Raw genomic sequence first — 72,089 nt, 5'->3', positions numbered from 1 at the left:
TTATTTTTTTTATGAACTCATCTTTAACACATCTTCTACACATACACACCAGCACATTTTAAGATTTAAAAACCTTAATTTTCTCTCCCCTCACCCCACAAATCGCCGCCAGCCCCTCCACGCCGGAGCACCGAGCTCCGGCGAACGCCGACCACACAACCCTCTACTCCCTCCGCCACACCTCTCTCCACTGCCAGCTTCCTCCAAGCCAACCCCGACGAACTCCCAACGTCGGAGCTCCGGCGGAAACCTACCGCGAAACAGCCCGCACACCACCACTGCACGACCCCACTGCACCACTTCGTCTCCCCCTCTCTCTCACCCACTCCACCGCAAACCACCACACCATCGCCTCCCCCTTTTTTTGGCCATCGTCACTGCTCCGGTGAGGAGCTTCATTCTCCGGTGAACCGGAGCAGCCAACAAACAAAACAGCTCCTCCGCGAGCAACCACCAGTCCACTTCTTCTTCCTCACACCACGAACCAAACAGCCCCTTCCCCATTCCGAACTCCGCCACCATCTCCGACGACTCCCGTTTGTTTCGTGTTTTATACATTTTTCGTATACGTATAATTGTGTTTGTTTGTTGTGCTACTGTTGGGCTATTTTTTGCGTTTTCAGGCAATCCTTTTGTCCCGTTTCAGATCTGGCCGGAGTTGAATTTTTCGGTGATTGTGTTGTCTTCTCCCACGGCTCCCCCATGTTCTGTGTTTTCTTGTAAATTTTCATACGAGCATGTTGGGATATGTTTTGCTCGTTGTGTTGGACTGATTCTTTTTGCACCTTTACGTTGGTCTGCTGCTCCATTTTGCTATTGCGTTTGCTGCTTCATTTTGCTATTGCTCTTGCTGCCTTGGACTATTCTGCTCCTGTTATTATTATTGTTGTTGTTGTTGTTGTTGGTACTTTTGACTGATATAGACCAATTACTACATTTGACTGGCTGATGAAGAAATTTCCGTCGATTTCCAAGGCCTCCCATGTACAAAAGACGGGTTTTTTTTATTTTAAGTTTATTCATTATTTTTTTAATTCATCACATAGTTATTTATTCTCTTACTAATATTTTTACTAAGTGTTTATACAGGTACCCGGAGATACATCCCGAAGACGACACTCGGAAGGAACCCAAAGACTTCATCGAATCACTGTTTGTATTTACTTTCCGCATTTTTTTTTATAACTATACAAAACATAAACTCATAGTATAGTGGAAAATTTATTTTTTGGAATGACGGGTTGATATATTTATTTACTTGTCGCCTTGTTTGTTAAACTTAAAATTGTCATTCGCTTTAGGCAAGACTTAGGCCGTCAACACTTTCATAACTAGATTAAATTGACCTGGTGTAAATACTTTGTTAAATAAATTCACACTTTTGACGATTAGGCAAAAATACTAGTCCATCCTTTATTTTATATTCTTTGTACACTCTTAACATAACTTACATTTTATATTGTTTCGTGTACACTAATACATATTTTAATTAAGTTAAATCCACGTTTTGACGCTAGGCAAATATTAAGTTGTCCATTTACAAATCTTTTATTCTTTAGAGGCATTACACATTTTTACTCATTTTTTATCCACAATTTCTTATACTTATTTTTTACCAATACTTTTTACAATTATTTTGTTCCTTATTCTTTTGATAGGATATTCATTAAACAAACACTTTTTTTAACTAAACGGTAGAAACAAGTCAAATAAACTTCACTTTTCTGAATAATTTCGTTATATAAAATCTTTACACCTATGAATATTCGTAAATTATTTTTACATTCTTTATGCACTAATATACCTAGTTATACAATTCTTTATACATTTTAGGTTTGACGTACACTCTTTTACACTTGAAATATGTTCTTTATATGTTTAATATATACATACATTCTTTTAATATACATAGACACACATTCTTTATATCCTTGATATATTTATTTTACATAGTCTTACATTTTTTTTTATATATTCTTTATATAGTTATACATTCTTTACACTAACATATATATACACTCTTTGTACTAACAAATACACTTTTATACTTACGAGGTACATTCTCTTTATACTCCTTTATATATTCTTTTTTACTATACATTCGCTATGAATACTTGATATAAATACATTTTTATACACTGTATATACTTATTATATTATCACCTAGTGTAGCTTTTCATGAAGTCATAACATTTTGAAAACATGTAATAATAATGATAAACAGATAGATAATCCCCCTCTAGTGTTTAGTTAAACTAAGTTTAAGGACTGTCTTCAGACAGGCTCTGAGGGATGCTTAATACCTTCCCCTCGGGGTAAATAAAACCCTTATCTAGAATCTCATAGGTTTCGTGGACTAAAAATGGAGTAGACACACAAATACATATAGGTTTCCTAATTTTCCTAAAAAATAAGGTGGCGACTCTAACCCTTTTAAAACCAGTTGGAAGAACCGTGAACTTGCAAACTATATTGGACCCGTTCAAAATAGGGCATAACAGAATGGCGACTCCACTGGGGATTACCTAGGTTTTGACCTTAACATACTTAGTTTAAGTGAGCACTTGAGGGATATGTGATTATTTATTTGTTTTTATTATTATTACTTGTTATATATATATCATGAACCGCTACAATATTATCTTTGAAAGGACACGAGCCAAAGCCAAACTTGTGTTCCTTATTTGATTGAAGACACTATATGTTACTGTTTTCTTTATACTGTCATCGCACTTTCAATTGAGTCTTTGGCCGTACACACACACATTGTGCACGCGAGTCGTGCTTTGCACTCCTCCGAACCTTCTTCAAACTCTTTAGTTTCAGAGATTGGTGGGCTAGTCTTACTACTTGCCATCTCGCAGTTGTCCGAATATTCTTTATCAACTTAGGTAAATCTACTCTTAGAATTCTTAGGCCGTTGTATGTATAATTTTGATCACTACTCTAGCCGGATTAATTTCATTCTTTATTTGTCACACATTCTTATTTGCTACATGCTCTTTACATAGTACACATTCTTTATTTGTTTCACATACTGTATTTATTAGACATTCTTTAGTTGTATATATATACTAGACATACCTTCTTCCGCCTCGTCTGCTTTTATTAGACAATTTTTGTTGACTTGTGTTGAGCTTGGAACCTTTCCAACCCTCACACCCATTTTTTGGTCTGTACGACCATCGTCACAGTCACATTATTTTTCATACCCATTTTCGGTCTTTGTACCATTGTTTTGACTTTACCATTCTTTTTTTTAATACAAAACGGCCTTGTACATTCTTCTCCTCTCTGGAACACACTTTCCAGATGCAAACTCTTGTACGTAACCTCACTTCTTTTCAATACAACCACCAATTTATAGAAACCATACAAATTACATACAACACCGTATCTGTCCGAACTACGTCTGACCTGATTCTTGTCCTGGCAAGATACGTAGGCAACCCTACATAAGGGTTCGGTCTCCCCACTGTTTCAAAATAATTCACCGGAATAAAAAAACTGGGGCAATTATTTTGGAGCAGTTCAAAGACGCTCTCCAAAAAGGCTTCTAAGAGCATCAATCAACCCCTTGAAATCCAAAATCCAACAAAGTCAATACCATCCTTACCCCTACCATCATCTGGCTTTGGTCCCAAATCATGGGATATAAGCTTTTCTTCTTCTCCCAAGCATCGCAGGCCATGGAACTTTGGCGTGTCGGCCTTTATTTTTCAACCCCAAGGGTTCAACACATGTAAATCCTTCCCCCTCAACTATACAATAATCATGCCAACTGAAAAGGAGTAATGTCAAAGCTCCGCAAAAAATTTGGTACGCAATCATTACAATCTTACCGATGGATGCGGAGTATTTTTAGAAACTCCGTAAAGGTCGGCATCCCCTCTTATCACCTTGCCAGCGAACGCAGATTGTTTTTAAAGCTCCGCTGACGTTGACATTTCCTCATAGCCAACCATGCCAATGGATGCAGAGTAGTGTCAAAGCTCTGGCAACGTCCAACCTTTTCCTCCATAACATTCTTGTCAACGTACTGGAGTAATGTCAAGGCTCCATCTACAGTTGACCTCCTTCTTCTTGGCTGCCTGTTAGAGTATTTTCAATGCTCTGGCTGCGATCGGCTCATTTTTTCTGACCGCCTACCATAGTACTGTCCAAGCTCTGAGCCTATGATTGGTCCCTTCCTGGATAATTTTCAAAAGCCCCGTGCCTGCGATGGACACACCCTTCTGCCATTTGTCGGAGTACCTGCAAAACTCTGCCTTCAATCGGCACCTCTTTTCTTACCTCTCTGAACGAACTACGCGCAGCTGATTCTCATAAAAAAATGAGATACGTAGGCAACCCTTCTCGGGTTCGGTACCCCTTATTCAAAAAATACAAAAATATTTTTTAGATTCATATCTTTGACTTGGTTGGTACCAACACAATTAGAATTGTGCATAGGAAAGAATAAGTAACAATCGATATGATGGAGAGGACTGACTTCATAGTAAGCCATAGATTCTTTTGGTACCTCTCATTCACACTTTAAGTGACACTTGAAAAATTCTCTTGCATGCTTGTGAGACAAGAACAAAACCAACCTCATTGTTTCATGTGCATTGTGTGGTGAGCTTTAGATAGCGTTCAATTGCATTTCATTGTGATCTAGAACTTGGCCTGAATGTCTGTTGAGGCGAAATTATGAGTAACACTCGGTATAGGAAAGGATCGTAGGCCTTCTTTGATCCGTTTGAGCCTTTCTAAGCCTACCAAATGACATTATCCCTAGCATTCCCCCTTTGAGCCTAAAGCCTTTTCTTTGACAACTACATCATAAGACTATACCATTTCTGAGTGCTTACACGCACTATCCCTCTCTTTGCCCAACCTCCCTGAGCGCACTAAAAACGTGCAACCGCGGATAGAGATCCAAGTTGAAGCTTCCAAAGAAAAAAAAAGATTCAACAGTCCCATGAAAACAAAGACGAAGAACGACCTCCAAAGCAAGAAGGAGCCCAAAACAAAAAAAAAATCAGTCATTCAGGATCTCAGACATACAATCCGTTATTCCTTTTTATTTTTCACATTTCGGCATACAACCCGGAATTAGCATTAAGACTTCGGGCATACAACCTAGGTCAACTCTCTTAATCCCCACAGAGTCTCGGGTATACAACCCCGAACACCCCAAAAAAAAAAAAAAAAAAGGGACCCCAACTTGCAAAAGAAGTTGCACAAGTACAAAAGAAAGGGACAATAAAACGAAGCAAATCAGCGTCAGAGCACACAAATACCAAGCACAGACATAGTGCAACGCTCAGGGAAGGATTAGTCACTCCCTACCTAATGATATCCTACCCTTTTCCCAAGCCTACATTACAAACCCATAACAAGCCCTACGTGATCCTATGCCAAGGGTTCTCACATTAGTGGATACTTACATGACGGCCAAGCTTATGGTATCACAATTGCATGCATTGGACATCTTTCTGAGTATGAGTGTACTTCTCTAGACGTCCCAAAGTTCAAAAATACTGAATACGTGTGAAAAAGGGACCTCCTTTTTGGTGAGAGCACTTGAAACATGAGGATAGGTATAGTTCAAAACCTTTACTTGAAGCAAGACGAACAAATCTTGTCGATACTTAGGTATGTCTGAGGTACCACTTGAAGCTATAAGAATTATCCTGAAGTCAACCTCGGTTAGCTGGGATGAAATTGATGGAATTCTTTTGCATAAAACTAATTGTTGGTACCAACTGAAGTCAAGACACGATTCTCTTCACTTCTTCATTTTCCAATATTCTTTTCAACAAAAACAAAAACAAAAAAAAGGGATAAAAATAAAATAAAAAATTAATTACATGCGCCCACCTTCTAATGCGGGTATTTTAAATTTCAGTTCAGGCACCCACCTTATAATGCGGGTATTTTAAATTTCAGTTCAAGCACCCACCTCATAATGCGGGTATTTTAAATTTAGTCAGGCACCCACCTCATAATGCGGGTATTTTAAATTCAGTCAGGCGCCCACCTTCTAATGCGGGTATTTTAATTTCAGTCAGGCACCCACCTCATAATGCGGGTATTTTAAATTCAGTCAGGCGCCCACCTTCTAATGCGGGTATTTTAAATTCAGTCAGGCGCCTACCTCATAATGCGGTATTTTAAATTCAGTCAGGCGCCCACCTTCTAATGCGGGTATTTTAATTCCAGTCAAGGCGCCTACCTTTAATGCGGGTATTTTAAATTCCAGTTCAGGCACCCACCTCATAATGCGGGTATTTTAAATTCAGTCAGGCGCCCACCTTCTAATGCGGGTATTTTAATTTCAGTTCAGGCGCCCACCTTCTAATGCGGGTATTTTAAATTTCAGTTCAGACACCCACCTCATAATGCGGGTATTTTAAATTCAGTCAGGCGCCCACCTTCTAATGCGGGTATTTTAAATTTCAGTTCAGGCACCCATCTCATAATGCGGGTATTTTAAATTCAGTCAGGCGCTCACCTTCTAATGCGGGTATTTTAATTTCAGTTCAGGCGCCCACCTTCTAATGCGGGCGCCCACCTTCAAATACGGGTATTCCATTTCAAAGCTCTGGCACACAAAGCAGAGTATGCATCAGGATTTCGACACACAACATGAGATTTCATTTCATTTCAAGGCCCCGGCACACAAACCGGTGTATGCATCAAGGTCCTCACACACGATCCAGGACTCCTCCCCATTCAAAGCTTCGGCACACAACCCGATGTTTTCATCAGGGTCTCGACATGAAACTTTGTAGTCCATTTCAATCCATGGCTCTGAGTTTGGTCGCCCCTCTAGCACTGAATCATTTTCCTCCCCAACAAGTTTTGCCGAACTACAACCGGTCTGACTCCCATCTCAGGGATATGTAGGTAGCTCGAATTCGAGCACGACCATCCTTCGTCCTACACTTGCTAGGACCACTCCAATAACACTGGGGCAAAATTTTGATCGAACGATCAAAATTTTCCACAACATCCATTAGTTACCACCTTTCGAACTACATTGACCTGATTCTCGTGATTGACGAGATATGTAAGAAGCTCTATGCAGAGTTCGGTCACATCGGGGCGAGAATCATTCTTTCCCCAGCAAGTATACAATCTTGCACACTCCCAACGTCTCGTTGCTCGACACTGGGGCAATTTTGGAAACGATGACGTGGGTGCGCGAATGTTTTTCAGCCCCTGAACAATCCTTCCCTTTTCATCATTCTTCTTTTTATCAAAACCCTGTCGACGGACTGAGAGTATTGTCAAAGCTCTATCAACGTCTGGCTTCTTTCTCCATACATATCCTTTTAGCAATTCTTTCTCGAGCCAAAATAGGGTACACGTCAACGTTTTCGTCCGAATACTCTTTCATCGTCTCCGGTCGAAGAGGGACAAGCTGTTGACACCTAATTTTGGCTCGCCGTGCTTAAAATTAACGTTTTAGGGCGCGAAACACATTTTTTACACATTTTTACATTTTGCGACAATTTATTGATGATTATCCTTATTTTAGCAATTTCATCAATTTATTGTCATTTTTAAGAATCATTATTTTTGCACATGTATAGCGTAATACTACAATTTTTGTGCAATTAATAATTGCCTCTTAATTTTATAGCAATACATTTTTTCATATCTTGAACATTAATATTTATATTTTATACTTACGTTATTATTTATACATGTATTAATTAACTATATTTTAGTACAGTCCGACAGTGCAGAGAGAATCGGAGCAATTAATTTTTAAACACAGAACAAAAATTCGATCAAGTCAAGGTCTCGTCACCTTTTTAAAAGTTGACATTTGAGGTGATGGGTTGGGTTCTTCATCCATTGATTGATATATTTTTATACATTGGTTAAAAGGATGAAATCCCCATTGGACAATAACCCAAGGATTAAAATGTGCGTTGAGGGGACAAGGGGGTGCGACTTTATATTTTTTGGACAATAGAAGAGGTTAGTTTGTATTGTAAAGAATGGAAGGGGTTATTTTTTTTTATGAACTCATCTTTAACACATATTCTACACATACACACCAGCACATTTTAAGATTTAAAAACCTTAATTTTCTCTCCCCTCACCCCACAAATCGCCGCCAGCCCCTCCACGCCGGAGCACCGAGCTCCGGCGAACGCCGACCACACAACCCTCTACTCCCTTCGCCACACCTCTCTCCACTGCCAGCTTCCTCCAAGCCAACCCTGACGAACTCCCAACGTCGGAGCTCCGGCGGAAACCTACCGCGAAACAGCCCGCACACCACCACTACACGACCCCACTGCACCACTTCGTCTCCCCCTCTCTCTCACCCACTCCACCGCAAACCACCACACCATCGCCTCCCCCTTTTTTTGGTCCTCGTCACTGCTCCGGTGAGGAGCTTCATTCTCCGGTGAACCGAAGCAGCCAACAAACAAAACAGCTCCACCGCGAGCAACCACCAGTCCACTTCTTCTTCCTCACACCACGAACCAAACAGCCCCTTCCCCATTCCGAGCTCCGCCACCATCTCCGACGACTCCAGTTTGTTTCGTGTTTTATACATTTTTTGTATACGTATAAGTGTGTTTGTTTGTTGTGCTACTGTTGGGCTATTTGTTGCGTTTTCAGGCAATCCTTTTGTCCCGTTTCAGATCTGGCCGGAGTTGAATTTTTCGGTGATTGTGTTGTCTTCTCCCACGGCTCCCCCATGTTCTGTGTTTTCTTGTAAATTTTCACACGAGCATGTTGGGATATGTTTTGCTCGCTGTGTTGGACTGATTCTTTTTGCACCTTTACGTTGGTCTGCTGCTCCATTTTGCTACTGCGTTTGCTGCTTCATTTTGCTATTGCTTTTGCTGCCTTGGACTATTCTGCTCCTGTTATTATTATTATTGTTGTTGTTGTTGTTGTTGTTGTTGTTGTTGTTGGTACTTTTGACTGATATAGACCAATTACTACATTTGACTGGCCGATGAAGAAATTTTCGTCGATTTCCAAGGCCTCCCATGTAGAAAAGACGGGTTTTTTTTATTTTAAGTTTATTCATTATTTTTGTAATTCATCCGATAGTTATTTATTCTCTTACTAATAATTTTACTAAGTGTTTATACAGGTACCCGGAGATACATCTCAAAGATGACACTCGGAAGGAACCCAAAGACTTCATCGAATCACTGTTTGTATTTACTTTCCGCATTTTTTTTAATAACTATACAAAACATAAACTCATAGTATAGTAGAAACTTTATTTTTTGGAATGACGGGTTGATATATTTATTTACTTGTCGCCTTGTTTGTTAAATTTAAAATTGTCATTCGCTTTAGGCAAGACTTAGGCCGTCAACACTTTCATAACTAGATTAAATTGACTTGGTGTAAATACTTTGTTAAATAAATTCACACTTTTGACGATTAGGCAAAAATACTAGTCCATCCTTTATTTTATGTTCTTTGTACACTCTTAACATAACTTACATTTTATATTATTTCGTGTACACTAATACATATTTTAATTAAGTTAAATCCATGTTTTGACGCTAGGCAAATATTAAGTCGTCCATTTACAAATCTTTTATTCTTTAGAGGCATTACACATTTTCACTCATTTTTTATCCACAATTTCTTATACTTATTTTTTACCAATACTTTTTACAATTATTTTGTTCCTTATTCTTTTGATAGAATATTCATTAAACAAACACTCTTTTTAACTAAACGGTAGAAACAAGTCAAATAAACTTCACTTTTCTGAATAATTTCGTTATATAAAATCTTTACACCTATGAATATTCGTATATTATTTTTACATTCTTTATGCACTAATATACCTAGTTATACAATTCTTTATACATTTTAGGTTTGACGTACACTCTTTTACACTTGAAATATGTTCTTTATATGTTTAATATACATACATTCTTTTATTATACATAGACGCACATTCTTTATATCCTTGATATATTTATTTTACATAGTCTTACATTTTTTTTATATATTCTTTATATAGTTATACATTCTTTACACTAACATATATATACACTCTTTGTACTAACAGATACACTTTTATACTTACGAGGTACATTCTCTTTATACTCTTTTATATATTCTTATTTTACTATACATTCGTTATGAATACTTGATATAAATACATTTTTATACACTGTATATACTTATTATATTATCACCTAGTGTAGCTTTTCATGAAGTTATAACATTTTGAAAACAGGTAATAATAATGATAAACAGATAGATAATCCCCCTCTAATGTTCAGTTAAACTAAGTTTAAGGACTGTCTTCGGACAGGCTCTGAGGGATGCTTAATACCTTCCCCTCGGGGTAAATAAAACCCTTATCTAGAATCTCATAGGTTTCGTGGACTAAAAATGGAGTAGACACACAAATACATATAGGTTTCTTGATTTTCCTAAAAAATAAGGTGGCGACTCTAACCCTTTTAAAACCAGTTAGAAGAACCGTGAAGTTGCAAACTATATTGGACCCGTTCAAAATAGGGCGTAACAATACCTGTGACAACGTCAGGGGAGGACTTAAGATCCTGTCAACCGACCAATGCATAAATACGGGGTTGAGGGCCACTCGAACTGGATACTACCCCTCTGCCCCTACCACGGCCTGCTGAAGTCTGAAGAGTCTGCCCTACAGGGCGCACGGACGAAGAAGATCCGGCTACTAATCCTGTAGGATGGGCCCCAACTCTTCCACTCATCGATGGACAATCACGAATCATATTCCCAGTCTGACCACAGGCATAACAAGCATCTGAGCCTTGACGACACTGACCCGCATGTAATCTACCGCACTGGCTGCATCGCAGTATTAGTGGTCTCCTCTGACTAAGATCACCTCCACACTGAGAACCGAAACTCTTGAGCTCTGACCCGAACCAGAATAAATGGGCGATCAAATCTCCTACCCGCAAATCGAGGAGGTGCACTAGTAGTAAACTGGCCTGAATATCTGGAATACGGTTGTCTCTGGCCCCCTCTATACTGACTACTAGCACCGGTAGATTTGGCCCTCTTACTATGTCCTCTATCCATGTTACACCTACCCCTGTGCAGCTGTTGATGCTCTTCCAAATTCTGAGCATGAGCTTGAATACGAGAGATATCCATCCCTTCCTGGAGTGAAGCTGTCAAGCAATCTTTGATCAAATGTGGCCCTAAGTCACTCACAAATCAATGCTCCGGTGTCTCATATCGGCTATCATGGTCGGAGCATACGTAGTGTTATATCCCGTATTTTTGAACGTCGGATTATTTGTAAGCTGAGGTGGGGCCCACACATCAAGATTTTTTTTGGAACATGTGACAAGCTATATGAATCACATATGTAAAGTTAAACACAACTCATGAAGGACCCTTGGGCCAAATCAAAGTGGAAGCCCTCCAAACGAATATTTTTAAGAAAACGTTTCCGGGTGACCTGGCTTGGAGGGGCAAAAACGGTATTATATGTTTGGAATTTGGAAATATACCAAGAGATAGAAGTTATAGATAATTGAATTAGCTTTCGAACCATAGGTCGTGGGTTCCTAGGTGACGTTGGGACAAGGAGATATGAACGTTTTAAGGTCAAAAGGTCAGTGGGCTAGGCCCAACTCGGGACCAACCGAATTGGCCCAAAAAAAAAAAAATGAAAAGAAAAAAATTTAGGCCCAAGTTTGAAGGGAGGCCGGCCAAGCCTTGGCCCAAACCCACAATATGAAATTGTCATGTGATTAGTCATGTGACAATTATATTAAAAAGGGGTCTTTATCCTTTTGAAGTTTCAAGAAAAATTAGATAAGGAGAAGACAAAAGATGAAGAGCAAGAGAAAGGGGCCATTTCGGCCAAGACCATGGAAATTAGGTGCTTTAAATTTTGTTCCAAAAATTATTTTCTTGTAGTATTTCCACTAATTCAAGGGTCCTCTACAACATAGTATAATTGTTTCGGAAGATAAGTCATCCGTTCCATTGTTTCCGCACTTTGGCCAAGTGAAGAAGTTGAAGAGAAAGGGTAAGATTTAATTCCTTTTTATGTGTTATGAAGGTTTGGTTTATGTTGTGGGAGTAGAAAGGGTTAAAATTCATGAAAATATGGAAGTTGCATGAATATATATATGTATGAATGTAGCCGTGTACATGTGTGGTTGTGTAGTCAAAGATGAGTTAATTTTATGTTGTATTCTAGTTGTGGTTATGGTGAAATTCATATTGGAAATGAAAGTTGATTGAATTTGGTTGAAGTTGGAATTATATGTATTGGCCGAGTGGTATATTGAAATTGGAATGGGAATGAATTAATTTTGTTTAATATGTTAGTTGTGTTGTGGTGATCCTTGCAATGTAAATGAAGGTAAAATGATATAAGTTTGCATTGTAATGGAATGTAGAAGTTTGTGTCATTTTAGTATGATTTTATGACATTATGGAAATGAAGTTGTTAAGGTGCAAATAATGATGATTGTTGATGTAATAGGAAGATGGAAACATGTTATGAATAAGTATGTTAAAGATTAGAAGTTTTGGATGAATTATGACTTTGGTGGAAAGTTTGTATATTTTGTATATCTTGTGAATATTTTGTGGAAATGATATGAAATGCTTCCAAATTATATTGTGATGATCTAGATTAATGATGAATGTGAAACCATCGAGCTTGGTTTGGTTTTGAAGTTGAAATGGAAGATATTGCACTATGTTGGAAGGGAACTAGTTGTGCCATATTGAGTGTTTTATAGTGATTGTTGTTGTTGGTGGTGTTGTTGTTGGGTTGTTGTTGATTGTTTTGGCCGAGTTGAATTCTCGGGGATGCTATATGTATAGGGGAGATGCTGCCCAAATTTCTGTAGAAAAGTGTTAACTTTAGATTTAAGCCTAAAGCCTTATGGTTAACATTTGGTAAATGTGACCATTTGCAGATTTTGGACGAAGCGGGAAGTGAACTTGGAAAGGCGTAAAGTGAGTAAAAGGTATGTAAAGCCACCCCGATTCTTCTTTTAGCATGTCCTAGATGTACTAGGATCGGATTCACGCCTCGGAGCATATTCTGCTCATCGGAATCCGCGTCTGAAATTGTCACATTTTCGTTCAATAGAATTGAACCCTTTTAGTATGCTTTAATGAAAAATTATGCAAAATTTCTCCAAATCACTTAGGAAGTTATGGAATGCCCTAGGACCTCTGTAGGTGACCCCATAAGCTTAATACACGTAATTTGAGCCCGCCGCTTTGGTTGTCCCGATGTGGGCCCGCTATTTTCGATTTTACCCTTATGGTCCTTTGTAACTTGATGTCAAGCAATTTTTAAGGAAACGTCTTATCTACGTTTCCAACTACTAATGATGCTTATTCGGGGTACTATATTGAGTCTCTGTAAAGGTACGATATTTTGTATTGCATTTAGTTCCACTATTCCCGCTTTGCTCTCTTATTGTACTATTGCCTTATTTTCGAACAATATAAAATGAAACGTTTTAACTATCCTTTTAACTACTAAGTAAAATTGTTTTAATGATTCCCTCGAGTCTGGTAAACTATTTTGGAATATGAGAATGACCCCAGAAGGATTATTCTTCCGTAACTCATTATGACATACGACATACACCTACTATGATTCTGTCCGACTTCATTGATTTGATTTGTCATTTCGATATGCCTAATTGAGTCTCTGGAAATCTGTGATATTTTTTTCTTGCATTTAGTCTCTCACTACTCCATTCGTGGATGCCCCAATGTTTCCCACACTGAGCCCGGGCCAGGATATGTTGTCAAGCATATTCCAATGCATTGTTCGCCGTGCCTCGATGTGAGGGGGCAGGTATATATGTACATGGGTTTTGGAGTATGCTGTGCCATGTACACACATTCTGATATGATATGATCTGATATGGCCATCTGATATGATATGATATGTTATGTTACGGGGTTATCCCCTACTCTGTTCCTTATGTATGGTGGCACCAGCGTCGGGGGGTGGCCACGTTTTGTTTCGCCGAGCCCTTGGCAGGGGCCGGACATGATATGGTATATGTTTCTGAACACACTCCTCATGTTTTGAAAATATGCATTTGATACTTCGGATGTCACACTAACTTCTCTGTAAGTTCTGTTTCGGTTATGATCTTGTTCCGTATTGGGACCAGGTACGACATATGTTTTCAACAAATACTATTTATACTTTATGATCAGCATTTTGCTAATCTGTATATTTTGTCCATTTTCTGTACCTTCTACTTTGATTATGACTTTGTTTACTACGTTCCGTGCTTTACATACTCAGTACATATTTCGTACTGACCCCCTTTCTTCGGGGGCTGCGTTTTCATGCCGCGCAGGTACAGAAGACAAACTTGCTGATCGCCTGCCTAGGACATCTATTCTGCTATATTGGGAGCGCTCTTTTGTTCAGAGCCTGTATATTGGTACAGTCTGCCGCTATATTATATATATGTATGCGATTCAGGGGTATGACGGGGCCCTGTCCCATCTTATGATTTTGTTATGATCTGTAGAGGTCTGTAGACATACTTGTGTGGGTTCTGTATATGTTTGGGTATGATATGATCTGTGACAGCCTCATCGGCTTCCATGTACGGTGTCGGTTCATTTATGGTTATTATTAACGCCAAGCGACTTCTATATTTGAAAATATTCTCTCGTTTGGTAATTTGGGTTATTGGGTACGTTTGAGTGTCCAACACGGACACTAGTCGCGGCCTACGAAGTTGGGTCGTGACACGTAGCCAATGAATTGAAACGGAGACTATACTCCCGAGCACTCATATTTCCTTGCTTTAAATTCAAAAACCTGTCAGCTCGGGCCCGACAGACCTCAGGTGGCAAATAATGGCAGATGAAAATATCTACGAATTTATGCTATACCGGGGGAGGTGTATTTTCCTTTCTCGAAGATATCCAATTATTATACCATAAAACGGCTATATCCCGCAACCTATAGGAAGCCAACTCTACTGACTCCGTATCGAAAGCATGTATTATTCTCAACGTCCTCAGCATCTAATCTATAAAGCCCTGAGGGTCTTCATCCAGCTTTGACCCAAAAAACTCTGGAGGGTTCAAACTCATAAATTCACGGGCTCTGGCACTAGTCGCTTTGTCACCTGGACCCGTACTCTGCCGCTGAGCCTGAGCAGCAACTAGTTGGGTCAATAACTGAATAGCCTCGGTCATTTGCTGGCCCGAAGCACCCGGTGGAGGAACTGGAGGCATTGGAGCTGGAGTTGAGGCCCCTTCACGCTCCTCTAAAACAGGCCGAGTGTGAGAAGTATGAGATGGAGCCTCATTATGGGACTCACCCTCTTCTATATTTACCGGTGGCTCCTGTTCAATCCGCCTTCCTGTCGCAGTCTTACCCATCTGGGCGGTCGTTGCTTTCCTCTTCATTGGCATCGCTGAAATCATAACACACAATTAGGGAAAAAAGGAATCTTATATTATAGCTCTATCGCACGATCTATGAAGAAGAAAGACGATCATTATCCCTAAATGCCCCGCAGCCTCTTGTTTATAAGTGTGACACGGCTCGTAGACACACCCTAGGACGAAACTGCTCTGATACCACTTTTGTCACGACCCAACTAGAGGGACATGAAGGGTACCCGGAGCTAACCTACCGAGCACCACTCATCATGCTCATTATCATATTCAACCTGGATCAACACAATTCTCAAGCAAAGCTGACTATGAAACGATCTTCGATTACTCCTCAAAATATACATATATGCACAAGCCCACGAGGCTACAAAATAATATACAAGACATGCTAAAGAGATCATAAAACATCTACTACCCACACATATGTATCTACGAACCTCTACTAGAATACTGAAATCATAAGGACGGGACCGGACCCCGCCATGCCCCAACTATGTACACAAAAGAATAGACCAATAAACTGCAACTCCGAAGTAGTGGAGTGCTCTTGTATATCTGCTGATAAGCTCCTAAGTGTCTGTGCCGTCTCCCTGTCTACCTGCGGGTATGAACGCAACGTCCATAAAAGAAAGGACGTCAGTACGAACAATGTAATGAGTATGTAAGGCATGTATAACAACATAATAAAGAAATAAGAGAGCATAAGATGAAGGGATAACCTGTAACTGATTGCCTCTTAAGGCAGAGTCATACATGCTAACTTTTATATTTAAAACATCATCATATCATATATACATATATAAGCTGCCCGACCATATAGGTACATTGAGATCATCATTAGCCCGCGTCCGGGGTAACCATCTCATTCCGCCCACTAGTGGTGTCTGCTCGGCCAATTAGGCTCGGTGTAATTATCATCATAGCTTCCCACTACGCTTATCGTAGTGGTGTCTGCCCGGCCAACTAGGCATGGTGTAATCATACATATACATAACATAGAGCATGCATGAGAACTCAAGTAAAAGCTATAACTCTATCGGAGTGACGTAAGGTCGGTACGCTCCGATTATATTATGGAGCAGTCATTGTCACTATGTCTCACCTTGAAGGAACTAGTATCATGAGGTGAGATGGCCAACAATGAATAACATCAAAGAAATTATGAAACAAAGTCATTAAGCTCATAATAGCATCAATCCATAAGCTTTGGAGTCTTTGGAAATAGAATCATCATCATCATCATTATCATAGAATATATATTTTCTCTATCTCATAAGAAGCTCTTAATAATCTTAGACTTTCAACTTTTGGAATGGAAGAAGGTCATGAGAACATATATAGGAGATGGTGATATAAGAGTCATGCCTTTTGAAAGAAAGGGCTAGCCTTACATACCTTTACGTCTCTTTAACTTTATCGACTAAACGCTTTCCTTCCAAGTTCACAATTCTACATACAAGAGAATTCGTACTAAGGTTAGATCATTAGAAACATTCTTAAGTTTAAGCTAAAGCGACTAAAAGGCTAACAAAAATTGGGCAGCATTTCCTTTGTTTCAACAACTTTCCCCATATAGTAAACATCTCCCAAACATCAATGGCAAGACCCACAATACCATAGTCAATAGACTTCTTCAAGATAAGCATTGTTTAGTTCTTAAGACTCCCTTTCAAAATCATCTATAATCATAACTACAACATAATGCCATATTCATTCTCATATGGTACTTCCTCAACGTTATTAGTATCATCCACAACAAGATTATACTCATAGTATATTAAGAATCATGACTCAAGTTAACTTACTACTCAAAATACCCTTAAATCCATATTTGAGCTTCATATTTTCCCATTTTCCCCATCATTCAAGTCATTCAACAACTAAGTACTCTTAATAACATGAAATAGAGGTAAAACTCACCTTTGATCATATAAGGATGAACTTTTGATGGATATACTTCACTTGATAGAAACCCCAACTTTAATACAAAAGGATTTCTTGACTTCTACAAACTCTAGTGAGCCTCTTTGCACTTGATTCTCTTGGCTCTTGGTGTTTAATCCTTGATTTCCCTTGGATTTGTGTCGATATGGTGTGTAGAATATTCTAGATTTTTCAAGAGGTGTGGAGAATGTAAGAAAATGAAAAATAAGAACTTGGGTCATATATTTATAATTATGAAAATCAGACCCGACATGATTTATACGGACACTTATACGGTCCGTATAATTTTATACGGTCAGTATAAGTGACCGTATAATTCCACCAGAGACTGATCCATTCTGTGACTATTATATGGACCCTTATACGGACCGTATAAATTTATACGAACCGTATAAGTGGTCGTATAACTCACTTTTTCCCGAACTTGTTCTCATCAATTCGTTTGATCTCAAATCCTTATGGAACCTTCTTAACACTTGTTTGACACTTCATTAATCATCTAAGGAACCCTATAACTCCTTCCCAAGACTTTAGTAAATAATCGTTAACTCGATAATTGGTAAATCTTCCCAAGCACAACTTATACTTCACTTCCTTCGACGAACTTAGTTTCACCGATTCATATAACTTTAAAATCTTGTCGTATACACTTTAAAGCTACTTAATACTCCCCTTAATGTCATAAGGACTTCATATTCATCTCAAGCTTGCGTTAGTCTATTCACAACACAACAACCCAAATTTTCGAGGTGTAACAATACCAAACGACCCCTGAGTATGTAAAATTGGAATTTTTTTTAAAACTAACCGACAGTTAATTGTTACTCTTTTATTACTATTCTGTCACGTCCCATGCCGGTGAGTCGTGACGAGTGCCTGATCCCAAATGACCAAACACCCCTATACTTGTACCTGGATAACAAGGGCCCACAAATCATTCACTCTGAACTATACTGACTCGTGAATGGATGACATCATGAACTCTGTACAAACTGTACATATATGTACTGAAAGAACAGTGCAAGCCGACTAGGCCGCTACATATGTTGTACACAAAAGAATAAGAACCGACAAGGCTACATCATCTGTCAAACACATACAACTGTTTACAGACCTCTAATGGAATAGAAAAATATAGAAAGGACGGGACAGGGCGTCGTCATACCCATATGCATATACATCTCAAAATAATGACATACCAAAATAGACTGCAGCTCCGGGTCAGATGGAGCGCACCAACTACTGCTGAGTAAAGGTCCTACTGAGTGGGACCGCCCGTCTGTCTACCTGCACCAGCCGGCATGAGCGCAGCCCCTCGAGCAATAGGAAAGTCACTAAAGACAATGTACTGAGTATGTAAGGCATAGGAACATCAAGTACATAAGAATCATGAGAAACATCTGAAATAGGAAAGCTAAATCTCCATATCTAATTGCATCTGTAACTGAACATTTGGAACATCTGTATAACATGAAAGTGCCTCGCAGGGCTTATGACATGCATAGGTCATAATATAACTGTTAGTGCTGAGGAACGTACGACCCGATCCATATATCATATGTTAGTGCCGAGGAACGTACGACCCGATCCATATATCATCATCATATATATTGCTGCAGAACGTGCAGCCCGATCCATACATCATCATCTCTGTGCACTAGCTGATCAGGTGGTAATGCGTATATGATGCCTATCCCTATTCTCGTACCCCATATACATATAATATACGCGTATAGAACGCCTTCTGGTCATAGGTCAATGTGCATATATATAAATGCAATGCATGAATAAACTGAATACATAGAACTCTCGGAGTGGCATAAGGTTGTACTACCTCCGATGAACATCTTTTGAGCTAACATCATCACTAATAAAATCTCAAGACCCACGAACAGAAGGAACAGTCATGAATGGGTATAGGGACATCAAAGATTGAAGTACTTCTAGTGCTCCTAAGAGTAGAGTAATATGGGAGCTCGATTACTCGCTTGTTGGTTCATTTCAAGAGATCATGCCAAAATGGAAGAAAGGTTAGCCTTAACATACCTTAACGTCTCCTTAATCGCTTAACGTTCCCCTTCCACGTTCACAAAGTCTACATTCAAAAGAATCATACTAAGGTTAAGTTTTGAAACACTCTTAAGTCCAAACTAGCGTAATTTAATGAATTAGTGAAATTGAGGCAGCATTTCCCTTATTTTATTGACTTCCACTATATCATAAAACAACTCCTAATCAACAATAACATTATCACCCATTCCATAATCAAGAGACTTCATTTGATGCCCAAAACTCCTTTTTTATAGTCAATACATAACAACAATTTCAACACAATACTATATCCACTCGTACACCACTCTTCCTCAACATCATTACTAGCATTCATAGTAAGATTATACTCAAAATACGCAACAATAACAACTCAAGTCAATTTATTATTCAAATATTATCAAACCCTCACTTAAACTTCCTCTTGTACTTCCTTTTCTCAATCAAGTTGTTCAACAACTAGGCATTCTTGATAACATGGAAATAACGATGAAAGCTTACCTTAATCACACAAGAGCAAGTTTTGAATCTATTTATCCACTTGAGTGAAACCCCAACTTCAGCACCAAAGAAAGTCTTGGGTTCTACCAACCCTAGGAGCTTCCCAACACTTGATTCTCTTGATTTATGCCTCTTGATCTTTGACTTCACTTGAGTTTTGTTAAATATGATAGGAAGAAGGTTCTAAAGCTCTCATGGAGTTGGGTAATGATGGAAATGAGATAAAATGAAGGAGGGTCGGGTATATATTAAAAATTAAAAATTGGGCCGACTCGGTTTTACGGTCAATTATACAGACCGTAAAAATTTATACGGTCCATATAATTGGACCTTAGAACCTGACCAGTGATCCCCCCCTATTCTGGAATCACTTTATGTTGGGGGCCGACCAATTATACGGTCCGTAAAACATTATACGGTCCGTATAATTGAACCGTAAAATTTGACCAGCGGTTCACCCTCTCTGGAACCAGTTTACGGTGGAAGTCAGCTAGTTATACGACCCGTAAAACATTATACGGTCCGTATAATAGGCCGTAAAAATCCACTTCCCTAAAACATTTTCTCTGCAATTTGCTCAAGTTTTAATCTATCCAATACCTGCTAAACATGAACTTAACCCTTTATAACTATGAGATAAACTTGTCCAATCTTATTTAACCTTGATAATCCCTATGTCCAAGATTAGAACCACTAATGCACGGCGAATCTCAAGGTATAAAACCACGGGGTGTAAAATTCTCCCCCCTTAAAAACATTTGTCCTCCAATGTTAGATTCCAAGAGATATTCTATAGAAATTTTTCCAGAGTTTCCCCTGTAAATATACCATATGCTAAAACATACAAAATCATGGCCTCACACGACCAATCACAATAACCATAAATAAAACCAATACCTGGGAAAAATGATGCTTCAGACTGAGCCTCCTGGGACAACGGAAATAAGTGCAGGTACTTAGCTTTCATATCCTCTTCAACTTTCCAAGTCATTTCTTCAACATTATCATTTCTCCAGAGTACTTTAATAGAAGCCACAGCCTTAGTTCCCAATCGACGAACCTGTCTATCTAATATAGCCATTGAGGTCTCCTCATAGGATAATTACTCTGTCACCTGGATATCATCCACCGGTACGATTCTCGAGAGATCTCCTATACACTTACGGAACATAGATACATAAAATACTGGATGTTCCGACTCCAACACAGAAGGTAGCTCTAACTCATATGCCACCTTACCCACTGTACGAATAATTCTGTATGGTCCGATGTACCAAGGGCTCAATTTACCTTTCTTTCCAAATCTCATCACTCCCTTCATAAGCGAAATTTTCAGGAAAACCCAATCGCCTACTTCAAATTCCAACTTGCGTCGTCGATTATCTGCATAAGATTTCTGTCGACTCTGAGCTGCTAGTAATCCATCTTGGATTACTTTCACTTTGTCAACTTCTTGTTGTATCAAATCTGGACCAACTAACTGATTTTCTCCAACATCAAACCATCCTATAGGGGATCTACATCTCCGTCCATATAAAGTCTCATAAGGAGCCATCTGGATACTGGAATGGTAACTGTTATTATATGCAAACTCAGTAAGCGACAAATGATCATCCCAGCTACCTTGAAAATCAAGTACACAAACTCTCAGCATATCCTCAAGGGTCTGTATAGTACGCTCAGCTTGTCTATCTGTCTGCGAATGAAAAATAGTACTAAGACTCACCTGAGTCCCCAATCCATCCTAAAAAGATCTCCAAAAATTAGCTGTGAAATGCGCCCCTCTATATGAAATAATGGCTGTATGAACACCATGAAGTCGTACAATCTCTCTAAGATAGAGCTTCGCATAATCTTCAGCCGAATAGGTAGTTCTGACAGGTAGGAAATGAGTGGACTTTGTAAGCCTATCAACTATGACCCATATTGAATCATACTTCCGCTGAGTATGGGGCAACCCTGTAATGAAATCCATGTTAGTTACCTCCCATTTATATGTCAGAATGTCCATAGCCTGCAATAAACCTCCAGGCTTCTGATGCTCTATTTTAACTTGTTGACAATTCGGACACTGAGCGACAAACTCTGTTATATCTCTTTTCATACCATCCCACCAATAAACTTCCTTAAGATCATGATACATCTTTGTTGTGCCCGGATGGATAGAATAGCGAGAATAATGGGCTTCCCCCATAACTTGCTGACGAAGTCCTGCAACATTAGGAACGCATAATCTACCTCGATACCTGAGTACTCCATCTCTTGTGATCACGAAGGGTGTCTTTTATTTTTGAGGAGCTGTATCCCGATAATAGACTAGAACAGGATCTTCGTATTGACGTTCCTTTACCTCAGCTACCAAGGATGATATCGTTGTACCTTGAATTGTAACTCCTGTATCACCTAAGTCTATCAGCCGAACTCCAAGGCTAGCTAATCGGTGAACTCCACGGACTATCTCTCTTTTCTCCAGTTGTACATCTGTTAGACTACCCATGGATTTACGACTAAGAGCGTCAGCTACTACATTAGCTTTTCCAGGATGGTATAGAATATCAACATCATAATCTTTCAACAACTCTAGCCATCGCCTCTGACGTAAATTCAAGTCCTTTTGCTTAAAGATATACTGGAGGCTCTTGTGATCAGTATAGATATCAACATGGACACCGTATAAATAATGTCTCCACAATTTCAAAGCATGGATCACCGCAGCTAACTTAAGATCATGGGTTGGATAATTCTTCTCGTGCTTCTTCAACTGCCTAGACGCATAAGCAACAACCTTACCGTGCTGCATCAATACACACCCCAAACCAATACCCGAAGCATCATAATATATCACATAGCCATCTGTTCCATCTCGAAGATTCAAGACGGGTGCTGAGGTCAACTTGTCCATCAATACCTAAAAACTCCGCTCACATGCATCCGTCCACTGGAACTTAGCTGATTTCTGGGTCAGCTTAGTCAATGCGGCTGAAAGAGAAGAAAACCCTTCTACAAACCTTCTGTAATAACCAGCCAAACCCAAGAAACTACGTATCTCCGTTAGTGTCGTTGGCCTTGGACAATTCTTCACAGCTTCAATCTTTTGAGTATCCAATCTAATGCCTTCATCTGAAATAATGTGGCCAAAAAAAGCCACAGAGTTCAACCAGAACTCACACTTGGAGAACTTGGCATATAGCTATCTATCTCGAAGAACTCTACGTACTGCTCGTAAATGTTCTAAACCAGAATATCATCTATAAACACAATCACGAACAGGTCTAGGTAGGGCCTGAATACGTGATTCATCAAGTTCATGAACATATTTGGGGCATTAGTTAATCCGAATGACATAACACAGAACTCATAGTGCCCATATCTGGTCCTAAATGCCTTTTTTGGAATGTCTTCCTCCTTCACCTAACTTGATGATACCCCGATCTCAAGTCTATTTTCGAGAAATATTTGGCACCTCGTAGCTGATCAAACAAATCATCAATTCTCAGAAATGGATATTTATTCTTTACAGTCACCTTATTGAATTGCCTTTAATCAATACACATTCGTAAGGAGCCATCCTTCTTTCTTACAAATAGCACCGGGCCTCCCCACGGTGATGTACTAGGTCTGATAAAACCCTTCTCAAGTAAGTCCTTCAATTGCTCATTTAATTCTTTCAGCTCGGCAGGTGCCATTCTATAAGGAGGAATAGATATTAACTGAGTATCTGGCAATAAATCAATAGTGAAATCAATCTCTCGCTCTGGCGGAATGCCTGGAATTTCATCTGGAAACACTTTTGGGAACTCATTAACCACAGGAACAGACTAAAGGGTTGGTGACTCTACTTGTACATCCTGAACCCGAACCAGGTGATAAATGTACCCTTTCCTGATCATCTTTCTTGCCTTAAGGTAGGAAATAAACCTACCCCTCGGAGAAGCACCATTGCCCTTCCACTCTAGGATTGGTTCGCCTGGGAACTAAAATCGAACTATCTTCGTTCTGCAATCAACATTAGTGTAACAGGAAACCAACCAATCCATACCCATAATCACATCGAAATCAATCATGTCTAACTCAATCAAATATGCTAGGGTACGGTGATTACAAACTATCACTACACAGCCTCGATATATCCGCTTAGCTATAACTGGATCACCAACTGGTGTCGACACCTCAAACGGTTTAATCGATTCAGGCTCTATCCTAAACTTGCCGGCAACAAATGGAGTAACATATGATAAAGTGGAACCTGGGTCAATCAGTGCATATACATCATAAGAGGAGACTGATAATATACCTGTGACGACATTAGGAGACAACTCACGATCCTACTTACCAGCCAATGCATAAACGCGGTGCTGAGGCCCACTCGAGTTAGACGCTTCACTCCTCCCTCTACCACATCCTGCTAGTGTCTGAGAACCTTGCCTTGAAGGGCGTACTGCAGAAGAAGAACCAGCTACGGACCCGATAGGCTGAACAATACCTACACCACCTCTCATCAGACACTGCCGCATCACATGCCCTGGCTGGCCACAAGCATAACAAACGTCAGATCCCCTTCGACACTGACCTGCGTGTAACTTACCACACTGGGCACACCGTGGTAACGGGGGTCTCATCTGACTGAATTCTGGTCTGTATTGAGAACCTGATGCTTTAGAACTCTAACCCGCTCCTGAATAAGAAGACCGATCAAATCTCGGACCTGAAAACCTCGGGGGTGAACTCCCTGCCGAATGAAATGGATACCGGGGATGCTGATGTCTCTGTCCTCCCCTAAACTCACCAACCATATCTAGAGATCTAGCCCTCTTACCAGGACCCTGGTCACCCTCACGCTCTGTCCTCCGCTGACGCTTACGATCCTCTAAATTCTGTGTATTTGCCTGTATACGGGAGATATCCATGCTCGGCTATAATGCAGCGGTCGTACACTCATCAATCAAATGTGGCCCTATACCTGCCACGAAACGATGAACTCTGTCCTCCATCTCAGCCACCATGGCTGGGGCATATCTAGCCAAAGAATCAAAATACACACAATACTCCTGAACACTCATACTGATCTGCTCAATACGCAAGAACCTATCTACTCGAGCTCGTCTGACTTCTGGTGGTCTATAATGACGAATAAAAGCATCCGAAATCTCTCGCCAAACGGCTGGACGGACATTCTCTCCCCTAGATAGCTCCCATGTCTAGTACCACTGTACTGCAATATCACGGAGCCTATACGAAGCTAACTCCACTGACTCGACCTCATCCGCGTGCATAACCCTCAAAGTCATCTGCATACCATCAATGAAATCTTGGGGATACATATTTTTCTTCAACACAGAAAACTCTGGAGGATCTAACCCGAGGAAAGTCTTAACCCTCGAACTACCAGCCGGTCTGCCTGATCAACACCAACTCCCTGCTGCTAAGCCTGAGCGGCTACCAGTCTGGTCAACAATTGTATAGCATCCAGCACATCCTGGCCTCGTGCATCTGACTGAGGATCTGGGGGCACTGGGGCAGGTGCTGGAGGCGGGGTATGTGAAGTCTGAGATGGGCCTCTTACTCTGAATCTCATCCCGAGCCCTAGTAGCCCGCTGAATACGGCTAGTGGCCTCACCAGACACTCTCTTTCCCTTCTGGGCAGCTGTAGCTTTCTTGCGAGGCATTGCTGAAATCAGAACAAATCATTAGAATCGAACTCTTAACACATGGCTCTATCGCACGATCTAAAAGAGAAGGAATGAAAATTTCCTAAATGTCTTATAGCCTCCTGTTTATAAGTGTGGTGTACAACACACCCATAAACAAGACTCTACTAGACACGGTCTGTAGACAACCCTAGGATGGAACCGCTCTGATACCACTTCTGTCACGACCCATGCCGGTGAGTCATGACGAGTGCCTGATCCCAAATGACCAAACACCCCTATACTCGCACCTGGATAACAAGGGCCCACAAATCATTCACTCTGAACTATACTGACTTATGAAAATATGACATCATGAACTCTGTACAAACTGTACATATATATACTGAAAGAACAGTGCAAGCCGACTAGGCCGCTACATATGTTGTACACAAAAGAATAGGAACCGACAAGGCTACATTATCTGTCAAATACATACAACTGTCTAAAGACCTCTAATGGAATAGAAAACTATAAAAAGGACGGGATAGGGCCCTGTCATATCCATATGCATATACATCTCAAAAGAATGGCATACCAAAATAGACTGCAGCTTCGGATCAGATGGAGCGCACCAACTACTGCTGAGTAAAGGTACTGAGTGGGACCGCCTGTCTGTCTACCTGCACCAGCCGGTATGAATGCAGCCCCCCGAGCAATAGGGGAGTCAGTACGGACAATGTACTGAGTATGTAAGGCATAGGAACACCAAGTACATAAGAATCATGAGAGACATCTGAAATAGGAAAGCTAAATCTCCATATCTAATTGTATCTGTAACTGAACATCTGTATAACATGAAAGTGTCTCGCAGGGCGTATGATATGCATAGGTCATAATATAACTGTTAGTGCCGAGGAACGTACGGCCCGATCCATATATCATATGTTAGCGCCGAGGAACGTACGACCCGATCCATATATCATCATCATATATATTGCTGCAGAATATGCAGCCCGATCCATATATCATCATCTCTGCGCACCAGCTAATCAGGTGATAATGCGTATATAACGCCTATCCCTTTTCCCATACCCCATATACATATAATATACGTCTATATAACACATTCTGGTCATAGGTCAATGTGCATATATATAAATGCAATGCATGAATAAACTGAATACATAGAACTCTCGGAGTGATATAAGGTCGTACTACCTCCGATGAACATCTTTTGAGCTAACATCATCACAAATAAAATATCAAGACCCACGAACAGAAGGAACAATCATGAATGGGTATAGGGACATCAAAGATTGAAGTACTTCTAGTGCTCCTAAGAGTAGAATAATATGGGAGCTCGATTACTCGTTTGTTGGTTAATTTCAAGAGATCATGCCAAAATGGAAGAAAGGTTAGCCTTAACATACCTTAACGTCTCCTTAATCGCTTAACGTTCCCCTTCCACGTTCGCAAAGTCTACATTCAAAAGGATCATACGAAGGTTAAGTTTTGAAACACTCTTAAGTCCAAACTAGCGTAATTTAATGATTATGTCTTGCTTTCCATTCTGAGACATGATTTTGAGATTATTTATGTATTATTATTCACACTTGTAGTATTTAGTTTAGATGCTCTTGTATGACTAGATCAGATACTAGGATGGATTTCATTTACTTCCGCACTTATTTATATTATATTGTGAGACTTATGTTATTTTACTTTCTTCCACTATTTTCTATTATTTGTGAATGTTGAGTTAAGGGTTCGCCTATCGAGGTGGGAAAGGTAGGTACCCACACGACTTAGTGAAATTGGGTCGTGACAGGTTGTGAGTTAGGAAGCAAGTTATTCATGTATAAAATTAATACGACGCGTGGTTTGCAATTTAGAAACCCACATAACTAGTACATGAGTGAATTTGTGTATTATTTTATGCGGGGTAGAAGATGAAATAATTAATACATGAAAAAAAGTTGAAATGACGATATTACCTTTATCACTCCTCACGTAAATACTTTCCTTTTCTACATAAACAATCAGATCTTCTAAAGTATGTTTATTAATTTTATAACAAAACAATATCCAAAGAAATAATTTATACATAACTAAGCCCTGCATAACTATATACTGCATAACTAATACTTGCATAACTAATACATGCATAACTAAGTCATGTAATATTAATACTTGCATAAGGGCTTGTTTGGAAAGCCACCCAGGTAATTGGAATTGGGTGTAATTACACAGTTTGGCCTGTTTGTTTGACCAAGTAATTACACAGTTAGGTGGGAATTGGGTGTAATTGACATGGTGTAATTACACTCTCCAATTCTCAAGGGGGAGGGGGGCTGAGAATTGGGTGTAATTACAGGGTTACTTTTTAGTTTGTTTATTTTTTTATTTTAATTTATTTTTATTTTTAATTTACTTTTAATTTCTATTATTTTGATTTTTAATTTTTTTTTTATTATTATTTTAACTTCTTTTTTATTTTCACTTTTGAATTATTTTTATTTTTTAAAATGTATTTTTATTTTTATATTATTTATTTTTCATTTTCTTTCTTATCATTCCCAACCTTTACTTCTTGTGGTTCGATGTAATTGCTCGTATTTTTTTATTTTTTATTTTATTCATTTAGCATAACCGTGTTATTATTCTAATAGTTGAAACTACACCTCTTAATATTGGAAAGAATGAGTCATTAACAAACTTGACATATAACGAGTGACGTTATTAAAGTAGAATTTCATCGTGAATGAGATTATAGACTTATATTTTTCCTTTCTTTTGAATTATTTACTTAAGTTACGTTGGAACTTACTTATGTAATGTTGAAATTTGGCATAAGAGTATTATGTTGAACTTTTTCTTTTTCTTTTGAATTTAGGTTATATTTCCAATTTTAAGTTATTTGCTTTCACATTGCATATTGTTTATTTTTCACTTACATTTGATGGATTTTTTGTGTCAAACATTTGAACAATGTTATGGCATTATATTTATTAATATGTTTTTTTATCAAACATCCAATCCATGATGTTCTCACAAAAGAGTCTTCTTTTAAGTTTTATAATTAATTAAAATTAAATATTAATTTGAAAAATATATATCAATTATTTTTGTTACAATATTGGTTACAAATATATGATTATTAATTAATATATTTTCAAGAAACAATGTGTTATTAAATAACTAATTGAATATCTTTTATAAAAGCAATATTTTTTAAATATTAATTTTAATTTTTTTATAATTAAATTTTATTTTTAATTTAAACTGACTGTGTAATTACACTTGTGCAACCAAACAGCACGCTTGTAATTACACTGTAATTACATTATGACAAACAAACAAGTCGTTGTAATTATACTACCGTGTAATTACTAGGCTGTGTAATTACTACCCTAGTAATTACACCAATTCCAATTACCAGGTGTCTTTCCAAACAGGCCCTAACGAGTACCTGCATAACTAATTCATGTATTACTAAACGTGCATAGCTCTAACCAACTACCAACTGACACCTTAGAGTTGACTAAAGTCAACATTTACAGTAAACGAGCTTGGATTCTTGATTTGAAGGTTCCAATAGGTTCATATGATGATCATGGACTTGTGTGTACATTCAGATTGGGGCCCGAGAGGCCCAGGTGTGATTCAACGCTATAGCATGAGAATTTAGAGATTAAGGTTCATAAGTTTGACTTGAGGGCTGACTTTGTGTCGTAGCATTCCCCTTTGTCCAAGTCCATATAGCGTAGTTGGACGTGTCGAGATGATTTGTTAGATTTAAATGAGTTTTCAACCGGTTTTGATTTGTCGCGATCATACTTGATAGACGTCATTTTAGCATAAACGATATCGCACTAAGCAAATGAGCTCTGAATTGTGGTTTGATTGAGCCATTTGATCCGTATAGTGATTTCTGAACCTAAGCAATGAGAATCGTCGAATCTCGAGATCGTATGAGAGAGTGATGGTCCTTTTAGCATAAAAATTTGTTGTTGAGTTTAGTTGATCTAGTGCGACCACAATTGGAAGTTTGTTGTGCAATTGCAATGTCTCAAATGCTACGAAAGGGCGGCAACCGTGATGACCCTTATGTAGAAAAATTGACAGATTTTGGGATTTCGATAGTTTTAATATTTTGGGAACTAGAGAGCACTAAAGCGATTTTCTCGTACAAACGTTGGGTAAGTGATTCTACCTCAGTTTTGATCATTTTTTAAAAATGTTTTTTTTTTCATGCTTAGATTCATGGATTTGAATGTGAAAGTTGAGATTTAGCCCTATGCGTAAATTGTATGAATTTTGAGGATCTAAAGGACGATTAGATGCCAGATTTCAGTTTTGAGAGCATTTTTGGACTTGTATGAGTATCGGTAACGCTCATACATTTATTATTGTTGACTCCGGGACTCGATTTTGACTCTTTGATTGACTTTTTAGTATGAATCTTTTCATAATATAATATGGGTATCATTTAACCTCGTAGTGTAATATTTTGAATAGATTGAACTTGTTTGATGAATTCGGACATGGTAGAGCTTTTGGGAAAATACTTTTCTGGAAAATACTTTTCTAAATAAATAAATTTTAAAAGCTAGGCCAAATAAAGAGAAAAAGAGCCAAAATTGTCCCTTAAGCTTGGGCTTAAAATCAGCATCCCTTTAACATACACTGGTAAGTATGCAAAAATTGGTACATTTTCTTTTTTGTTTAAAGTTAAGCCAGCCCATTCCCTCAGTATCTAACGGAGGCCAACAGTTAACTGTTACTTTTTGGTTACCCTTTTTCTTTATCTTCTGGTTACTTAAACCGAAAAAATGAGGTCTCTATGATGTTCTCTTTCAACAAAATAGAAAAAGGATCATCAGGTAAGCAAGGACATGATGAGCAAATATCACATTTGATGCAAACTTCTAACTTAATCTTCTAATAGCAAAACATAACAACTAACCGATGATTGTTAGCTTCACAAGAATTCTAGAATAGCAACCCAGCAACACAGTGTGTATCTGTGCCCAACTTTTTTCTATGCTCTTCATTTTTCTCCTCACTTGTTCTTGTTGGAAATGTTAACCTAACAACTCGGCGAAATTCAATGAATTCCACCTTGTAGAAGTAATCCCTGATTCCCGAGTTTACTTCTCATTTTGCACTTAGACCAAAAGCGCACAAATTTTATGTACTTGGGGGCCGTCTTCAGTGGCGGAGTCAGAATTTTTACTAAGGTAGTTAAAAAGTATAAAGAAGTAAACACGCTAAGGAGTTTCAACATCTACTATATATACATAAAAATTACTTTTAACCTTGTATGTACAGTTTAATTTTTCGCTGAAGGATGAACCCCCTCGGCCTAACCTAGCTCCGCCCCTGGCCGTCTCCTAGGATGTATTAGAAAAAATAAGGGAAAAGGGCCTGATTTACCCCTTTACTATTGAAAATAGTCCACATTTACCCCCCGTTATACTTTCGGCACAAATTTGCCCCTACCGTTACCTAAGTAGCAATATTTGCCCCTATTTTTAACGCCAGTCCACTGTGGCAATTGTAATATTTTTAAAAAGCCACGGTGGAAAATAAAATCCCACACCCTTTTAATTTAACCCGACCCATATCCCCTCTCCATTTCTTTCTTCTACCTCCAACCAAAGCCACCTCCAACCACCATTGAAGCCACACAATTTCTCCAAAATGCAAACCCATTTTGCAAAACACCCAATTTCTCACCATCGAAAAATAGTGTTGCGCAGCAGTGGTGGTGACAGTGAGGAATATTGGTGGCGAAGCGGTGGTATGGTGGAGGCTGTTGGGTGGCAGATCGGGTGTGGTCTTCTCCGGCGTTGCGAGTTCGCCGGAGTGGGAGCTTGTGACAGTAATAAGGGGGAGGATAAAGAGGACAGTAGCGGAGATGAGTGGTGTTTAGCGTTGGGTTGAGATGAAAGAGAGGGGGGAAATGTTGTTTGGTTGTCTTGGGTGTGGTGGTGCGCGAGGCAGTGGTGTGGTGTATCGAAAAGGTGAGAGAAAGAGAACGGGGTAGTGGCGTGTGGTGGTTGTGGAAATGGATTTGCCGGAGTTGAGGTTATTTTGGTGGTGTGGTCGCCGGCAGTGGTGCGGTTGCGGCAGTTTTCCGGTGTTTAAGGGTGGTTGGCGGCTGCTTCCAACAATGGGAAGAAGAAATTCTTTTTAGGTTTAGGGTTTGCAGATCTATTTTTAAGTTACTTGAATCTAATTTGCAGAAATTGTGTGGCTTCAATGGTGGTTGAAAGTGGCTTTGGTTGGAGGTTGAAGAAAGAAATGGAGAGGGGAGAGGGTGGTGAGGTGGCATGTCACATGGCATGCCACCTCATCCAAATGTCAGGCCACGTGAAATTTTAATGGCCAGCATGGAGCACAGTTAAAAATAGGGGCAAATATTGCTATTTAAGTAACAGTAGGGACAAATTTGTGCCGAAAATATAACGGGAGGTAAATGTGAACTATTTCCAATAGTACAAGGGCAAATCAGGCCATTTTCCCAAAAAATAATCCATCTATTACCTTTGGCATAACTAATTTTTTGTTTGGTGCACATTTTCAATCTATGTATATCTAATGCAAGTATAAGTTACACACCCTATTTGCATTGTCCCTATACATCCTTTATTAACAATACCAAGATTAAAGACAGAATTACGTCCCTCAAAACCATTTCCGCACCAAGCAGTGGAAGGTAGGCCTGTGCACGAATCGGTTCGGTTCGGTTTTGGCCATCATCGAGTTGAAATTTCAAATTTCGACTTTCTAAAATTTTCAATCAAACTCGATCCATTCTAGGTTCAATTCGATTCGTTTTTTATTATTTCGGTTCGGTTACATAAATCGATTTGTTTGATTTATTTGAAATTTAAACAAGTAACTATTTCATTTCAATTTTAGAGTAAACATAACAAAAAATCATGAGATCCTAAATTTGCAGCCTTATAACCAAGATATTATTAACCAAGAAAAAATCAAAAACTTGCAAGCATAATAGCATATAAATAGCAAAACAAGAGCTTGAAAACTTGTGCAAGCATACAAATCCGCCAACACCACATTACATATATCAAATTAGTCATATTAGTCACTTGTGGCATATAAATTCGGTTTATTCGGATCGGTTCGGTTGATAATTGAAGCCAACCGTATCCGAACCGTTAAACCGTAATATTTTACAATTGCATTTGTAAATTGAAATCGAATTATATTATCTAAATTGAATTATCCGAATTGTTTCGAATCGGTTCAGAAATTCAGATTGAACCGATTTGTGCACAGGCCTAGTGGAAGGTGTTCTCGTAAATAAGGTGTTCACCGTCGGTATACATTTAAGGGATGATTTTCGGCTCTCCCCTCTAAAGACACTAGTTTTCTTAAAGGACAACTTTCCACATACATCCAGGTTCCTAACAAACAAATCAAGAAACGCAATTAACATGACTGAATTTGCACTAAGAATGAACACCGAACAGTAAAAAAAGTAAAGAGAACAGGGACAAAAATGTGAAGCATTACTGTCAAAAGCTTCCTAGATTAACTATATTGCAATATTCCCACCTTGCTTCTAGCTCTTTTTCATTAGTAATAAAAGCAATGCTAAACTGCCGCAACAGATTGATCTAGATTTACAAGATAGGATTGGGAGCCAAAACTAATAATAACAAGAACCCCACCGCTAAAGCCCAAGTAACTTGTAAACAAAAAGGAAAACTGGACCAAAATAAGCCACAAGTCGAAAGAAACAAAACAGAAAAAGACAACTATCCTAAATACCCAAAACAAAGTATGAAACCGGGTCAAGCTAAAACAAAGAAACAGGATGAAAAATGGGGCTTCCGCGCTTTCTGAACTCTAAGAAACAGATAGACTTAGCCTTTGACAATATTGAATTTTCTCTGGGAACTTTATTTCCAGCAACAACCAACTCCAGATACTGCTCAGATAAAAAGGGCAGCCAATGGTTATGAGTTTTAACCAAGCACCACTCACGTGCATATCATCATGTAGTCATAAAGCTCAAATCTAGGACCTCTTAACCACAGACCGCCCTTCATTAGCTGAAGTTAGCATCCATTAGCAAGCAAGCCCATTTTCAGCTACAGGTTTCTTTTCTGGTACACTGACTGGTTTCGCACCCTTCACATCAACTCCTGAGTTAGTAACTGATACATTTTCTGCAAGCTTGACCTCCACATTAGTCTGAGCAGCCGGTGAATTTTCTTTGTTCAAACCTGCAGAAACTTCGGAAGGTTTCTGTGACTTAAGCTCAACGTTCGAATTTTCTTTGCTCTTCTCTTCACTAGCTTTGCCTTCCCATACCTGAGTCTGAAACAAAGAAAAAAAATCATATTTTACTACCAAAAGGCAGATTATTATTACAAAGACATCGACTTGTGAAATGCACAACAAGTGAAGCACACACCAACATATTCTTTTTCTAATTCATTTAATAGCAAAAAATGTGGCAAATATAAGCTTACCTGCTTCTGGTATAGCTGCTGTTTGGCCTTCTTTTCCTGAATTCTCTTCTGACGATCCTCATAGAACTCAAAATCATCAAGGATGCACTGTTTGCTAACATGATCCTTAAAAATCTTAAGCACCTCTAGACCCTGCTCCAATTTAACCTGTACCAAAACAGAGAAACAGCTTGTAAACCCCTTTCTTTTGGGAAAGGTGAACAGTTGGGAAAACTTAATTGACAATAATTCAAAGGTCAGATTAGCCCGGACAGAAAAAACAATAACACAACGACCAAAAATCACTACCCTTCCATCTTTTTTTTTTTTGAACAAGAAAATCACTACCCTTCCATCTTGCTCACAATATTGAAGTGCCATACCTCCTGAGTATCTCTGCTGTTGGTAACAGGCTTGTTCTCATTGTTTTCCAGCGTGATGTGTTTCAACAAGCTGTTTGGAACATCCTTCACAATGTGCCACTTGACAGGAAAACAGCCGATCCACTTGTCTTGCTGCCAATACTCCACATTCTTGTTGAAATCAACTGGTCCTACCATCTCTGCAACACCAACAAATTGTCCGCTTGTGTTTACCTGCATAAGATGACCAAATATAAGCAATAAAAACAAGGTATGCAAACTTAAAACAAATAGAAATTACATGTATGACCAGAATAAACTAAAAAGGACATGGAGAAAAATATATCTAAGAAAACTCACCGAGAAGAAAAGAAAAACAGGGCAGCCTCCAGCTTTCTGTTGAGCTTCCTGGTAAGCAGCATCAAGCTTCTTATTACCATTTGGTGTGCTAGCCCAAACATTATATTTGATGCTTTTGTGCACATCATCCTCACTGTATGACTTGATGATAAAAAACTTGGCATCAGTATATGTCACTGGAAAATCTGGATGGTTGTATTGTTCTCTGTCAGGAACAAGGCTTGGTTTATCTTTCTCAGCATCTTTGGTTACAGCAAGGGGGATGTTCTGCCCCTTGACTGCCAGAGCAACTGGTGTAAAACCCTTCTGAGTCTTGGATCCTTTACCTCTTGGTCCCCTGTTGAGCTCATTTAAACCATCCATGTTTTCGTTGCCGTAGCCATAAAAACTATTTCCTCTACCCCTCGAGGGTTTAAACCTGTTATCAGCTGTCATCCACCCACGACCTGTAGTGCGAGAATCATACCGGTTAGACCCATAGCCCATGCCAGAACTGAATGTGTTCCCATACTGCCCATAATATTTGTTGGGATACATCCTATTCATATAAGCATTGGTTGTGTTCACGCCAGACGAGGGCCTTGGGTGGTGCAAACCCTGACAATCAAACAGTAGAGTCGGTGTCAACAAGAAATTGCCTTAAACACAGTTACTAGAATACAAACTATAAGTTTCTAAAGGAGACTGTAAATGTACAGATCAATATTCTCGAATATCATACCATTTGATAATTCTGATTCTTTGATGATGGAGCAGCATAGCCATTTGAAAATGATGGTGTAAAAGAATTGCCTGTCCTAGCTTGCCCGTCGGTGAACATTGACCCATCAATCCATGGAATTGGAGATCTCACACCGTCAAAACCTAGTCTAGGGTCCTGATAACCTGAAGCAACTCCTCCAGGCAAGGCACCCAGTCCATAAGAACCATTAGCATTTAAGGATGAGTTCTGGTATTGAGGCCTCACAGGCATAGGCCCAGTATTCCCCTTTACACCACCATTTGCAACGACATTAGAATTTCCATTAGCAGAATCCACAGATAACGATGATTGGTCAGCAGCCGCTGCAGAGGTGGCGATCTCACCTTTTGGCGGGGCAGCTGGAGTAGTGTTTGAACCACTGGTTGGGGGAAGGGGCTGGTAATACGGATAATGGTATTGTTGCGATCCATAAAGCTGGCCATCATGCCCCACAGTCGGGGCAGGTGAAGTAGCAGGTGAATATGGACTATAGGGTGCATATCCATATCCAGGATGATACATAAGTGACCCGCTGTCCCCATAAACTCCCTGCATTTCAATCAACTCAAAATCACAAACATAGACAAAAAGCAATATTTGCTCAAGCTAGAAAGCAAGTCTGTTAGGAAAAACATTTGACACATCAAATGTTGTGGCAAAGGGTTCAAGTAGAATAACTTACAGGCATCTCAACTCCATCCGGATTCATATATCTTGAATAGTCCTCCCACTCATTAGCAGAAGCATCATATCCTACAGCAGATAAGAAAATATGTTAGGATGAAGCACTGTCATGTGCCTAAAATAAACATATAGATAAACAAAAAAGACATCATTATCCAAATAGAAGTTACTTTCTTTTATAAAATCATAGCAAAAGTACTTTATATGTTGTTCGAACGCAAAGCGAAGCTGAAATTAACATACCATAATAGTATGCTGGTGAGGCATAATTATTAGGAACATAGCACAAATTTGGATCCATGAATTCTGGCAACAGAGGTGTCAGAGACCGATTTGGATCCATTGACTGGACCTGACCGTTTGCCCCGTCTGCAGAGTTCCCAGAAGGCTGAAAAAAGGATCAAAATTTACAATTACAAACTGTAGACCAATTGAATGAAACCAATCATTAAATGACTGAAGGAAATTTACCTTCTTTTTTGCCTCTGCAAGTTCAAGAGTCTTATTCCGAGAATCCAATGACAAATTCTGCAGCAAATCTGCAGCTTCTATAGCAGTAAAGTAAAGGAATAACACTTCTCCACACAATTCGCCAAAAGAACTCGTTAAAAACTAAGCCAAGAGAAACTTCCGATAATAGTAATCAAATTTGGACTGAATGGGACATATCTTTTCAAATTATGAAAAATAAATTTACAAAAAACTAGCCTATAGAACACTTCAAATCCACCATTTTAAATAATTAAAGAAATTAGCACACCAAAACCAAAGGAAAAGTCTACTTTTTAACACCAAGTGGCCATTTGGAAATGAATATTTTTTACTTTTTCCCGGAGTTGAATTCCGGAAATCATGTTTGGCCATAAAATTCCAGAATTTTCTGAAGTTTGAAAAACACCAAAAAGTTATTCATTTTTTTCACTCCAAATCATTCACAAAATTCAAAAACAAGTCCAATTTGTATTCATGGCCAAACACAAACCCAAATACCATTTTTCACTTTGAAAACAAAAACTACTTTTTCCAAATACTCACAATTTTCATGGCCAAACGGGCACCAAGTCGCATATATCCAAATCAGTCGCTTCCAACATGTATAAGCTGAACATACCAACTAGAAAATTGAAAAACATATCCTTTATTAACAAAAAAAAAATAATCTAAATAACATACCCACTTAAAAAAACAACATTCTGTATTAAAATAAAACAACAAAAAGCTCAAAACAAACTTCACAAGCTCAGATCTATATAAGCCCAATGAACCCAGATAAAAAAGCCTCTCACATAGAACATAAACATACATATATCCACTGTAAAAATCAAAATTCAGCTCGATTTGAACAGAAAAATAAAAAAACAATGAACACACAGATAACCATATCTATAAAATCACAATAAACCCATATAAAAAACCTACACCATGGAACATAGACATACATATATCTACTGTATATCAAGAACATGTAAAGCTCAAATTTGGCTCGATTTGAACAAAAAAAAAAAACAATGAATACCCATATATATATATAAGTAAAGATGGTAATAAGGATACGATCAGAAGGAGGAGCACCAGCAGCCATAAGAAAGATAGATCTTCAAACCCTAAAAAACAACTGTGTTTCAACAGCCGCCACAAAAGCAATAGTATAGTAGAGAGAGATAATAATAAAAAGAAAGAAAGAAAAAGAGGGTTTGGGTTTTGGGAGAGAGAAACTTTTATAAAAACAGAGATGATTTTTTATTTTCGTTACATTAAAGGATTGTGATTCAAATAGCACCACGTATTTTTCTCTTAAAGGTCCCTCATTTTTCTCATATTTGCAGATCTGACTCGGTTTGTTTTTTGCTTTACCTGCGGGTGATTGTGCCACCTCATTCGAGCTGATGTGGCACTAGTTTACTGGTCTGTGAGGTGCTTTGGGCTGCTTATAGAGTCTTTTTTCAATTGGACAAAAATTGGGGGTTGGGCTTACTTTGTGGATCTTTGCAATTTCCTCGCAAATACACTAACCCCTTCCCTAAGGAACCAAAAATAACATTTTGGTTTCTAAACTAATTTTAATCTTTATATTATTTGAATTGGAATATTTACTTTAGGGGTCATTTGGTCCGAAAACAAGTTATCCCTGAATTGTTATCCTACTATCCCATAAGGAAAAAAATAACATTACAATTTCGAAATAACTAATTTCGGGATTAGTTATATCGCGATTCTATCTCAATCAAAAGAGGAATAAACTCATCTTAATTTTAATATCAGAATTAATTATCTATTATCGCTGATATCAAAAGAGCCCTTAATATCTTGTAAAATGTTATGTTGTGCAACCATATGAATTGCGTATATGTATGTACCTGATGGTTTGGCTATTTTTAATACCTTGATTGAAAATGTTAGATAGCACATTATATTATGATTCAAGTATGCTTTATGCAAATAATTATGTTGAGCAGCTAGCTTTCATGATTTCAAGTTTATTAATTTGTTTCGACTATACAAGTTACGCTGAAAGCCTTCTTTTTATTTCATCATTTACGTTGAAAGCCTATTATGCTAAAATGTGACTTAAGGATTGACTAAAGACCTCTATGCCGAATCTAAGTGGAAAAAAAAAAGTACCTAAATGTGGTCATATGTTGTAAGTTATAATTTGTTGAGTGGACATTAGGAATTGGGAGCATAGTTGCTTCCAAAGGGATTGGCATTTGTCTAGAAACCACGTGTCTCAGTAAGGAATCATAATTTGACCATTTGTGAGTGGCGTCTATGTTATATCATTGGTAGCAAACTTTTAGTTCGAGTCGTAAAACATCACGACAAGACAGCCTAGTCGATAGGAGACGGATGCTCGGCCTCTTTAATGTACACACTGTGATTTCAGTTACGTTGGTGACTATAGAGATTTCCTAGTTAAAATAAAATATAATCAATAAAGTTCAAGGCCTATTCAGACAATTTCGATTATGAAATACTTTGAAATGCTTATTGTTTCATAAATGTATTTGTGAATTGTTTATGACATCTTATTATTATGCAAACTCATGCTTTCTACGGTCTCGCTCTGCCCCTAATTATAGGAAAGAGTCTATTTCACTTATTGAGTGAAAAAAGGTTGTACCTTATCTTGGCTCTTTGGCATGATTATTCTTTTATGCTTTCAAATTCACGAGTTCACGAAATTGACGCTACGAGTTAGGCTTCTCCTCTGCTTATATATATATATCAGTGAGCCCCCACTTCTATCATCAATGGGTGCTAGTCTTAGATTATTGGATTACAAGAAGGAGGTTCACATACAGGCCAAGGCCTAACACACGTTGGCCTACCAGATTAGCCTAGTCCATTTTATCACTTGATATATTTATAATGTAGTCACATTTGCATAGTTTACCACTTTATCCAATTTTATATATAGTTAGTGCACATGTAATTTCAGACAGATTTTTCATTCTTTCTCAATAAAAGAAGTCATTGCGCAGCTACTTTCTCTCTCTAAATGTTCATCTACGAATTCATTCTAGGGTTGATAGATCGATGAAATCAACCAATTTTCCTATTTTCTTCCGCAAATTCACATGGTATCAGAGCGTATCCTGCTCATCTATGTTTAGATTGAAGTAATTTTTAAAAAAAAATTGTGTTCTTCATTTGTTCTTGCGGTTCAAGTTTTTCGATCGATTTTTCTCTCAAATTGAGGATTATTTCTACATCGCGACACCTAGGTTTTGCTCGTGGTAACATTACACACTGAATCAAGTGCAAATTGTTAGATTTGGTTGAGTTTGACAAATTAAGGTTTCGTCAAATTGGGGATTTTGTAGAATTGTGGTTACTGCTCACGTTCCTTTGTACTTGCAGTGACGTTTTATGATTCTTCGACTCCGGTGACATCTCTCTACTCGATTACATACTTGTTCTATCACATGCTTGTTTGACTATTTTGATTGGTAATTTGTTGCATAGAATCGCGATTATTGTTTTAGTATGATGACTGAATCCAATAGTACTTCTGAGACAGTAGGTAGTACTTCGAATACCTTAGATCCCTTCCATCCTTTGTACCTTCATCCCTCAGATACACCGGGAAGTTTGTTAGTTTCAATTCCCTTCTCCAGTGAGGGTTATGGAGAATGGAAGGAAGGTATGATTATTTCTCTGTCCGCTAAGAATTAAATTCAGATAATTGATGGATCATTTACTCAACCTGCTGCTAATTCTCCTCTCCTTCCACACCGGTTGAGATGCAATAATATGGTGAAGGCTTGGATTATGAATGCTTTGACCAAAGACATAGCTAAACCCATTATATATTACAAAACTGCTAAGGAGGTTTGGGATAACTTAGCTGATAGGTATGGTGTAGCGAACATGTCTCAGTATTACACTTTACAAAGAGCCATATCTTCTACATTCCAAGGCTCCTTGGACATAGCCACTTATTACACCAGACTCAAAGGTCTATGGGATGAACTTCAGACAATGTCTCTGGGCAAACCTTGTGTCTGTGGGGCTATGCATGACCTTACTGAGACACAAAAACTCATCCAATTCTTATCCGGTTTAAATGAAGCATATTCCACAGTAAAGAGCAACATCCGTATGCTCAGTCCTACTCCTAGTGCTGAAAAGGCCTACTCTATGTTAGTCAGAGATGAGAAACAAAGGGAGATCAATCCTGGCAAAGGTGTTTTCTCCCCCCAAACTCTTTCTCTTTCAGTGCTTCCACCTCAGGCAAGGGTGGTTTGATTGGATATCCCAACTATGCTCCTAGTACTTCTAGTTCTGGAGGTTACAGTCATGCTACTTCCTCCAACTATAATCAGGCTTCTTCTTCCAATAGTTCTTCAGTTGGGAACACTAATCATGCCTCATCATTTTCCTCTACATCAAATTATCCTAGAAACTACACCCAGAGGGTTTCCTTTGATCAGAGGAACAACAATTCTGTTCTTATATGCAAGTATTGTAAGAAATCTTGACATACTATGGACAAGTGTTACAGATTACATGGGTTTCCACCTGAGTTTAAGTTCAATAAGAACAAGAGGTCTGTGTCTTATGCATAAGTTGAATCTCCATATGATCCTCTCCATGGAGACCTTAATTCTATTCCACTGCATGGATTCTCCAAGGAGCAGTATGATCATCGGCTGACCATGTTCAATCAACTTCAGTTTCCATCAGATTCCCAAGCTCATGCTAGCTTTGCAGGTTGGTATAACAATCCTATAAGTAGGTTACATGGCTTTATGGTTTGCAATGCTACTCATAGTGCAACTAGTTCCTGGATATTAGATTCAGGGGCTACTAACCACATGACACCCTACAAACACCTACTTCACAACATTCAATCCCTTATTACCCCATCCTTAGTCACTCTACCTAATGGATACAAAGTCAAGGTCACCTGTTTCGGGTCTCTATCACTATTTCCTGATATCATTCTCACTAATGTGCTCTTAGTTCCCTCATTTCATTTTAATTTGATCTCCATTCATCAGATTTTAACTCAGTTATCTTATTCTACCTTATTTACAACTGTGTCACGTCTTCTACGGGGCCATTCTCTGAAGAGGCCAGTGGAGCTTGGCAAGGTTGAGCATGGACGTTATATACTGCAGTTGCCACTCAGTCAAATCAGCACTACTTGTTCTCCATCTGTTGTTCCTGTTAACTCATCTACTGTTTTTCCTATTTCCAGTTCTTCTTCTGTTAATGTTTCTGATTGTTTAGTTTTTCCTATTAGTGATTGTAATTATTCATCCATGAATAAGACTGATATATTGTGGCATCAACGGTTAGGGCATATGCCTTTTGTTAAAATGCTTACAATTCCTTTTTTCTCTACTTGTAAGGTATCCTCCAAACAGTCCTTCACTTGTCCTCTTTGCCCTACGGCTAGGCTACAAAGATTGCCATTTCCAGATAGCACCACCATCTCCCCTGAACCCTTTCACCTTATCCATGTTGATCTATGGGGTCCATATCACACTACCACTTACAATAATTTCAAATACTTCTTAACTATTGTGGATTACCATAGCAGGTGTACATGGACCCATCTTCTTTCCTGCAAAAGCAATGCTTTTTCCATCATCAAAGGTTTCCTTGCATTAGTTAAAACTCAATTCAATGCATCTGTTAAATACCTCAGAACTGACAATGCTTTTGAACTAGGCTCTTCCACTGCTCATTCTGAATTTCTTGTTAATGCTGGGATTATTCATCAAACCTCCTGCCCACATACTATACAACAAAATGGAGTAGTGGAAAGGAAGCATAAACATCTGTTAGAAACTGCCAGAGCCTTACTTTTTCAATCAAAACTTCCTACTAAATTCTGGGGGAATGTATCCTTACTGCAACCTATTTGATCAATAGGTTTCCCTCCAGTGTTCTTTCTAACAAAACTCCTTATAAAGTTCTTCATGGCCACTGTCCCACATATTCTCATTTAAAATCTTTTGGCTGCTTAGCCTATGCCACTGTTCCTCATCCATACAGAGATAAATTACAACCTCGAGCCATTACTTCTCTATTTTTGGGTTATAGTTTAGGTAAGAAGGGATACAAACTGTATAATCTCCTCAAACACACCATTTTCTACTCAAGGGATGTTTCCTTTTATGAACATATCTTCCCCTCTGCTTCTTTCACTTCCAAATACTTTCCTCCTTCTGCTTCCTCTCCTTTCTATGATCCCATTTTTACTTCTCCCTCTCCTTCCAGTCCTACCTCTTCTTTTGAATACTCTTACACCTCTGTACCTTCTTCTCCTCCAGTTTCTCCTTCTGTCACATCTTCTCCAGCTCCACCTTCCACTTCTTCTCCTTCTCTGAATGCACCTACTTCCCCAAGTGTCCCTCCTTCTCTTTCCATTCCTACTCCTACTCCTGTCCCACCTAGACAGTCCTCTAGACTGCATTCTCTTCCTTCTCACCTCAAACATTATATTTGTTACTCTATTCCTCTTACGTCTTCTCTCTCTGAGTCCTGCAAACCTGTAGAACCTATGTACTATCACCAGGCTGTTTCCAATCCTGCTTGGTAGCCAACCATGATGCAGGAGTTTCAGGCTCTTGATGCTAACCATACTTGGGATATTGTTCCCTTACCACCCCATAAAAAGGCCATTCCTTGCAAGTGGGTATACAAAATCAAACTCAAATCAGATGGTACCATTGAGAGATACAATGCCAGATTGGTCATTAGGGGTGATATTCAAAAGGCTGGGATTGACTACCATGAAACCTTCTCCCCTGTTGTCAAGTTCACCACCATCAAGTGTCTTCTTGCCCTTGCAGCCAAGTTTTCTTGGACTGTGCACCAGCTTGATGTTAATAATGCATTTTTGCATGGGGATTTAGATGAGGAGGTCTATATAAAACCACCTCTTGGTATTACTCTGTCATCTTCCTCCAGCACATCTGAGAATCTAGTTTGTAGATTAAGAAAGTCCCTCTATGACCTCAAACAAGCCTCTAGACAGTGGTTTGCTAAGTTGTCTTCTGCCTTGTTGTCCAGAGGATATCTTGCCAGTCTCAATGATTATTCTCTTTTCACCAAGGTTGTCTCTGGTTCTATTGTCATTATTGTTGTCTACGTCGATGATATTTTATTGGCTGGCAATGATCTAGTGGAAATGAATTCTCTCAAATCTTATTTGGATGATGCCTTCAAAATCAAAGACTTGGGTGACATTCATTATTTTCTGGGCTTAGAACTCACAAGAATTGATCAGGGTTTTCTGGTCAATCAACACAAGTTCACTAGGGAACTGTTGGCTGAGTTCAATTCTTCCTTTGTGTCTCCTGTGGTGGAACCTTTGGATTTGACTAACAAACTTACTCCTGAATCTGGTGACTTGCTGCCTGATCCCACCATTTATCGAAGGTTGGTGGGCAAGCTTAATTTCCTCCAGCACACCAGACCTGATTTCTCCTTCTCAGTGCAACATCTCATCCAATTTCTGAATGCTCCACGGTCATCTCATCATCTAGTTGCTCTGCATGTTCTCCGATATCTGGTTAAGGATCCTGATAGGGGTATTCTCCTAAATGCTACTTCTGATTTGTCTCTATTGCCCTATTCAGACTCTGATTGGGCTGTCTGCCCTTCATCAAGAAGGTCTGTCACTGGTTACTTCATTACTCTGGGTGGCAGCCCTGTGTCATCGAAGGCCAAGAAACAACCCATTGTGTCTTTATCCTCAGCCGAAGCTGAGTATAGAGCCTTGAGGAAAAATATTGCTGTGATAGTTTGGCTTGTCAGATTACTTCATGATTTTGGTGTCTCTGTCTCTACTGCTGTTCCGGTATATTATGATAATCAGGTTGCCCTCAGCATTGCCAAGAATCCTGTGGCACATGAGCGGACTAAGCACATTGAACTTGACTGCCATTTTGTCAGAGAGAAGCTTGCTTCTGGTCTTATATCTTTGCACTATATTTCTACCCATCACCAGCTTGCTGACATTTTTACTAAGACTCTCACAGGTGCTCATCATCACTCTGTTTTTTCCAAGCTTGGTGTTCTATCACCCTCCAGCTTGAAGGGGGGGGTATTGGATTACAAGAAGGAGGTTCACATACAGGCTAATGCACAATACACGCTGGCCCACCGGATTAGCCTAGTCCATTCCATTCTATCACTTGATATATTTATAATGTAGTCACATTTGCATAGTTTACCACTTTTATCCAATTGTATATATAGTTAGTGCACATGTAATTTCAGATAGATTTTTCATTCTTTCTCAATAAAAGAAGTCATTGCGCAGCTACTTTCTCTCTCTAAATGTTCATCTACGAATTCATTCTAGGTTTGATAGATCGATGAAATCAACCAATTTTCTGTATTTTCTTCCGCAAATTCACATAGATCTTATTTTTTAGAGCCGGATTATATCTCGTACCTTTATACTCTCTTGAAAGTCTTTAGAGAGTTTATAGTACGCAATGAGTGAAGTATATTTTTTGACATGGGATTCTATACCTTCTGTGTCTCATGTGTATGCTATATGTATATGTTGTGTTATGTTTTCACACTATTAGTTTGGATACACAACCATGCTTATTGATCATATTCAAATTGGACCCTATGCTAACGAGGATTTTCAAGAAAACATCAAATCATGGGAGTGCTCCGAAAAGTCAAACAACAAGCTTGAATGCAGTTGAAGATCCTTAAACCGTACATGGACAGTGATGCATGTTGCTCCCAAACGCACACGCAAGTATACGCGGTCGTAAAGTAATAGAGACTGTTAAGTCCAGATATCGATCTCACAGAGACTTAGATTCTACTGTTAAACTGATTCAAATTCGAATGAAACTATTCAAGAAAGTGAAAATCAAGATGTTTGTTGTTCTAAACTAAAACTAAAAAGTAAACAATTTGTGATGGGTGTTTTTGTGACTGAGAGTATTTTGACAAAGACTGTAAGATTTATCATATGAGAGAAAGATCTAGGGTCATGGCTTTTGACAATCCAGTTGATCTTCGGACAATTCCACCTATTTTATTTCCTGGGTTACTAGTTGACAGGTTAATTATAACTTTATGATATTCTCTCGAACTACTCACAAGCCTGTAGATGTTGCTATAACGCCTATATCTCTATGGTCATCAGAGGTAACAAGAACGCATTTAATTCTCCGTATTCAACTAAGTAGAGCTAAAGGGTATATCTCTATCCTCAGTAGCTAAACGATTAAATCGAACAAACTCTATTTATTCTTATTACGTACGTGAACTCCCTTTCTCAAGTCTAATTCAGGCACCACAGATAGTGTCTAACTATTAGCCAGATAATCAAACAATTAAGATCAAGAATAAATAAGCAACCCAAAATATGGAAATTTAATTGATAGAAATAGTCACCAAACCAACTATCATGTCTTTCGCCACAACCTTAGAATTGAGAAGTTTAGCTACTCATGATTCTCAATGAACAACAAGGTTTCATGAATGATCTAGAGTTAAAAAGATGAAATTGAAATAAAAATCTAGAGATAAGGTAATATGACGGCTTACAAGTCTTGGAATAATCCCAGCACGTCAATAATAATGAATAAAATATCTATTTATAGTTTAGGGTTGTTAACCAAATAAAAGGGTCCTAATCCTACTTAAAATCGGACAAAACTTGGGCACTCCCGCGTTCGCCACGCGTCGCGGGTCTAACGCGGGGTCTTCAATGAATTCAGCCCCTATTTGTGTTGAGCCCGCGACACGGGCCTGACACCTGATTGAGAAGTTCTGCAGCTTGACACTTCCGTGATTGACCCACGACGCGGGCATGGCACCTGAGTTCCAACTCGTGTTACATCCGCAACTCGGGTGTGGCACATTTTTGCTCAATCCTTCCAGAAATTCACCTAAGTGTCACAAGCTTCTCTCGTTCACTCATGTACACAAGACCACCTCCAGAATCAACCAAAACTGCTCGGTTTCCCGTCGTTTGTCTTCATCGTACCTAGACACATGAAATATAGCGACATAAGCTCAAATACGATGATTTCATCATATATTAGGCGATAAAAGTGTTAAGAATGGGAAGTAAAATGACACGAAACATGATATTTGTGCCAAATATCACCACCCCCACTTAGACTTTGCTCGCCCTCGAGCAATCACGAACTAACACCAGACTGCATTTCTCATTTAACTCATTTAAACAGGTCTGCAACAGGATTCAGCTAGTATGGCTATCTTAAAGGAAAGAATTCAACACCAAAACAATGAGCCAAGTTACGAAAGCCATGCCAAAGATTTAAAACCTCATTTTCAGCACCAACGATCATTTTCCTGAAAAACACGTCACTTTTAAAAACCATTGACCCACCGACACCACTTTAAAGCATGTAAACATTCTTATGACCAAGAAATCAACACTTCACCACTCTATTGCTAATTATGCGCCCTTACCAAAAGAAAGTAGTCCATAGCTCTCAAGAATCACATATGCTTAAATCCATGGAAATCATATCGATAATTACGCTCACTCTCACAAAGAATATCACACGCAAAGTACGACATACCATAGGCTTGCCCGTAGTGTAACCACTTCACTAATACAAGTAAGACGAACCTAGAATCAAGTAGGACTTCGAGGGTTGTAATATGGGCTAAGGGACGGCTAGAAATTATTTGGATAATAGTGACTATCCTCCCTAAGAACTTTAATACATATACTTCTATCATTATTGCACGAATTCTTCATTAGCCCTTATTCAACATCAACCAACCTTTAAATTTCTCCCAATTCACTCATTTTTCTTTGTTTTAATCACTATTCTTTCAACAATGGCACAAGTTAGAAGGGAATTTTTTTTTTCATTCATTCCCCACCAACAAGTGAATTGGTTCTTTTCATTCAGTGCTCCATTAGTCATCCTAGATTTCAATTAACAACCACTTCCCATTTTTCACTCACATCCCAACTCCCATTTTATATGCAAATGATTAAAGTGCTCATAGAGTATTTGGATCAAAAATCGAGTTTTATAGAACGAAGGGGTACAAGCTAATTAACTGCTATCAAAGAAAAGGCTAAAGGCTCAAAAGGGTTAACTAGGGTACTATTTACAAGTTGGTAGGATAAACATTTTAGGCTTTTTAGTGACTAATCAAAGAAACGCCTCTATCATTTTCTAGGCTTAATCGAACTTCATTTCCCTTCGCGAACACACAAGGCAAGTTCTAGACGTCAATACCAAACATGGATCAAAGTGCAAAACCTTACACACACATGGGACACAATCAACGCAAGAGGGATCTGGTTGTCCCTCGAATCAAATAATATCAAGAATCAACAATGCCATGTGGGTCATAACAAGTCCAACACAAAACCATTTGCAGGTGCTTTCAAGAGAAGTGATAAGAATTCAAGGCATGCTTTCACACAAACAAATTTTTAGATCGCTCATATACCAATACTTCACCTAACCCGTGCACCTAGCATTTGAATACCCCTATCCTAAGGACTAATTCTCCCTCAAGCAGGTTGTTATCCACCCGTCATCAGGAAAAGCCCTTTCTATGACTAAGAAGTAAAAACAAAAAAAAAAAATAGAAATCCTAATGGATGACTCATGCCACTACCGATGGCCTACTCTATAAACAAAATCTTTTTTTTTGAAGTAGTCATAAACTAAAAAGAAAGACTAAACTAAAGTTAGATCATAAAAAAAAATCCTAAGGCATAAGCATCCTCTATCTCGAGACGTACTCCCACCCCACACTTAGTTTCATGCACTGCCCTCAATGCATATGAAAAGGTAAAAATAATAGTAAGGCGAGAGATACTCCTTGGGGCCCACTAGGGCCTAATCATCCTCATCAAAGTCATCAGCCTCGCCCTCCTCAGGCTCGACTTCCATCTCAGCATCGTCATCATTCCCTTCCTCTCTTATATGCGACTCCACCTCTTCACCAGCGGATAGGTCAGCCTCCATCAGGTCCAACGAATTCACATCCTCATCAGCCGACAGTTTGGACTCTTCACCCATAAGAGCCCGAGAGTATGGAGTGTGAGGGGCCTCAGCAAATACACCCGAGAAATCCACATCAAAATATTTTCCCGCGCAAATTGCCATCTTGTATAGTTGGTCCAGCAAAGTGGACTGCCCTGCTCTCTCCTCGGCTGGGTCAGCTGCTGTTTCCGGCTGAGCTCAGGTGCTTTGACATTCGAAATGTCAAAGACCTCCTCTGGGGCTCCTATGACCCTGTCATGTGGCCTAGATAAGTTCTCATCAAGGCGAAGTATGTATGACGTGAGGGTATTGCCAAAACTCAGCCTCGGAGGTAGGGTCTCACGAACTTTCTACATTTGTTGCAGCATCAAGTGCCCTATGTTGACGGGCTGCCCCGTTATTAAGAAGAACACAATGCACACTCTCTCTTTTTGCACTTCAGAATAGTGCTCCAACGGCAAAATACGGTAGTTAAAGAGACGCAGCCACACTCTAGCTTCTTGGCAAAAATTACTCATCCGTAAGAATTTGTGGCGCCTAAACTTGCCTGCATAACGGGCCCATGAAGCTCTTGAATTTGGGCCGCACAATGTCTCCCGGATGGCCTTGTAATTAGGCCGTCTGATGAACTCCTCCAATGGCTCAATTGGATAATCTGGGATCCCAAGATGTGCACACAATGTGGTCGCCGAGATCGGCACCCCCTTTCCCCTCAAGTAAACACTCTTTCGCCATGTATTGTCACGATGGAACCAGATGTTAGCATAGAATTACAATACCAAATCAATGTTGCACGGCCCTGGTGAGTCAAAGACTTTTACCCACCACATCTCCACAATCTTATTGTAGACATTTCGGAATCTGCGGTCCAGAGTGGATGGGTTTATGGCCCGCTCGTGCATGTACCCCTGTGTGGGTTGAAATTGAGAATACCACTCATCAGCATGCGGAAGTAGGTCCAGCTGAGGTCGCCCAGGTAGAGGACGAGGAATCGTTGCACCGAGCTGCTTACCCCCCGAAGAGGATTTTACTGGTTTCCGCCCTTGTGTGGGATTTGCCCGGGTTCGTTTTGTTCCTTGGGATGTGGAGGCGACTTTTCCCTTTCCTCGTAGGTTACCTTTTTTTTCCCTGCAAAATAACACAATATCAAACGTGAATCAAATTCCAAAACCAAAGGGGTGGTGAAAACGACCCCACACTTAATTTCTTTCTATATTTTTCAAGTTTGGAATTGTATGGCCCCCTTTCAAGCTTTTCGGGCCTTTTTACGATTAAACACATAAGTTGGGGTTGAATCGACCCCACACGTACTTCTAACTACGTAAACAAAGGGAAAAAAGAAGAAGTTTACTAAATTACACTAGAATAAAAAAGAAAACTAAAAAAAAAAAATCAAGAGGCACTAGTTCATATGTTAGGACTTTGGGTTCGTGGTTCATGATTTTCTCAACCCAATCCAACATTTGGTAAGCACAAATGATGTCCAACGGTTCGTATGACTATTTATTGTCATATTGCTACTCAAGACTTCACAATTACACATAAACATTCATTCGAGTATTTTTACGAACATTTTGCGGGCATAGAATTTTCCCTTTGAATTTTAAGCAACAATGGTGGGTTTAAACCCTCCCTTCTACAATGGGAGTCATCTTCTAGCCCTAAACATCAATAATCAAACAAGCAATACCAATCCCCTCCCCAATTTGCCCAAACCCATCAACCCAAGTTTTCCAACCTTTAAACATTCAAGAACAAGGGGGAAAAGACAAATTTTTGCTTACCTCTTGAAGTTTTAGAAGTTCACAAGTTCTTAAAGTATTGTGGTTCTTGAATGGACTTTGGGAAAGGGGGAATTGAAGTATGCTTATTTTTAGAGAGGGGATAGGGAGAGGGTTTTGATTTTGAGATGGAGAATGGAAATAAGAATATGGGAGAGGGCCGACCCTTTTTAACACTTAAAAAAAATTTCAGAGTTTTTGCCCTTATGTGTTACACTCGCATCGCGGGCTCAACACGGAGGTATCCAGTTGCGGAAAACTGTGCCTCAGGTGCTGAACCCGCATCGCCGTCTGGCACGGACCCTCCCATTCTCTATCCATCTTACTTAGGTGTTGGACCCGAGTCGCGAGTCCAGCACATTTTAAACCTGGAAGGTGATTTTTCACGTTTTTCGCTTCTTTCCGCATCTTAGTCCCATTCCGAGTCCTGCAACATGAACAAACATGACATATATACATAAAACAATTGTTGGGTTGCCTCCCAACCAGCGCCTTAGTTAAGTTCGTGGCACAACACTTTTTGTAATTTTTTTTTACAGACGGGTTGCCTCCCGAGAAGCGCTTGATTTAACGTCGCGGCACGACGTAGGCTTTCCTCAAGCCTCTTCTAGATCGATGGAGGACCTCACGCGATCAGTGGCCTCCCCGTATTAATGCTTCACTCTCTACCCATTCACCAGAAATGTCTCATCGGAGTTGGGTTTCTTTAGATCAACCGCTCCATGTGCGGTCACACGAACTACCTCGAATGGCCCAGACCACTTACTCTTCAACTTTCCACCAAAAATCTTCAGCCTAGAGTTATACAGCAATACTAACTGCCTAGGCTCAAAGTCACGAGATTGGATCCTCTTGTCATGAATTCTCTTAGTTTGCTCCTTGTATATTTTCGCATTTTCATAAGCATGATAGCGAAATTCCTCCAACTCGTGCAGCTGCAACAGTCTCCTTTCTCCAGCTTGAACCATGTCTAGATTCAGCTTCTTGATCGCCCAATATGCTCTATGCTCGAGCTCAACTGGTAGATGACATGCCTTACCAAAGACGAGCTTATAGGGAGATGTACCAAGCGGAGTTTTGTAAGCTGTTTTGTATGCCCACAAAGCATCATCGAACTTCAGTGACCAATCTTTCCTACTCACGCTCACAGTCTTCTCCAAAATCCTCTTAATTTCTCTATTCGACACCTCCACTTGACCACTCGTCTGAGGATGATAAGCAGTCGCTATCTTGTGTTTCACCCCATACTTGATCAACAATTTATCAAAAAGCCGATTGCAAAAGTGTGTACCTTGATCGCTGATAATGGCTCGAGGGGTCCCAAACCTTATAAAAATATTCTTTTTCAGAAATCTTACCACCACACTAGCATCATTGGTGGGAAGTGCAATGGCTTCCACCCACTTTGAGACATAGTCTACAACAACCAATATGTATTTATTCCCCTTGGACGGTATGAAGGGACCCATGAAGTCGATACCCCACACATCAAATAATTCAATCTCTAGGATGCCCTTCAAAGGCATTTCATGACGCTTGGAGATATTATCGGTTCTCTGGCAGCTATCACAGGCTCGCACAAATTCATGAGCATCTTTGAACAGAGTGGGCCAATAGAATCCGGACTGAAGTACCTTCGCAGCTGTTCTATCACCAGCGTGATGTCCTCCACAGGGTGATGGGTGACACTTCTCAAGAATCGCGGAGACCTCTTCCTCTGGAATACACCTTCTGATTAGCTGATCTGTGCCAACTCTGTAGAGATAAGGCTCATCCCATACATAAAAACGACTATCATGCAAAATTCGCTTCTTCTTCTCGTGATTATCACCGGGGGGGGGGGGGGGGGTAAACCTCACTTACTATAAAGTTCACCATGTCTGCATACCATGGCACCTCAGCTGATTGAAGAGCAAAGAGTTGTTCATCAGGAAAAGTCTCGTTAATCGCCACTGCTTCATCTACATGTTCCCGATCTTCCAATCTCGATAAGTGATCTGCTACCTGATTTTTTGTGCCCTTTCGATCAAGAATCTAGATGTCAAATTCTTGCAGCAGCAACACCCAACGAATAAGGCTCGACTTTGCAACCTTCTTCGCAAACAAATAATGAACTGTAGTGTGATCAATATATATAATCACCTTCGTGCCTACAAGATATGATCGAAATTTGTCAAAGGCGTAGACAACCGCCAATAACTCCTTCTCTGTGACAGTATAGTTCATCTGGGCTGCATCAAGTGTCTTGCTGGTATAGTAAATAGGATGAAAAGTCTTGTTCCTTTTTTGACCAAGGACAGCTCCCACAGCAAAATCACTTGCATCACACATCAAAATAAACGGCAGAGACTAATCGGGTGCTAATAATAGCAGTAAACATTAACCTCTGCTTCAACTCATCAAAAGCCGTCAGACAGGCTTCATTAAACATATATTTCACATCTTTCTCTAAAATCTTGCACATTGGATTAACAACTTTAGAGAAGTCTTTGATGAACCGTCGATAGAAGCCTGCATGCCCAAGAAAACTGCGCACTCCCCGAACTGAAACCGGTGGTGGAAATTTTTCAATTGCTTCAATCTTCGCCTCGTCAACTTCTATTCCCTTGCTCGATATCTTGTGCCTAAGAACGATGCCCTCTCGAACCATGAAATGGCATTTTTCCCAGTTAAGTACCAAGTTTATTTCTTCACAACGAGCTAACACGACATCAAGATGGTTCAAGCAGTCATCAAAAGAATCCCTAAAAACAGAGAAGTCATCCATAAATACCTCCATATAGTTTTCCACCATATCGGTGAAAATAGCCATCATGCATCGTTGGAAAGTACCTGGAGCATTGCACAAACCAAAAGGCATCCTTCGAAATGCAAACGTACCATATGGACATGTGAATGTGGTCTTCTCTTGATCCTTAGGTGAAATCATGATCTAGTTGTAACCTGAATAGCCATCCGGAAAGCAATAATAATCGTGCCCAGCCAATCTATCGAGCATCTGATCTATGAAGGGCAAAGGGAAGTAATCTTTTCTGGTGGCGTAGTTCAACTTGCGATAGTCAATACATATCCTCCAACCCGTAACAGTTTGTTGAGGCACCAATTCATTCTTCTCGTTTTCTACCACAGTCATGCCCCCTTTCTTCGGGACACATTATACAGGACTTACCCATTTAATGTCAGAGATGGGATAAATAATGCAGCTGTCAAGCCATTTGATTACCTCTTTTTTCACCACATCCTTCATGATCGGGTTCAGTCATCTCTGGCACTCAACACTAGGCTTGCTGTCTTCCTCTAATAAGATTTTATGCATGCAGAACGAACTACTAGTACCTTGATTATCAGCTATCGTCCACCTAAGGGCTCGGATTGGATCTCTTAGCACTCGTAACACACGTTCAACCTACACATCAGTCAAATAGGCAGAGAGGATTACAGGCAATGTGTATGTACTACCCAAGAAGGCGTAGCGAAGATGAGGAGGTAATGGCTTCAACTTAAGAACTGGAGCCTCTTCAATATATGGTTTCGGCTTCTTCCATGACTCTGGTCTGTTTAACTCCTCAAATAGTGTGTTTGCTCATAAATAAGCACATGAAGTGTCAAGGATGCTAAGACACTCCTCAACTTCTGCATCAATCATCAAGTTTTCCCCATACACCAAAGCTGTCTCCAAAGGATCTCGCGAAGCTAGAAAGTGATCTAACTCTGCATTAGTGAGCTCGGGCTCCACCACGGAAATCATCTTCAACTCCTCATAATGGGCTGGAAGCTTGGTAGCTTTAAACACATCAAAAATTGCCTCTTGCCCATCAACTGTCATGGACATCTTCCCATTTTTCACTCGAATCACAGCATCAAGAGTAGCCAAGAATCCTTTCCCCATGATGAGAGGAACACTCTTATCTGCCTCGTAATCAAGTGTCACAAAATCAACCGGCATAATAAACGGGCCTACCTTTACAAGAACATCCTCAATAATACCATCAGGATAAGCAAGAGATCGATCAGCCAGCTGCAAAGTAATAGTAGTTGGCCTAGGCTCACCCAAGCCCAATGTTCGAAACACAGAGGTGGGCATCAAATTAATGCTAGCACCCAAATCACACAATGCTAGCCCAACTTCAATGTTGCCAATAGTAATCGAAATCGTGAAACTGCCCGGATCTTTCAACTTTTGGAGGAATTTTACTCCTCACTCTAGAACTGCACTCCTCAGTAAGTGCAACAGTCTCAAACTCTGTCCAGCGCCTTTTGTTTGCTATCACATCTTTGATATACTTAGCATATTTTGGAACTTCTTGCAAAAGCTTCACCAAAGGTATATTGATATGTACCTGTTTCAAGAGTTCAAGAAATTTCTTGCAAGCTGAATCTGCTTTTTGTTTCTGAAGCCGTTGTGGAAAAGGAGGAGGTGGACGAACCACTTCCTCAACTGGTTGCTCTGCGATTGTCTGCTTTAGTTTAGCTCGCTTAGCAGGGATAAGTTCTGATTCTACTATGTTCTTCTTTTTCGGAGGCACTTCTTCAAGATCTCTACCATTCCTCAAGGTGACTGTCTTGCACTCCTTTGGATTCTTGTTAGTATCACTAGGAAGAGCGCCCGGTGGTCTGATATTCTGCATAAGAGCCATCTGCCCCATCTGACGCTCAAGCTCGTGAATAGATTTCTGCATCTCACTCTGAACTTTCTGATTTTAGTGCTGCGTTACTTGATTTTGAGCTATGAGCTGCTTCATCATCTCTTCCAAATTGCTCACTGGCTGAGCTTGAGGTTGCTGATAATTGTTCAACTTGTGGAAGTCCTGCTTCCCGAATGGAGTGTTGTAATTATTTCCATAATAGTTTCCCCGATTTCAAATACCGCGGTCATGCGGCCCCACAAAATAGACAGACTCTGGATTCAATGGGCAATTGTTATAATCATGAGGCTCACCACAACTTACACATGTTTCCTGCTGAATATGTTGGACTGGTTGAATCTGCTGAGCTTGAGGAAACGCCCTCATCATATCATTAATAAGAGTACTTAATATCAGCTCGAATAGCTGCAACATCATCAACTTGAAAAACCCCAGCAGCTTTCTGTGGTAACCCCCGACTAGTCTCATGATACTCATGATGACCCTCCGACATCATCTCAAGGAGAGCTTCCATCTCTTTATATGCTTTGTTTAAGATTTGCCCTTGAGCTGAAGCATTCAACAAGGCCCTTGATTCATGGTTAAGACCTTCTACAAAATAGTTTCCAATGATCTCCTTTGGCTACATGTGATGTGGGCAATCTTGCAAATAGCCCTTATACCTTTCCCAAGCGTGTGGAAGAGATTCAGAATTTCTCTGAGTGAAATTAGCAATTCTTCCTCGCAGCTCCTTTGTTTTCTTGGGTGAGAAAAACCTGTTGATAAACTTATTTGATAATATCTCCCAAGAAGTGATAGAACCTGCAGGCAGATTCGTTAACCATTCCCTCACTTCGCTAATCAGTGAGAACGGAAATAAGGACAGCTTCACATAATCATCGGGAACATCTCTATATTGGAAATTCTCGCTCAACTCCACGAATTGCATCAAGTGCTTATGCGGGTCTTCACTAGACTTACCCATATACTGGCACGTATGCTGCACCAACCGCACTGTTCCTTCTTTCAGCTCGAAATTTCCAGTAATGTCAGGCCTAACAATAGCTTTAGCAATAGTCGCTAGATAGGCCTAGCATAACTAGACAAAAGAATCTGTTGTTCTTGTGCCCTCGCAGCTGCTCTTGCACCCTGTTCATCCCCGTTTCTATTTCTATCCCTTTTTGCCTGTTCAAGAGCTAGTCTCGCTACTTCGTCAGCCATTTTTCTCTGTCTGTGAAAAGTTCTTTCGATTTCAGGATCAAGATCAACTAACAGTTTTCTTGAACTTCTAGTGCTTGGTATAAGCCAGAGAAACCTGAAGTGTCACAAGTAGAACAGCGAAAAAAAAGTAAAGACATGAATAGAAAAACAAACTCAAATTAGAAAAACAGTAAATTTTTCTAAGTCCTCGACAGCAGCGCCAAAAACTTGTTGCTCCCAAACGCACACACAAGTATACGCGGTCGTACAAGTAATATAGACTGTTAAGTCCAGATATCGATCCCACAGAGACTTAGATTCTACTGTTAAACTGATTCAAATTCGAATGAAACTATTCAAGAAAGTGAAAATCAAGATGTTTGTTGTACTAAACTAAAACTGAAAAGTAAACAATTTGTGACGGGTCTTTTTGTGACTGAGAGTATTTTGACAAAGACTGTAAGATTTATCAAATGAGAGAAAGATCTAGGGTCATGGCTTTCGACAATCCAATTGATCTTCGAACAATTCCACCTATTTTATTTCCTGGGTTACTAGTTGACGGGTTAATTATAACTTTATGATATTCTCTCGAACTACTCATAAGCCTGTAGATGTTATTGTAATGCCTATATCTCTATTGTCATCAGAGGTAACAAGAACGCATTTAATTCTCCGTATTCAACTAAGTAGGGCTAAAGGGTATATCTCTGTCCTCAGTAGCTAAATAATTAAATCGAACAAACTCTATTTATTCTTATTACGTACGTGAACTTCCTTTCTCAAGTCCAATTCATGCACCACAGATAATGTTTAACTATTGGCCAGATAATCAAACAATTAAGATCAAGAATAAATAAGCAACCCAAAATATGAAAATTTAATTGATAGAAATAGTCACCAAACCAACTATCATGTCTTTCGCCACAACCCTAGAATTGAGAAGTTTAGCTACTCATGATTCTCAATGAACAACAAGAATTCATGAATAATCTAGGGTTAAAAAGATGAAATTGAAATAAAAATCTAGAGATAAGGTAATATGACGGCTTACAAGTCTTGGAATAATCCCAGCACGTCTATAATAATGAATAAAATATCTATTTATATTTTAGGGTTGTTAACCAAATAAAAGGGTCCTAATCCTACTTAAAATTGGACAAAACTTGGTCACTCCCGCGTTGGCCACGTGTCGCGGGTCCAACGCGGGGTCTTCAGTGAATTCAACCCCTATTTGTACTGAGCCCGCGACGCGAGCCTGACACCTGATTGAGAAGTTCTGCAGCTTGACACTTCCGTGATGGACCCGCGACGCGGGCATGGCACCTGAGTTCCAACTCATGTTACATTCGCGACGCGGGTGTGGCACATTTGTGCTCAATCCTTCCAGGAATTCACCTAAGTGTCGCAAGCTTCTCGTGTTCACTCGTGTACACAAGACCACCTCCAGAATCAACCAAAACTGCTCGGTTTCCCGTCGTTTTTCTTTATCGTACCTAGACACATGAAATATAGCGACATAAGCTCAAATACGACGATTTCATCATATATTAGGCGATAAAAGTCTTAAGAATGGGAAGTAAAATGACACGAAACATGATATTTGTGCCAAATATCAATGCCCGCAATTGCGACTTCATGTCGCGATCACGAACAAGGGCAACCTGGAGGACTATCAAGAACATGGGGCATAGGTTACTATTATGGATGATTTAATTTCTTGAAAGCTGGGGATAGCAGACAACACGAGGCCAACTATTATTGCGGAGTGATGTCAAGCTTGAAAAAGCAGCGATTGCGAGAGTTTCATCGTGATCGCAAAGACTGCAACACTATCCAGATTTTGCAACATTAAACAAAGTCTCATTGGCCATTTTTGTAGTTAGCCTAATTGCTGTTATAAAGAGTAACACTTTGTTAAGCTCCGTAAAACTCCATAAGGTTTTAAGACTTAAAAGTGCAGTAAGGATGGTTAAAAATAACATTTTGCGCGCTAAAGAAGATCACGGACTATCACCATATTATGTGAGCATGATAATAAGCGTATGAGGGTAATTCAGGATCTAGGGAGAACCCTAAAACTAAGCCAAGTTGGAAACTATGCAACAGACTAAAGTTTCAAATGATTTTGCACAAGATCCACTTCAAACAAGCACAATTTCCAAGATATAAAGAGTGATGTTGTGAATACTTATCAAATGGAAGTTCTTCGAGTCTAGTTTCCTAATACATATTCAAACCGTTCATCATTTGGACTTCTGTACACAAAGTTACAACCTTTTTACTGAAGGTAGCAGTTCAGTGATAACGACACTTTAGAGGGAAAAGGCATGAAGGCAGGCTGTCAGAGATAGTTGGACTTACGCTTTAGCGCGACAAGGCATGCTCCACCTAAAAGTCCAGCCTATAAATATCCCAAGGATAGGATTTTGGTTCCAAAACAAGACCCCAAATCTAGGACACGATCCAATGAAGATTTTTCCCCTCAAGCCTCTTCCCAATCATCAACGTGAGTATTTTATGATGTATTTGGGTTATGTAAACATCAAAGCAAGAACCTTAACCTCCAAAACATGTGATTTGCCTACAATATCACAATTTTACCGTAGGGGGTTAATTAAAACGAGTTTAAATTGTAGTTTTTTAGTTTAATGCTTATAAAATCAGTGCTGACGCACAAATTTGTCGACGAAAACGTGCATGAGTCTAGGTGTAAGAAAGGGTGAGTAAATTCACTTTTTAAATGTGAAGGAGAGTAAAAGGTCACTTGATTATTTGTAGTGTGAGTTCGACTTTTCCGGAAAAATTCAGGGCGCATTGGATGTCTTTTCTCTATATATAATATTTATGAATAGATAGGCATAATGATGGGTACATTTGTTTGTGTTGTCTGCAAACGGTCAAACCTGCAGTTTAAAGGGCAGACCAATTTATATCTCTAGTATATAGAAGTGCAACTACTCCAGCCATATGAGGGCCTAGAGGCGATACAATTTTGTAGTATGGTTTCATCTGAATTCAGTATGAAATCGTAAAGAATAAATATATATATGAAAAATCACTTAAATGAGAAAAATGAGTATATTTGAATCCATAATTTTAGAATATAACAAGTTAAATATTACAATCTTAAAAATTAAATACATAAGATTTAAATCCTAAATCTTTGTCAACAAAGGCCTCTAACATTGACATCTCATCTTGAAAAATCCAACTGACAAATCTTCCATCTATTGGTGAATGAGTTGGGAGGCCATGCTGCCATATAATGTAAGTAATACTAATATTGTTAAGCCCAACGCATTTATGCCACGATGTTCACACTCCAACACCCACAAATCAACATAGAGCTAAAGTTCACATAAAAAACTGCTCACAAAAGTGAGATTATTAACCGGAAACAAGACTGATAACTTAGTATAAAAAGTTAAATTGACTCAATTGTAATTATTTTTACACTATGTATTCTAGTTAAGTATATTAAAATATTACTAACGTATGTCAAATTCATGTTACCTACCTTTTAAGATTTGCATACCACTCTAAAAAAGACATTCCATAATCTATCTACATCTATCTATCTACATATATTAAAAACACGAATAATTTTCGTTAAATGTTGATCGGTTAAAATATTATGCCCTTAAAATTTTAAGTTAAGTCAGGATAAAATTGTAATCACCCATAATTTGCTATCTAAAATATAGGAGTTTGAAACCAATTATTTCTGGAATAAAATTGTAATGTCCAGGACTTCTTCAAACAATTAGGATTTTGAATTTAATTGAAATTGTAATAATTGGTAAAGGCTTATAAACTGCGTATAATTATGAAAAGACATATTTAATGCTGACTTTGGAAAACTGAAGGTAATTCCTATTAGAAGTTCACAGTTGTGACCTTTTACGTGAACCACAAATTAAAACTCCTTAATTCAAAAGAAGACTTTCTAAGTTTGGACTTACTACAATGTCACAAGCAAATACATATTCTTTCGTTGCATAGGAAACCTATTATGTTGATTTATGGGCTTCTCTTTTTTACCCCCCTATTGCATGTGTTATATATTTGCATGAAGATTTGATAATCTCTAACTCTTCCCCTTCTTACTTGGCAAATATATCTTAATAGTATAATTTTTTTTTTATTTAGCAGATAATTGCAAGCAGTTAAAACCTAATTTCACAATCTCGGTAATTCTTCCCCAAAATTGAAGGTAGGTATTGCTAAATTGAATAAAAAATATCTATCATGAATCATATGCATTCACAGGTTCTTCATAGGTGAAATACCAAGAAGAACTAAGTTCTACAAAATCATTAATTGAGAACTTTCTCACACGTACAAAAAGGATATCTATAACAACTATTTTAATTATCATGTTCTTAGAATGAAATGGGAATCTCAATTAATTATTTCCGTTCTTTCACGTTTTGTTGGATTTTAAGACCATGTACACCACTGACTTAATGTACTTATGCTGGTAGTAATGTAATTGATGTGAAGAAATTTAATTTAATTACCTACTTATTTTTTACAGTATGCAAAGAGATAAACTTTGTTTTTCATTAATATCAATTAGTTATGATCTATACAATTGATTAATGTTATCTCTGACCTATTCCAAAACAGAAATAAAAGTAAATAAACATTAAAATCCAGTTCTTGCTGTCAAAGTTCAAAACAAAGAGTATAAGTTAGCATTCTAATGACAAATTAATGTCGTAAATATTGAAATATATGCAAATTTTAGTGCACGAAAAAGTAAAAGAGGAAGAAAAAAAAAACGGAAAAAGAGAGAAACAGAAGTGTACCACATGAATTAGTTTGTTGAACTTGAAGAAAAAGTCGGATAAATTGGAGAGAAACGAAAAGTTAAAAAGAAAAAAAGAAAAGAAGAAAAGAGCTAAAACGAAAATAATAAATTACAAAGAAATTCCGAACTTGGCACCCACAAGGGCCATGATGGATGTGCACTTTACTGAACACAATAAGAGCCAAAGATTATAAAACTAGCATACAAAAATCTAATTTATATCAATTAGGCACAGGCACCATAAGTCATAACATCAAGTGATGTGAATTTTTTTTAGTGTTACTCCTTCCATGTGACACTGTTTGACAACTCACGAAATTTAAGAAAGAAAAGACTTTTAAAATTTGTGATAAAAAACAAACCTTAAACATTTGTGTACCTATGAATCATAAGTTAACTCACAGTATAATTGCTCTAATCATATTAGGAACCTAACTCACGTTCCTACTTTTTTATTCTAATGTGCACTATTCCCGGAGTTTTAAGAAGTCCCAATTAGTCTGATTATATAAAAACTAAGAGAACCATATATAATAATGAACTAAAAGACTAATTGTAAGCTAACTAAAATTTAAATAGAACAAAATAAATTCATATTGGATAACAACAGAATATCAAGAACTACTCAATTAGGTCTCTGATGGTTTAATCTTTGTATTATTAGTAATCATCTCAAATTATTTTTTGTATGTTGGTCGAAAGTAATCACTATTTATTCTAGCTTTTTGGTGTTTCATAAAAATTTTCAGCACAACATGATTTTGCAAAAGATTGATTAATGCAGATTTCTATCCAACATTATTTTTTAAATCTTATTTTGTTGGTTTTTAATTCTTCTTAAGTCTCGAAAATTTGTTATAAATGTGGGAGATATAGTGACTCGCCACCACTTTTATTTGCAGATGTTGAAATACTAATAGGGGCAAGGACATATAGATAGTGGTATTTATAATGAAAAATAATTTGTAAGAGGTCAAACGTAAGATAGAATTTGCCTAAACTACTTTTCAATTACATAGGTTTAACGCTTTCACTATTTAGAGAAAGAAGGAAGGAAGAAGCATAAAAAGAAGGGTGGTCATATTAATTAGCAGAATGGATGACAATACGTGTAAATAAATTGTAAAGCCGACTAATATATTCAAAGGCAAGTACAAAATTATAACAAGAATCGAGTTTTATGATTTAATCTGCGATGTCTACTAATTATGCTCATATAAGTTTTCTTGCGCACTTTATTCACACAAATAACCAATAAAAACATAATAATGATAATATGGTTTGATTTAGGTAAGAAAGTAACTTCTTTTATATATTTATACCTGGCATGAACACCTTTTTTGTTATAAATATTCACATATTTTACGTAAACTATTAGTTGCATCTATATGTCATATACTTTTCATATCTACTATTTTACATTAATATTTTGATTTCCAGCTTTTCTCATCCCCTGTCTTGGGATTACGTGCGAGACACGTATGTAGAAACTAATACTATATTAAAAGCATGAAGGACCTTAAAAATGTTGATTGAACTTTTTGCCCTTCATTAAGAGACTTTACGATAGACAAAATTGTCATTTACTATTTTCCTCAAATTATTATTTAATTTATTTTCCTAATATTTAGGACTTTGAGATCTACTAAAAGTTTAAAATTGTACTTATTAAGTCTTTCCTTATTTAAATTATGTCCTTATAGTTAGGAATTTACGCCAATTAATACTCCACTTACTATTTTATTGCCACAAAGCTTCCAACGTTTTATTCAAAGGTCTTCAATTTTTGTCATCAGACCGACACCTCAGGCATAATGATTTCTGTTAGGCCTTCTTGTTGTTTAGATCTGGATTAACTTTTTGATTTTTTCCCATTCAACTGTTGTTATGGTTTAGACTATCTAGGGTTTTAGATCAGTTATTCTTTCTTTTGATTGATTTATTGGCCTCACATTTTCATGTTATTTTTTTCGTTATTCTTATAAGTTTAGGTATGAAATTCTCAAATTTGAATTGCCTCTTAGCGAGCTACTTCAGATCCTTTGAATTAGCTTACATGCGTGTGAGTAAACTTGCATATGTTTTTTCTCTCTTTAAAATAAAAATAAAAATTATGCGAGACTATAGCTTGGGCCAACTTAGTTAATTGCTTATATATTTTTTCCGTTTTATTTTTGATGACGTGTTATGCCAACTGCAACTAATTTAGGATTGAGATATAGTTGATTGATTAATAGTAACGTTACAAATTTCAAGCATATAATTGGTAAGATTTTAAAAAATTTACAAGTATTTTATATAGAGAATTATTTTGTTTGATTCATACAACTATTCTTGGTTCTTTGACTTGCTTACAGAGAACTTATGAGACTTTGTTGCCGCACATTTCATTGATTCGCGGTAAGTGCGAAGAAAGCTTTGTAAACATGTTTGGTTGAATTAAGATGTAACGATGCGGTGAAGCCATCAAATAATTTGAAATTCCAATATTTTTTCTCAGTTGTCTTGATTGATTTCTTGGTAAGTACAAAGAAACTTCATCAACATGTTTGATTGAATTAAGTGGTAACGATGTGCCAAAGCCATCAAAAAATTATTTGAAATCTCAATATTTTTCTCAGTTCATCATCTATTTTACACAAAACATGATGTTCCTTTTCTTTTTTTGGTTAAGAACTTGACTATTAGGCTATTAGTCATTCTTCCCTCAATTGTTTTGTAAAGCAAGAATTTGAATTTGCTTATTTTATAAGTTCACAATGTTAGCCATATTTTTCCCCTTCAAGAAGATCTATATGAAAAATCTAAAAGTGGCCGCTCATGTCATCAAATTCATCATCCTCCATGCCCATCCGCTCATCGCTGTGAATTGCAATTGAAAATTTGTGAATGGCCAATTGCTTACAACAATTGTGTTTTATTGATGTATAATTATTATTTGTAATTTACATAGTTCGAACTTCTTGTATCTTTAAATATTTTTAATTTTTCCTTAAATAAATTTGATTTTTTTTAAATTACTTAATATTTTATTTATATAATATTTAAATACTATTTTCTTTAAATTTTATATTTATTACATTTAAATATAGATAAATTAAGCTCTTTCAGATGCATAAAAAATAGTCATAATTATTCAGTGTTCATATCTTACAAAATATATTAATGTTTATACACTACCCAAAAAAAATTGAAATTAGCTACAGATTCATTGCTAAATTGTTCATATCTAACATAATTTTATGAAAATCCATATGATGAATTTGATGTTGGAGCTTGGCATATTTGGGATGTTTTTACCCTTCAAAATTAAATTATTTCATCAATATTGTTGTAAAAAAACATAAATCATGAAATTTGTCTTGACATTTTAAAGTTTTCTTTCTAGAATTTGAATTTGACACATTCGTTTATGGAGGAAAGGATCGTATCCATCATACAACAACCCTTGCTGGTTGATCGGACCTATTTTATCGAGACGACAAAAGATATTGAGATAATGAAGACTCAATAACTGATAAAAGAATTAGAATTAAAAGATTTAACATTCTCTAAATCGTATAGGCTCCAATTATGTTTTTACTCAAACTACAATTGTATTTCAAATAAGGAGCAATTTGTCTTATGGTGGCACAACATTTAATATTTAGTTCATAATTTTTACTCATTCTATGTTTCTTTGGTCAAGCTCTACGTCAAGTATTGTTTTAATTTTATTAAAACACGAAATTAACATTTATATGACGAAAAATATTAAAACACGAAAAAAAACATTTATATGACGAAGAATATACTTATTAACAATTTTTTATTAGACACAATATACATGTGCAAAGCACGTAAGAAATGGTGGCAAAAGCACAAAGGAGTTTGAAACAGAATCAATGATAAGACTTAAGTGATCAAAACAAAATATTAAACTATTAATATGGCAACTTGAAAGAGGATATGAGAAGAGAATCCAAAACAAGAGTTTTTCCAAGTTGAAGCAACAAACTACGATGAATAACAAATGTATGTAGCTAGGGGTGTACAAAGTAAACCGACGGTTACACCTCGGAAAATCCTCCGTTGTTGCCTAAGTGAATGAGCTAGTGAGGAGCGAAAGTATACGATATTTCCATGAGTGAGAAATAGCATTCGATGATTCTAAATAGCGTTTTAAAGACATTCAATGTTAGGCGAGAAAGTTGCCAAGAGAGGGCCATGTATTCGATAAGTATCGAAAGGGATTTATGAGTAGCAAGTTGATGATAACTTAATGATGTGTTGGGGAAGAGTTATAACACCCCTTGAATTGTGAATGAAGTGATGAGCAAGTGCTAAGAAGGTTCCATAAGGATTGGAGATCGAACGAGACGACGAGATCAACTTTGGTGGAACTGTGAGTTCCATGACCAGGTTCCACGGATAGCACCCTGATCCACGGACCGTGGATGGGTCCGTGAAACTGCCAGCAGGGAAGATGGCTGGCTGGTCGTGAACCACGACCAGTTTCACGGACGGCATTATGTTCCACGGACCGTGGAACTCCCGATGGACTGAAATGTTCCAAGTCTTTAAATGTGTTCCCAACCTCATTATTTCATTTCCAACACTTCTCCACTTCTCTCTAAAACCTATAGAGCATTACATATATTTCATGAACAAGAATCCAAGGTAAATCAAAGGTTATTATCATCAAACCAAGTGAATCAAAGTAAGAAAACCCCTTAAAGTTCATCAAAGGCAAGAAATTCAAGTGAAGGAAAAACTAGGGTTTTGCTCAAGTGAGGTATTTGCACCCAAGGTTCAATCCTACACCATCTAAGGTAAGTTTCATGATGTTTCCATGTTGTTTAAAGTATTGGGAAGTTGAAACACTTGGATTACAAAGAATATAAGAAATGGGTCATGAATGTTCAATAGTGTCACTTTTGAGTAAATGTTTGGAATGAGTTATGATTCCTAATACGTTGTGAATATAATCATGTTATGAATGACTTTGAGAACATGGAATAGACCTCGAATGTGAATGAACGGAACTATGCGATATGACCACGAATATGGATGAATGGGAGTGAATGGTGAAGTAAGAATAATGTAGTCGATTAAAGGCTATTGTAATGATATCGTGAATGTTATTATTGACGTTTGGGAGTTGATATATGATATGGAGGGAGTCGTATAAATAAAGGAGATGCTGTCCGATTTTCTCTAGATTTAGTCATGTATGTTAAGTCATCGGTTATCTAATATGAGTATGCACTTCAATGAAGGTAGAACGTGAGCCTTGAAGAAGAACGTACAAGTGATAGAATAGTTTCATGGAAAGGTATGTAAGGCTAACCCTTCTTTCATAAGGCATGGTTCTTTGGCCTAACGTCTAAATCTTCTATAAGTCTATGATTTCTTCAAATGATTGATCTTCCGAGCTAGTAAGCTCACGATGCTTGATGTGCTACGATAGTACTAAGTTCCTCATAGGACGAGTAGGCCTATAAGATAGATGTAATGATAATGATAGTAATGATGATGAGAATAATATGATGCTAAAGATGCCTATGAGCTATTATATGTATGTGTGCCTATTGATAACGTCCAAATCCACTCCTCAAAGAGAAAGTGTACACGGTTGTATGCAATATATTTTACCCAACTATGAGTCGGGGTCGATCCCACAGGGAAAAATATGCTAGGCGATTAAGAAAGTAAGGAATTTTCACCAAAAGCTAAAGCCAAACGATGGATAATATTTTGGTTTTTGGAGAATATTATAACTAATGCGGAAATGTAAACTAACCTAGAAAGCAAGTAAAATGATCAATGGCCACAAGCATGGATAATAGGAGATTACACTCAAGTAACGATCCAATGTATTTCACGATTTCACAACTAAGAACGGGTTTATGCTAATAGATAATGATTTCTAAAATCTCATTGAAAGTCTTCCAACCAAATCAATGAATTTCACTCTAAGCTTTTCCAAGCCTTAGAGTGTGATATTAGGCACAATCAATTTAACCTCAAGTAACTATCCTTTGCCGAGCTCAAGTTATTAGATGGATTTAATGACCCAAATCCTTGTTAACTAATCTTTTCCAACCTAGATTTCCTCTTCCAAGCTCAATCTAAGTAAATGGGTGAGTCCTAGGGTTAGCTAATCCCTTTGGAAACATTCAAGAATGAGATTAATTAAAGAAACAATAACCCACTTCATTAGGAATAAAAATCATTCAATACATAAGCATAACAAGAGTTTCAAACCAAACTTTAATCAAGAATATTTTCATAAACAAGATTCAAGTAATGGAATAAATACTACACACTTAGATATACAATACAAAACAAGGAATTGAAGAAAGGATTAAGAAATATCTCATTAAAGTGCTTCCAATCTTCTCCTCCAATGGTGTAGAAAAACCCTAGCCTCCAAGCTTGTAAGAAAAATGGCCAAAGATGATAATGTTTTTGCCCTAAGCCTCTCTTTTATGCCCCAGATTTCAGATTTGCAATTCTGCCCGTTTTTTGTGAATCTGTCCCGTTTTTGCAAAACTGTCCAGTTTTGACAGTTTTGCAAATCTGTCCAATTTAGCCTCTTTTTGACTTTATTTTGACTTGGTTTCTTCTGATCACTTCTAAATCATATAAAATCAACTTATCAGACTCGCAGATCACGCTTCTTCTATCTTCGTATGTTTTGCTCTATTTTGCTCCGTTATGCTCTCCGGGCATCTTATCCTACAAAACAACATAAATACACAAAAAGTAACAACAAAAGTGCTTGAAGAGTCACAAAAGCTTAAGGAATTAGCATCGAATATCCCATAATTTCACGGCTCATCACCTATGAAGGGCTATAATAAGACCCCGAGCTTACGATGTCGGGCAGAATCTATGTATATGAATATGTATAGAGTATGTATATGATTATGTAACGCGCGCACACCTCTGCAGATGGTACGGATAACCCTGATGCCTTGGTACGGCCAGGTATGTATGACCTTGAGCCTTGGTTGGCCAAGTATGTATGAAACACCGAACCTTCATGGTCGGGCATGCTATATATATATATATATATATATGTATATGCTATGTATATGACATCAATATGAGTACGAAATATGAATGGAAACATGAATACGAATACGAAAATGAATGCGAAGGTAAATGAGTATGGATATGGATGTATGTACCCGGATACGTAATAGAATTGGGCTGTCCTTGTGGAAAGGCAAGTAAGTGCCATGACGACGATATTATTATCTCCCATCCTATGTTGTCTCATATGTTGTATATTATGCTTCTATATTGTTGTTGATAATGCTTAACATACTCAGTACATTCTTTGTACTGACGTCCTTTTGTTTGTGGACGCTGCGTCATGCCCGCAGGTGCACAGGGAGACAAACTTGATCCATAGCTGCTTTCTCAGAGATTACATAGCAGAGCTCCATTTCATTCGGAGCCATAACTTTTGGGTATTAATTCTTTTGTGTACATAATTATGGGCATAGCGGGGTCCTGTCCCGCTCATGTGATATGGTATACACTCCTTAGAGGCTCGTAGACATGTGTATGTGGTTAGATGTGTTTGGCCTTGTCCGCCTATATTTTGTATACCATTTTGTCGGCCTCGTCGACCCATGTACATTGATGTGGTATAGATGCCTATGATGATACAAAGAGGTTGTTGTCCAAGGGGACTAGTATGATTGATGGATGTAAATGCATGTTTTACTATGTGGCTCACCTAGATGTTATGAGAAAGTATGTCAAGGGGTGCCCGGGTGGGATTGCACCAGGTTCTCGTCGCGGCCCCCTAGTCGGGTCGTGACAAAAGTGGTATCAGAGCAGTTTAGTCCTAGGGTGTGTCTACAAGCCGTGTCTAGTAGAGTCTTGGTTATGGGTGTGTTGCGCGCCACACTTATAAACGAGAAGCTGCGGACATTTTAGGAATAAATGACCTTCTTTCTTCATAAGAATCGTGCGATAGAGCTATGATATAAGAAATTCTTGTCCCTTAATCGTGTGTTGTGTATTTCAGAAATGCCTAGAAAGAGAAAAGCTACAGCAGCCCATAAGGGCAAGACGGTGGCAGAAAAGCGGGCTGAAAGAGCAACGCCACCGGTAGTAGAGGAAAGTGAGTCCCAGAATGTGGCTCAATCTCAGTCCTCCCAGACAGAGCCTATTACTGAGGAGCGTGAGGGAGCCTTAGCCCCAGCTCCAGCACCTCCAGCTCCTCCACCAGATGTTTCGGGCCAGGATGTGAAAGAAGCCATACATTTGTTTACACAGTTGGTTGCTGCTCAGACTCAACGGCAAAGTGCAGGGCAAGGTGATAGGGCTGTTAGTGCAAGGGCCCGTGATTTTATTACTTTGAACCCTCCGGAATTCTTTGGGTCAAAGCCGGAGGAGGACCCTTAGGATTTCAATGATGGTATGTTGAGGACGCTTCGATTGATACATGCTTCGGACACCGAATCGGTGGAACTAGTGTCGTATAGATTGAGAGATGTCTCGATCCAATGGTACATGATTTGGATGGCTTCACAGGGAGCCAACGCGCCTCCCCCGGTATGGCAAGAGTTTGTTGATGCTTTTCTCCGACATTACATGCCTCTAGAAGTTCAGCGAGCTAGGGCCGATAAATTCTTGAATTTGAGGCAAGGTAGCATGAGTGCTCTAGAATACAGCCTCCGCTTCAATTCATTGGCTAGGTATGCTTCGGCCATGGTAGCGGATATGGGTGACTGAGTGCACCGATTTGTTAAAGGCCTAGGGCCGCATTTGATGGATAGATGTTTGACTGCGTCCCTTCAGGACAATATGGATATTGCACGCATTCAGGCTCATGCTCAGAACTTATAAGAGAGTTTCCAACAACGAAGAAGCGAACGCGAGCAGGATAGGGGTCATAGCAAGAGGGCCAGATCTTCAGGTCCGATGACTGAGTTCAGAGGCAGACACAGATAGCAGATGTCCAGGCACTCAGGCTATTCTATGACTAGTGTGCCTCCACGGTTTTTAGGCCAGAGATTCGACGGATCTACCCATTCCGGGCCGAGTCAGAGCTATTCGGAGTCTCATTTTAGAGATGATTCGGGTCAGGCAAGGCCACCCACCCTATGATGTTCCCAGTGTGGGAAGTTGCATTGGGGTCGATGCCGATTGGGTTCAGATGTTTGCTATTCATGTGATCGGCCGGGCCTTATCATGCGTGATTGCCCCTCAGTTCATGGTAGAGGTAGGACCCAACCTTCAGGGTCGGTAGCCGGATATTCAGCATATGTACGCCCTATGGGGCCAGGTTCACATGCGCCAGTCGGCCATGGTAGGGGCAGAAAGAGAGCTCCCAGTTCTAGCAGTCCTCAGCACCGTGTTTATGCTTTGGCTGGACGCCAAGATCTTGAGTCTTCTCTTGATGTGGTTACAAGTATATTATCGGTATTATCTCATGATGTATATGCTTTGATTGATCCGGGCTCCATATTGTCATATGTTACTCCATATATTGCGAGTCGATTTAGAGTCAAGCCGGAGTCGATCAGACCTTTTGAGGTGTCTACACCCGTGGGTGAATCAGTAATAGCTAGCTGGGTATATAGAAATTGTGTAATTGTGATTTGTGATCGTCGTACTATGATTGACTTGCATGAGTTAGAAATGGTGGATTTTGATGTTATTATGGGCATGGATTGGTTGGGTTCTTGCTATGCCAATGTTGATTGTAGAATGAAAGTGGTTCGTTTCCAATTTCCGGGAGAACCAGTTTAGAATGGAAAGGAAATATAGCGTCACCAAAAGGTAGGTTTATTTCCTATCTAAAGGCAAGGAAAATGATCACGAAAGGGTGCATCTATCACCTAGTGCGAGTTCAAGATATAGCAGCTGAATCGCCAACTCTTCAGTCAGTTCCCGTAGTAAATGAATTTTCAGATGTGTTCCCGGAAGAACTTCCAGGCCTTCCTCCCGAGCGGGAAATTGATTTTGCTATTGATGTGCTGCCAGGCACTAAGCCTATATCTATTCCTCCTTATAGAATGGATCCCGCAGAATTAAAAGAGTTGAAGGAGCAATTGAAAGACTTGCTTGAGAAAGGCTTTATTAGGCCTAGTTCATCCCCGTGGGGAGCACCCGTATTGTTTGTCCGAAAGAAAGATGGCTCCTTGAGAATGTGCATTGATTATCGGCAATTGAACAAGGTGACGATTAAGAATAAATATCCTCTTCCGAGGATTGATGACTTATTTGATCAATTACAAGGTGCCAAATGGTTTTCAAAGATTGACTTGAGGTCCGGGTATCACCAAGTGAGAGTTAGGGAGAAAGATATCCCTAAGACAACCTTTAGAACAAGATATGGTCATTTTGAATTCCGGGTAATGTCATTTGGGTTAACGAATGCGCCAGCAGTATTTATGGATTTGATGAATAATGTGTTTAGGCCCTTTCTGGATTTATTTGTGATCGTATTTATCGACGATATATTGGTGTATTCTAGATTCGAGGTAGAACATGAGGATCATTTGCGTACTGTCCTTGGAGTTCTTCGAACTCGAGAGTTGTTTGCAAAGTTTTCCAAATGCGAGTTTTGGTTGAACTCAGTGGTGTTTCTAGGGCATATTGTTGCAGCCGATGGTATTCGAGTGGATAGTCAGAAGATCGAAGCCGTGAAAACTTGGCCAAGGCCCACAACTCCTACGGAGGTTCGTAGCTTTCTGGGCTTAGCCGGTTATTATAGGAGATTTGTTGAAGGTTTTCTTCTATTTCTGCACCACTCACAAAGTTGACCCAGAAGTCGGCAAGGTTTCAATGGACAGATGCTTGTGAACGTAGCTTCCAGGAGTTGAAAGGTAGATTGACTTCTGCCCCAGTCTTGACACTTCCGGAGGGATTGGAAGGATATGCTATTTATTGCGATGCTTCAGGCATTGGGCTAGGTTGCGTATTGATGCAACATGGTAGAGTGATTGCATATGCTTCAAAGCAACTGAGGAAACATGAAAAGAATTATCCAACCCATGATGTAGAATTGGCTGC

General features: G+C 38.7%; 1 protein-coding gene across 2 annotated transcripts; it reads right to left on the bottom strand.

Moving 5' to 3' along the window:
- Positions 1 to 33,063: 33,063 nt before the first annotated feature.
- On the bottom strand, positions 33,064 to 37,891 carry LOC132626496 (YTH domain-containing protein ECT4-like). 2 transcript variants are annotated; one of them, XM_060341398.1, is made up of 9 exons: positions 37,721 to 37,891; positions 36,638 to 36,714; positions 36,410 to 36,554; positions 36,165 to 36,235; positions 35,462 to 36,031; positions 34,741 to 35,337; positions 34,402 to 34,614; positions 34,040 to 34,186; positions 33,064 to 33,884 (listed from the first exon to the last, which is right to left on the bottom strand). In XM_060341398.1, the coding sequence occupies exons 1-9, from the start codon at positions 37,746 to 37,748 to the stop codon at positions 33,633 to 33,635; spliced, it is 2,100 nt and encodes a 699-aa protein (XP_060197381.1). In that variant the 5' UTR covers positions 37,749 to 37,891; the 3' UTR covers positions 33,064 to 33,632. The 2 variants fall into 2 exon arrangements, with proteins under 2 accessions (XP_060197381.1, XP_060197382.1); XM_060341399.1 differs by having other exon boundaries at positions 36,638 to 36,711.
- Between the last annotated feature and the right edge of the window lie 34,198 nt (positions 37,892 to 72,089).

This window comes from Lycium barbarum, chromosome 2 (genome assembly GCF_019175385.1).
Source record: "Lycium barbarum isolate Lr01 chromosome 2, ASM1917538v2, whole genome shotgun sequence".
In the NCBI taxonomy this organism is placed as follows: domain Eukaryota; kingdom Viridiplantae; phylum Streptophyta; class Magnoliopsida; order Solanales; family Solanaceae; genus Lycium; species Lycium barbarum.
Note: the sequence above shows the minus strand (reverse complement) of the source record. Positions and strands in the feature narration are given on the sequence as shown.

Bases quoted from the DNA above. Each gene is read 5' to 3' on its own strand.
- LOC132626496 (XM_060341398.1), bottom strand. From the start codon at position 37,748: ATGGCTGCTGGTGCTCCTCCTTCTGATC. The intron at 36,715-37,720 runs GTATCCTTATTA...TTACTGCTATAG, and splicing joins TGGTGCTCCTCCTTCTGATC to AAGCTGCAGATTTGCTGCAG. The intron at 36,555-36,637 runs GTAAATTTCCTT...TCCTTTTTTCAG, and splicing joins TTGCAGAGGCAAAAAAGAAG to CCTTCTGGGAACTCTGCAGA.